Below are 72,089 nucleotides of genomic sequence, written 5' to 3'. Positions count from 1 at the left end.
GGAAGGCAGGGTTTTTTTAAGATGGGGTTTATTCACGGGATATGGCGTGATGGCCAAGATGTAGCAGTGAGGCTATTTCTTTGTGTAGATTAATACTTTTTGTAAGACAGGTCATCCATCAGCAAACTGGCAGTGAGGAAAACTTTTATTTGCATCTTCCTTTCTTCTTAATGTTTTTTGGCTTTGAATTTTTTAAAGTGATTCAAAGGAAGTAGCTGATGTAGACTTGGAGCTATGGTCACTAAGTTTGCAATATCATCTCTTTTGAAGGTTACACAAACATACACATGGGTGCAAATACTAGGCTCCCACTAGCTTAAAATAAGAATTAACCTTTAATCTTCAAATACAATCTGTTTATCTGAATGATAAAGCATCGTAAGTGCCTCCCACTCCAGGAAATGCAGATCGTGTGAACATGGGATTTCACTTACCAATTACTTGTTATGAGCTTTTCTATGAAGATTTAAGTTATGTGCTTTTAAAAACCATTTAGAATAACATTGACCTCCAGAGTGACACATCTTGCATAGGGAAAACAGAAGTTGTATCCAGTTATCACATAAAAAGACATCTTGATCAAAGCAAGACAGAAGTTGCATTTAAACAGATTACCTTAGATGTGGATGTCATCACAGATATGTATCACCAAGGGTGGGGGGAAGTACCATGGACAACAGTTCCTTCCCTTCCCACTCCCCAAAACCCTATGGAGTTCCATCCAAAGCTCTCTGAAGATTCCTCATGCTAATAGAGTAGAGGACGATGCCTAGGATGATCAGACATTCTGTTTTTAAAGGGACAGTCCTGTATTTAAGCTCTCCTGCAGGCTTGTCAACTTTTTCTTTAAAATGGGCAAATCATCTTGTATTTTCCGTCTCCTCTCCTCCCCATCAGTAGTGGCGGGTCCTGCTGTAGACCAGATCCCTGCTTGCCAGCTGCCAACAACCAGCAGTAAGTGGCGGGATCCAGTGACAGATGATGGGGGTGGATGGATTTGCAGGGCTGGTGGCAGGGCAAAGCTGCAGCGGGCAGGGCTGGCCACTCCCCCTGCTGGTCTCCACTGCATGCTGGCTCTCAGCCAGCAGGGCCCCACCCTCGTCGCATTTGTGGCCGGCACTGGCTGTGAGCTGTGATGGATGGTGAGTGCAGGTAGGTGCCAGGCGATGACCAGTTATGTGTCGCCTCTGCTGCCTACCCACAGGCCCTTTATGTGCTCCCCTTCTCACAGTCCTCTCCCTGCTTTGCCCCTATACTCACCCACAGCCCTGCTGTTCCTCCATATCAATCCCTGGGTGGCGCATCCTTCTCCCAGCACTGTGCGGAGAACCAGCCCCTGGTTGGAATAGTCAGTTTACCAACAGCCTGGCTTCCTTCCTTCCCCCACTCTGGCTGGCACCCCAGGAAAAGCCCAAGACCAGGGCTGTCCCTAAGGAGGTTCGGGGCCTGGGGCCAAAGTGACATCACTTCCAGGACTGACTGTGCCAGGGGTGGATAGGGGAGGCTGGGGCGGGGGGGCGCCTCCCCAAATTGCCAGGCATGACCCCGCCCACACTTCGTCCTCCCCTGGGCTCTGCTTCGACGTCAGCGCTGTGCTCCAGGTGGATGAGGCCTCGCCTCCTGCCTTCCTGGGGTTGGGGAGGCTGCAGCGCTGCTGCCGCTCACTCTCCCTCCTGGGTGGAAGGGGCAGGGCTGGGAGTAGTCACCCCCAGCCAGCAGTTCTCGTGCAGCCCATGTGGCACTGGCCAATTGCGTCAGCCCACGGGGCCGCCCAAAGCATGGGGCCCAGAGCGGTCACCCCAATTCACTGTCCCCTAGGGATGGCTCTGCCCAAAACCGTCCATCCCAGGGCACTGCCCAGGAGAAGCCAAGTCTTGCGTGTGCCAACTCCCCGCACAGAACTGCAGCAGGGAAGCCTCTCCGCCTCTCTGCTCTGGAGTGTGATGTGAAGCAATTTACAGTCTGTTTGTGCTCTGACCCTGCAGACACCACGGCAGATCCCCGGGCATGAGTTTAGTACCTCTTCGCTTGCTCGGTCCCCTAGGCACCATCCCCTGCTGAGCCAACTCTCTGTCTGGGTTCCCTGAAGCCGCAACAGTCAGGTTCTCTGGGCCCTGGTGCACAATGTATCCTTAGGGATTAACCCCTTCCTGCCCGCACTATAGTTGAGGGACTGGTGGTGGCTGGGTTACGTCGGTGGCCAGCAGCAGCCTGGAGGTGTTGTCTGCCTTTCGACACTGCGCGGGCCAGAAGGGACCAGATGCTTCCATCCCCTGAGGAGCAGGGAGAGTGGGTGGGGAAGAGATGAGTTCTGCAAAGACATGGGCCAGATCATCCCTTTCCCCCTCCCACTCCACGGCTGGAAGCAGCTCCCACCCCATCCCTCCTGCACATGCTAAAGGCAGCTGCTGGCCACATTCTGTTGTGTACCCTGGCAGAAATCTGGGGAGGGGGGGCATGTGACCCTGTGTGCCCCCCCATGTTGCCTTGGGGGCACGTGGCACCAGGAGAGACAGGTCCTTCCTGGGGGCCCAGCCAGGCATGGAGGATGGAGAGTGCAAGCAGGGAGGGTCAGGCCAGTCGGTCACCTCCTCCGTATGAGAGAGATCTACAGGAGTGTGTCTGTGTCCATGTGGAACCATAAAGCCTTAAAGATAAGAAGGTAGATAAAAAGAAATACTGCATAGTTGGATTCTTTTTAGCAGGGGCTCAGTCAACTTGATGTTAATTTGAACATTTGTACGGCATAGTTTTGACTGATTGTCGCTGAAATCTCTTGAATACGAGTAGTTTTACCAGGTGTCCAATATTCAGCGTAGGGATGTATGGTCACCCTAATAATGCCATAGTGCCTGCATTCTTCTTTCTCCTCCAAATACACTAATTTACTAATTGTTATCCACTAATGCAAGTATCCTATTGGCAGGAGTGGAGGGGCTGAACAAAGCCTTAGTTAACATCCTCATGAGTTGTACTGGGGATCCTGCTCCTACTAAGCTCTTCCACCCCTTACCAGACACAGAAAACACCAACTGCACTCCCATGCAAAAAGAATCTTTTATTTGATTTTCTAACACACAATGATGTTTTCTGTTCATAACAGGGCAGAAGGAAAGAACACTTGGTGTAGATAAATCCGTACCTCAAATCTATGACTATACCATTTTGTCTGTAATTTAAACTCCTGATGCTCAAATTTTGTCAAATGTATAATCCTTTGAGACCTATTTTAAAAAGCTATGTATTACACAACAACATGTAATGCTTGCAGATGAATTTGCTTATTGTTAGGAGCAGAGCTTCTTGATGACTGGCACAGGTGAGATGGCCCTTTACGGGGAGTCAGCTTTATCCATGGCCTAGCAGGTAATCATGATATGGAAACTTTATTATAATAAGTGACTCTAGGTGTGAAAGAGTTGGGAAGACTATCTAAAGGGGGAGGATAACGTAGTTAGAAAAGACCTGGGAGAGAGGAAGGTAGAGAGTTTCCTCTTTCTGGAAAGGGCCCAGGGAAGGCAGACTTAGAAAAGGACCAAAGATGGGACTAGTTCCTATGGTGTGCCCTGGAAATGGGGCAAGGCATAAAGAGGCAGCCCTAAGAAAGTAGGTTTCAGTTGAGAAAGAAGAAGCTGGGAGAACCTAGGGAAAAGCCAGCAGCCTGGGGATCAGGGGAATGGTTATGTTAAACACAGGCTGCAAGGAAGCAGCACAAACATCTTGAGTAGAAAGTGGCCCAGGGAAATGGTGACACATCTGATGGAGCATACCTAGCTGCTTCATATAGGGTCCCAGGACTGGAGCCCAGATACAAGGTGAGCCTGGATTCTGTTACCAGAGTGAGGAAGAAGTGTCCAAGCCCAACGTAAGTACTTCTGAGCCCAGGGTGGGGCTGAAGACTGAGCTTAAAGGACAGGTCAAGGAATAGCTCCAGAGGAGGCAGAAGAATCTTTTGTCATTGGGATGTTTTCTGGACTGATTGGTATTTTGTTACCCCAGAAGGGGTCCAGACAGAATCAGACCATCATAGAGCTAACAAGAAAACCAACAGGGGAAGCAAGAGGCAAAGACCTCTGCAGTGCCAAGACCTGATACTAGGGGGTGCTACAACAGAGACTACAACAATTTACAGTGACCAAAGAAATTAATAGAAATAGGTTGACAGGGTGTTGCACTCCTTCTTGGTCTGAAATGACTCCAATCTTGTGGACTTCAGCATACATTGCAAATGCCATCTTTTTTGCTAGATTTTTCAATAACTACTTTACTTTGTATCATATAGAGCCAAATAAAAACACATACAGCCTCATATTTAAAATAATGAACTTTCTATTAGCAGTGTGTGATCCTCAAAAGATTCATGGAATAACTATGGTCTGAGTATGATTTTTTTTTTCCAGGTCTGACTTCTCTGGTGACAATTGAGAGGTTTCAGAATCTGAGAAAAATGTTCCAATATAATTCTCCCCCCTTCCCCCCAGTGCCATTGTCTATGAGATAGTCAAAGATTTGTTACTTTCTGGTGAAGAATATATTCAGAGGCAGAATGAAATATAGATTACATAGGTCAGATCATTGCTGGTGTAAATTGGTGTAATCTGTTGACTTTAGTTTCACAGTACATTTGAGGATCTGGTTCTAATACGTTGGGTTTCCCTGCAAGTTTCTACCTGTGCTGGATTTGTGCAAGAGTCTCAGAATGCTTTGGTAGAATGGTTAAAGGCTGTAGGAAAACTTGAGCACTATCCCATGCATACCTGTCATTTCCTATCAAGGAAACTCCTCATGATCAGGTCACGATAATGGGTGACTCGGCCAATATGAGTGACCTAAGAAGGCCTAGTGCTTTTATTATTTAGTTTCAGTTATTTGAAACAAAAAAGTATCTCACACAGGCTTATCTGAAAATGAAACATAAATTTCCATTGGCTTTTAATTTCCCCAGTAACCCTGTGTTTGACAAAAATGGGCAACTTAGAGAAGTCACTTTCTGGAAAATGCTGCTTCCATTGGCTGCTTTTAGTGGGGGTTGAGCCACAAGTACTGCTGCCAGGTTCAGACCCAATGCTAGAAATAAAGTACTACCTTCATCTTCAGGCTTTGAACTAACCCAGAATGGTGGTAGAGAAAGATAAGCAGGAGCTATGGGGGTTATAAGGTTTTGTCAACACTGTAACCAGAACTGAAATAATTAAAATGATTGTAAAATTCACATCTTTAGTTATTACAGTGCAAATCAGTGTGTGGATATTCTTGTTTCAGAATATGAGTCCAATTTTGACATAACTTGACCATTTTTTCATTACTGACTTAAGTTGTATCGAAGTAGGGCATGCTTATTCTGAAATAAGTCCCCATACAGATTTCCACTGAAATAACTAAAGATGTGAATTTTACAACCCTTTTAGTTATTTCAGTTCGTTACCATGTAAACAAAGCCATAATGTACAACTTGGCATGCTCTTAGGCAAGAAGGATTTCTTTGATCAATAGTAAGAGGTCAGACTAAACGATCTGATGGTCCATTCTGGCCTTAAACTCTGTGAAAAATAAGCTGTCATAAATAGGAGTCACAGCAAAGTTGGAGCAGAACAATTTGCTTTGGAAGGAATAGTTTGGTTTCCAACATGCTATAATTATGTACAGGAAAAATTATAGACAAAAAAAATCTTTGAATCTTGTCATTTTTAGAGACTTTAAATATTGCTACATACTGTTTTCTGTGAAATCTATGATTCTGTTGAGTTTTCTTTTACTATTTAAAGATATCAAGCCAATGGAGACAAAATTAATCTAATTTAAATAAGATAATCTATTCATTGGGATAAATTACTTAAATAACACAATTTGTATTAAAAATAGCTCAACGTGGGAAAATTAGAAGATCACATTAATTACCATTATTAGCTACAAGTAATGTAGTTAATCAAGGAAGACATTACCTCTTTTGGCACAGTTGCCAGTTCATCCCCTTTAAAACCCATCAACATTTTTCTGCTTGTTTGGAAGATGTCCTGATTTTTGGGTCTTTTTCTTATATATGCTCCTATTACCCCCACACCCTTTGTCCCGATTTTTCACATTTGCTGTCTGGTCACCCTAGGTTTATACCATTTATGAGTGTGCTGCAACAATGTCCATGGGATATAACTTTATTGAAATGGATCTTAAAGGCTGTTGTCAAAACAAGGCAGTGAGTTGACCTAATTACCTAATCTCAAGAATGCTACATCTAGAAGCATTCTTAACAGTGTCAGAACAAGGTGAGGGAGTTTCCTGGTTGGGAGTGAAATTTTAGCTTTTCGGTCTTTTCTCTAAGTAGTACTTTTTTTACCTTTTTAGCCTGCCATGCTCACTTATCGATTATGAAACAGTGATCAGTAGAAAATTCTCTTGTATCAGTGTTACTTCTGCTACGAGGCACCTCTTCTAGGAGTTCTTTCACTGACATTGGCATCCAGCTCTCCCTGCAGGGGAGTGAAGTGGATAAAATGAGCCCATTTCCTGCCCTATGATGTATAGGCGCAGCTTATGGGTTTTGAAATTAAACTTCCGATTCATCTGGTACTCACACATGTGAGTAGTCCCATTCACAGTTCAGGTAGCCATGTGTTTAAGTATCTTACTGAATTGGGTTTTAAATGGACATATAAATGGATTTTAAATGGGTAGCCTCACCCCAGTCCACGGAAATATCATGGAGCAGGTCCTCAAGGAATCAACTTTGAAGCACTTTGAGGAGAGGAAAGTGATTAGGAACAGTCAGCATGGATTCACCTAATTGCCTTCTATGATGAGATAACTGGCTCTGTGGATGAGAGGAAAGCAGTAGATGTGTTATTCCTTGACTTTAGCAAAGCTTTTCGTACGATCTTCCAAAGTATTCTTGTTAGCAAGTTAAAGTAGTATGGGCTGGATGAATGGACTATAAGGAGGATAGAAAGCTGGCTAGATCATCCGACTCAACGGGTAGTGATCAATGGCTCCATGTCTGGTTGGCAGCCAGTATCAAGCACAGTGCCCCAAGGGTCAGTCCTGGGGCTGGTTTTGTTCAAAATCTTTATTAATGATCTGGAAAATGGTGTGGATCGCACCCTCAGCAAGTTTGCAGATGATACTAAACTGGGAGGAGTGGTAGATAGGATACAGAGGGACCTAGACAAATTAGAGGATTGGGCCAAAAGAAATCTGATAAGGTTCAAGAAGGTCAAGTGCAGAATCCTGCACTTAAGATGGAAGAATCCCATGTACTGCTACAGACTAGGGACTGAGTGGCTAGGCAGCAGTTCTGCAGAAAAGGACCTAGGGGTTACAGTGGACGAGAACCTGGATACGGATCAACAGTGTGCCCTTGTTGCCAGGAAAGCTAACAGCATTTTGGGCTGTATAAGTAGAAGCATTGCCAGCCGATTGAGGGACTTGACCATTCCCCTCTATTTGGCATTGGTAAGGCCTTATCTGGAGTACTGTGTCCAGTTTTGAGTTTCACACTACAAGAAGGATGTGGAAAAACTGGAAAGAGTTCAGTGGAGGGCAACAAAAATGATTAGGGGGCTGAAGCACATGATTTATGAGGAGAGGCTGAGGGAATTAGGATTATTTAGTCTGCAGAAGAGAAGAGTGAGGGGGGATTTGATAGCTGCTACCTGAAAGAAGGTTCCATAGAGGATGGATCTAGATTGTTCTCAGTGGTACCAGATGACAGAACAAGGAGTAATGGTCTCAAATTGCAGTGTGGGAGGTTTAGGTTGGATATTAGGAAAAACTTTTCCACTAGAAGGGTGGTGCAGCACTGGAACGGGTTACCTAGGGAGGTAGTGGAATCTCCTTCCTTAGAGGTTTTTAAGGTCAGGTTTGACAAAGCCCTGGCTGGGATGATTGAGTTGGGGATTGGTCCTGCTTGGAGCAGGGGGTTGGACTAGATGACCTCCTGAGGTCATCCTCCCAACCCTGATATTCTATGATTCTATGATATGGGGGGCAGGAGGAGGTACTTGTTTCTTCATATCTGTTAGAGTGTGATTGTTAAGATATATAACATATAGGAGCGCTTTCAAGTGATACTTTAAAAATGATCATTCATATGGAGAGGTCCAAATACATCCCCTGTTAATTTTAAATTATGTTACTGTCTCTTTGACTACTCAGTGGAGACAAGGAGGTACAGACTACACAGTTCTTTGTTGGAATATCAAAAGCAAATATGCTCTGGCCTACAGCTGAAGTTTGAATAATTCAAGAGACAGGTCTTTAAACTGTAGTAACCAGTGTAGGGAATTTGTTCATTCTGTTTCTCTCACTAGCTTGAAATAAGGCCTGTGACTGAAATAGTAATGTTCAGAAATCCAGGGACAGATTTACAAAGATAAACCCAAGAAGTTAGATGAAGTTGGTGACCGTTACATACATAGCTGCCTTGGATGCTTTTGTAAATCCTGCTAGGCACCTGGGATGGGGTACAAGGGTACTCCCTTGTCCAGGCCCTAAAGGGTTAATACAGTAGTCAGTTAACTTTTTGATGTCTTAGAGGAAGCAGGGGAAATATAAAGGCTGCCTCAGAGGCAGCAAGGAAGAAGAGGGATGGAGGGAGAGAGGGACAGCTGGGTGTGAGCTGGAACCTCACCCACAGGTCTGTATGGAGAGGCTGTGTTTATGGCTGCTGTCTTTGTTTTGTTACTGCTGCTTTTCTTCTGATTAGACTCTTTATAAAGTCTCATACAGGTGGACCTGGGAAGAATGGACCACAACAGATTGAAAGCTGCCTGTTTTATTTTGTGGGCCGGGAAATCCCTGCATCAGTCCACAACATGTGAGCTCCTTTTGAGAATCTGGCTGCCAATCTGTATGTATCAGCCTATATAACGCTGCAAAATTCTATGAAATGTGAAAAGCCAGACACCCAGTGCTTAGAAGTCTCAGTAGCAATTAAACTGTCTAACCCCTTACTAGTTGTGGCTATAAGGATAGTTCTCTGAAAGTCTGATCAAGGCCATCAGCAGAGAGATGTAGCTATACTGAGCATCAGAAAGGGAAAATGTTTTTTTTAAAATAGTTAAAGATGTTCTTTTCCCCTTATTGTAATAACAAGGATACAGAAACATACCAGCTGGAACTTGTATATGGCTCTATTAATCAGTTTCACTAATGGTCTTAAAATGCAAAATTCATTTCCAGTTCAGTTCCAGAGTTTGAATGACCCAAAGTTTGGGTTATGTTTCCTCGATCAGGGTTTTGGTTCAGGCCCAGATGTAGTCTATTAATGGATAACTGCTAATAAACTTTAAAATTGGCTGCTATTTATTTTTTTGCTTCTTGGGGCTGATAAGATTTAACAAATGGCAGCTGACTTATAAAGGGAGTGTTCTGAGTGTGCATTAGTGATTGTATAAAAATTTCAAGACAGTCTGGCACACTTGTTAAAAAAGATTCCTATTTTCTTATCTCAACTTGGCCTCAGAGTTCCCTGGTGGCTACACAAAACCTCCCCTCTTCCCATTTTAACTTTGAAAGAATCATGACCCCCACCACAGTCTTCCATTAGCTACCTCAGCAACCAGGCCTCAGCTTCACACAAGCCTGGCTGCCTCCAACTTCTCAGGTAAAGTTCTCACAGCAATATTTTTCTACTAGTTGTAGCCTCTGCTGTGAATTTGAAGTCCCTTCATACTGCTGCTCCTGCTGATGTAATTTCCCTTTTCCTACAGTAACTCACATTGATTTTGTTTTATATGATTTAGCAATCAGTTGACTCATTTATCCTATGTTGTTCTATGTGCATAATTGACTTGTTTATCTTGTTCATCATCCAATGCATATTTGGTGGATCTCTCCAGTTACGTTTCAATTGCATAACAAATTGTTTCCGTTTCCCTAATTGTATCTGTTTGGCACTATCTTGTGCTAAACATCGAACTCCCTTCCAGCTCTCTGTCACCGCCACACCTCCCTACTTGCCTGCTCTGCCACCTTTGCACCCCTCTTGGATTCACTGTATTCACCATTTTTGCTTTCTGTTCTCTCTCCCCTCTTCTTCTTTCCTTCCATCCTCCTGTGATTCCATATCTGGATCTCATCCTAGAACTCATCCTGTACTCTCAAATCTTCATGTTACCTCCACCACTTCATTGATCACATCCTTGTCCACCGTATGTCTGGTAACATCATCTTAGCCTGACCCTCCCTGCATACCATTCGTCTGTTTCTCTTCTTTTCTTTCAGTCTTGTTTCTCACTTTCTCCCATGCTGCCTACCCCAAAGCCTGTTGTCAGTGCCATTGGTTGTCTTCTTTCACTCCTAATACAAGCTGCATGGCCATCTATCTTTTTTCCTCCCTTCTCCCATGGCTACCCATCATCTACCCAAAAGCCTTCTCTTTCTCTTTTCAATTGGGCCACTGTATTTTAAGGACATTATTCCTCTTTCCCTTGTTCTCATTCTCTTACCTGATTGTCTCCATGACTATCCTTCCCTTCCCATTGTCTTTGTATGCACCTTTAAAGCATTTTGTGCTCCAACAGCACTTCAGAAATCCAACATTAAATCTTGTATTATGACTTATGGAGTTTGCACTTCCACTGTCTTCCAGTGTTGCTGATAAGCCCTAATGCATTATTTGCTCTGTATTTATCTTTGCAGCAAGCATCTGCCCTCACCTTTAGGAAAGTGCCTGAATTGGGCCTACTGCCAGACAATCACAATAAGATGACCCCATGAGGGATTTAGATTTACCTACTTAAAGAAATGGGAGTTCTGAGGCTATTTCTGAGCTCAGTTTCCATAAAATGCACTCTCAGATTTCCCTATACCAGTCAAGCTGCTGTCTTAGTTATAAATTCTGAGCAAAATTCTGGTCTTTTAATAATCTGATTAAAAACGATGACCAGAGTCAGAAGAAAACATTGGAGCTGCAGTAAAACTTCATACATGACATGTCAGGATTTCTTTATTGCCAACTTAGATAATGTCCTCTAGGAAAAAATTGAGTTGTCTCTGCTGTTTCTGTGGTATGTAAAATATATTAACCAACTGGCATCTGTCAAGCTCTTTAATCAAATGGAATCTGGTTTTATGCAGCATTAAATCATTGCTTGGCTTACAAGAGACATAATGTATGATACATTTTGCCTGTACTTGAAACTTGTAGGATAAAAAAAAATTTTCCTTTAGAAAGGAAATGAGCCAATAGGAATTTTGAATTTGAAAGAAGAGAACAGACTTCTTAGTCTATTTACTGTTACATGGCACTTTATAGCCTTAACTATGGAGTGTCAAAAGTTTTCAGCTCATTATATAACTCCTTTTCTGGTTGCAGACTTTCTAACTGGTTTGAGTGCACTAAGAGTTTGGAATTAGGGAAGATGTAAAAACAAAAAAAGCTGTGTATGTGTGTGTATATGTATGTATCTGTAGGGACGGATTTAAAACATTTTGTAGTATATCACTATCTAAAAGTTACATAACTTTGCAGTATGAAAGGTAACCTTTATAATTAAAATCATTTTTGCATATTTTCATAAAATAGAATATTTTTATAGAAGATCAGTTAATTTACAGGAACATTGTCTATTTGTTCTGGGAAATGTATTTTAGGTGATCTTGGATCACATCTTGTTTGATATTTATATTTGGCATTAGAAACCCTGTTTTTATATTTGGCATTAGAAACCCTCTTTGAAACACTACAAAGAGACCAGTCCAGATGTTATTTACACAACTTTTTTTTTTACAAGGGTACTAATATTCATAGTTTGTATATCACACCCTATCTTAAAACATCAGGGTAGGATGGCTGAATGAAACATTTTTTCCATCATAGATTAAAATATTCATCTCTGCCCTGACATTACATATTTTTTGTTCAGTTATGTTTTTCCCCCATTACACAATAGCCACTGCTGAGATGTTTCTTTCATCATGAACACATGCACCTAGAACCTGATCCAAAGCCTATCAAAGGCAATAAAAAGGATCTCATAATTTCAATGGGCTTTGGATCAGACCCATAAGTCATAAAGCAAAACATTTGGCTGATACGTTAGCACTGTGGGCAAGGTGAATAAAATATATGCTTCAAGGTCCTCAGAAAAGAAAAGAGGTTGGCTGGTGAAAACATGAGAAAGATAAGGACCATAGCAATAGAGCTGAGCATGATTAATTTGCTAATGTAATAATATTTAGCCCTTTGTCTAAGGCTTTTCATCCGTAGATTATAAAAAAGAATTTATACCCAGCTCTTACATAGTGCTTTTTTTTTGTCTGTAAATCTCAGTGCTTTACAAAGGAGGTTAATATCATTATCTCCATTTTACATATCTCAAGTAATGAATGCCTGCAGCTCCCATTAATTAATTTTATAATCATGTAAAATGCTTCTGTTATAAAGAGTTCCCTCTATCACTTGCTTTGGAGCACTGCACAGCAATGAAAATTGAAAGAGCAATTGTATATAAACACTAGATACTGAAATCCAAATATTACATCATGAAATATGGGGAATGAGAGAATGCTGTGTTGGGAGTCAACATTCAATTGTTCAAAAAACCTTCTTGAACTATATGTGTTTTGGGATTTTTTTCAGTGAAGAAGGATGGACGGAATCAGATGTCTGTGAGGATACCATGGCAGACGTTTGGTCATCCACAAAACTGAGATGCAATGATGAATACTCCAAAAGTAAGGGTTTTTTTTTCTGGATTGTGATAAACATGCATGCTAAAATATAAGGTCATGTCCAGATATTCTAAAGAGCTTTTTCCAAACATGGGGTAAAAGGCTAGTCCAAAAAAATTCAAATAAAACAGTTTCCAGTCAGAAAACTTGTCTAATCTGAATTTTTCCATGAGGAAAGATGATGTTGGTAGAATTTTCCATGAGGAAAATTTGAAATGAAACATTTTGTTTTGAGTTAACATTAATCTCTGCATTTGCCTGAGCAACATCTGTGCCTCATTGGACCTGTAGCTCTGGGTGCCTTATGCCTCTGTCTCTACTATGGGTTCTGCTTCTGGCTGGGCTATATTTCCCATGATGCATTGTGGTCTCACCTTATGGCTGAGCTGCGTGCAATTGAGCATTATTGAGTTCTGATCAGTTCTAATTGGGAGCGTCTGAGTGCTCTTTAAAAAAAAAAAAAAATCTGGTCATTTCATTTAGGTTCCTAAATGGAAACTGAACTCTTCTGAAAATCTCGGTTTTAATGATTCTATCTTAAGAGACATGCAAAACTCTCTGAATGGTAACCAGTTGTGAATTAGCAAATTAGGCTATGAAAAACATAAAGTAAATATGGAAATTAAGCATGAGCCAGTTTTCTGGGCATTTCAGGGACACAATATATATTAATTATAAAGCAACTATTTATAACTTGTGAAGACAAAGTGTATCTATATATTGCCAGCATCATTCTGTAGTTGTCTGTAAAGATAGCAGCAAACCAGTCTCAACAAATTTTGTGGCTGCAGCTCTTATTGAGGCAATACAATAATAATGATAATTCCCGGAATACAGCATTGTTCATAATAGCTTAACATATGTTTTCAATATAGTACAACATATGGTTTCAAAATATGTTCGTTTCTGTACAGATACATCTTAAACAGTAGCTCTGATACTGTTCCTGGGAAGTTTTAATTTGATTCTTACTTGGGAGGGTTTGTAACAATGGAAACTGTCTTGTTACAGGTCCTGTCATTCTTACTCATGCCAAACTCTGATTTATGTTAATGGACCAAATCAATCCCTGGTAGAACTCCACTAGAGTGAGTGCAGAAAATAAGGTTACACCTGGGATGAGTTTGGCCCATTGCCTTAAATAAGAGTTTTGAGTGAATAAGGGCAAAAGTCAGTGGAGTTACCAGACGATTGAATTTGGTCCAGAGGCAGTTGTGACTAAGGAAGGACTAGAGATGTCTGTTTCTACTAAATGAAATAAACCATTGGTGGTCTTTCAATGTTAATGATGCTGTCCCCCGCAAAGAATTAGTTTGGCATTTGTACTTGAAGAGTGAGCTTCACTGCTTTTTGCATCATCATCAGACTGGAAATTTTAAATTATGCTAAACTCAGCGGTGGTAGGAACAATTTCAAAACCAAGACACAGATTCAGACTCTCTTCTGCATAATCATAAGCAGAAAAGGAGCCTAATGGGACAGAAACTGAGGGTCAGTTGTTGCTCTCTGCCTTCGGGGGACAGCATTGAACTACTTCAGCTAGGGAACTTTATAATGCCTGTTTTAACCCCATCATTTTTTCTTGGATACATGGTTATATTAATCCAATCACTGCACATACTTGGTTGAATTCGCTGAAACAAGATAAATGGGGGACGAGAGCTATGAATTAAAAACAAATGTGAGAACATCCACATTATTAGATAGGGATAAAAAAATTAGGTTTTGGCCTAATTTTTTTGTGTGTTTTCACCAAAAAGTCAATTATCTGTATGGGGTAGGGGAGAGCAAGGAAACCAATTTTTCATCCAGTTGTAAGAAACTAGTTCTAACAGCTAAGGGAAAGATTTTGATATCTTTATTATTCAATTCAATGGGCTACTCATGGAAAAAGCCATATATAAAAACGTAACGTGGGGAAAGATTTTGAAATATGCCCTCAAATAATTACCTCTTGTAAGTCTCTGTTTACTAGCCAAAATAATCACTAAAATCAATAGGTTAAATTACATAGGAAGTTTCTGGTCCAAGAGTTAAGAGGTGAAAAAAAAATCATAGATAGTGAATCCTTACAGCTCTGAAACCCACTTGTGCAATTTGCTCCACACTTTCCAGTATAATTCTACACTGGCATACTATCATGGCTGAAAAATATCAGGTGAATTGGCTTGGTTTTGGAGAAGTCAGATTCAGTTTGGAAGAGCTATAAAATTAATTTTGTAATGAAGTGTAACCTTATAACTAGGTTAGCATTTTCCCCTTTTACAAGTTTTTGTGTCAGGGTTGGTTGTCTCTTTCATTAACTCATCCACAAGCTTCTTACTTTGCCTTACTTCTGGATATGTTTAACCAGCATGACGGAGTGGCTTGATTCTTAGTAATAAGGTTAGTAAATCAGAATAGCTAATGACAGGAGGCTTACAGACTCCAATAATGGTTTTGAGCATGCAGAGACAAGAGGATGAATATATTCCCCATCATGTGATGATAGGATGATTGCACCAGCATAAAAAAGAAGTCATTAATTTAAAAGACATTTTATTTTATCACAGAAGATTAACTTGGACTAGAATAATTATCGTTATGTTTTCCTTATGTTCATGAAGAACAGTGGGTAATATGATTACAAACATCCCTTTGGTTACATTCTTTTCAAGGCTGTACTGCAAACATTCCAGATTAGAATGAAATATAGCAGAGAGGTGGATGGAAATGTTTGGTGTGTGGGGAGTACAATTCTTGTCTTGTTTAGACTGGTGCTGCATGTTTTTCATTGTGTAATATGTTTGCTTAGCTTTTGTGTCTGTTAATAGGTTTGTCCCAGTTACAAAATACAGTCTTAGTAAATATGAGGAGAGGGAACCAAAACCAACAGTGTTCCATTTTTCTGGGTGTGTTTAAAAATGAGCAAAAGCAGGAAAACAGAAAAGACATGATAGCAACTTTTATTATAACTTTAAAATTGTACATATTTAAATGTTGAACGTCTCTGATGAAAATTGTGCAGACTTTTGTTTACTAATTGGTACTGCATATAATATTAAAAATATTTCAGCATTGCTATATCATGTGTTGGATGCCTCAGTCCAGTTTTAGTACTTTCCTTTTTCTATTTATTTACTACATATTCTATGAGTTCTCTCCCACCTGTAGAAGCATGGGGAGTTTATTGCTGGATGTTTCTTAAAAATAGCTGTGTGAATGTATTTGATTTTACAAGATGCTGCATGTTTTACAGAGACAGATCAATATGTGAAGGTAGGAGTTGGTATGAATGTTGGAAGTAATATTATTTACAAATACCTGTTGCCAAAAAAGATATAATAAATCCCATAAAGCTATGGAGGCGTGTATGAGCTGAATACCTGGTAAACAGCAGAACAGTGTCGCAAGGGAATTAATGACTTCAGACCAGAGCTGATCATATTATTCACTGAGAATCATTTATTTGATGACTTTGACATTTTTCTTCAGACGAAACACAGGAGATGATATGGTACAGAATAACCCTGCCTTGGAAAAAAGCATGGGTAAGGTGTCTTCAAATGTGTTCTCCAACTCACATTTCTATTCAAACTACTGTACTTAATTTTAGGGAGGGTGTTCCATTATCTACAAGCCCACTGGTGTCTCCTCAAACCCTTCCTCCTCCACAGTGTCTAAGAAGTCATGCTAGTAATGATGGCTTGAGGGAGAGATACACTTAGCTGGCACTTTATCCATTTATAATAATTTTAAACAACTACAAATCTATGGGTGTATAAAAACAGTAGCTATTTGATTGCATTCTTCTCCCCTCTGTGTGTGTGTGATAGATGATACTGACTTCCTTTGCAAGGCGCTTTGAGATCTACTGATAAAAAGTGCCAAATAGCTGAGTGGTATTATTCCCTGATGCTTCAAACAGACAGGCATGTACTTAATGTTTAAGAGTAACTATTTGCAGGATTTGAGCTTTAGCTTGGAAACTGTTTGCAACTGAGGTTATGTCTCAGGATAAGTCTACGCAGCAGCTGGGAGGTGTAATTCGTAGCTCAGATAGACATACGTGTGCTTGCTCTGCTTGAGCTAGCATTGAAAAATAGCTGTGGCTGTGGCAGTTGAGACGGTGGATTGGGCCAGCTGCCCAAGTGTGTACCCAGGTGACAAGTCTGCACTGCTGCCTGTACCACTGTGGCCACACTGCTGTTTTTAAGCATGATCTCAACTAGTCCACATGCATTTACCTAAGCGGGTAACCACACTTCCTAGCTGTTGTGTAGACATAGCTTATCTGTGCACCTAGCACAGTGTGGGCCCCCTGATCCTGATGGCAGCTTATGGAGCTACTGTCCTATAAACATTTAATAATGGTAAACTGCCATCCTGAAACAGGTTAGCATGGATTTTCCACAGCACAGCATTGTGGAATCTTACCACAAGGGAAGGGAGGGATTACAATCAGTTGTAATTGTTGACATGTGTCTATGTGCCTTTAGGCAACCCTAAAGGACTCACAGACATGCTTTCTAATTATCAGGAGACTTACAGTACTGTCTCCTGCTAACCCCACATCAGACACAATATTTCAGTAATTAGTAATCAATTACAATTTTACTTTTGAGACAAGCTTGCTTCCTACTCAATTATTCTTAGCTCATAAAAGCTGTGCTGACAAGTAGTTGAGTCATATCTTTTACAAGCCTGCCAAAAGCCACACAACAAGCATAGAGAAGGAAGATTTTTAAGTAAAACCATGTGCATTGGATCCAAAAGATAATTAGATAATTATCCATAACACTAGCTGCTGCTATGAATTTAGGTTATAAAGCCATAGGTTTCACAACAAAGATGCTGATGTCTGGAGAAAAGGGTCTCCTGACGTCCAAGAAATAAATTACAAGTGCTGTAATGCTGCCATAGTATCATAAGGGATATCAGGTGTTTTTTACACATGATTTTCAGGTGCTCAAACCCCTTTAAATACGCTGGAATTTCTTTATAACACCCAAAGGAATGGAGGTGGAGGGCCCAAGATCATTCATGCAGTTTGGGTTCTTAAAATTGAATGTCAGAGATCTTTTCTCTAAACTCATGCCATGGACCAGCGGCCAGATCCTAAGTCCATAGAAAACAATGGGAAGATAATATTAACTTGAACTGAGTTAGTCAGACTCCTGGTATGTTCTTCCTGAGTAATGCATCCAAACTGTGCCTTCACCTCTTGCCACAGCTGACCCACTCCACTTCCCGTGCTAAAGGGAACCGTCTGTGGCTATAGATTTAAATGGAAGATTTGCTACTATATAGTATTATATTTAAGCAGGCAGAGTATATCGTGGTGCATATGCACAGTGGAGCACGATGGATGCACATTCAACCTTAATTTTCCCAGTTCCTGACTTTTGATCATTTAATTGTGCAACCTTAGTGTTGTAGTCAACCTTAATGCTGACTAGCTTCTTTTTTTAGTGTAATTAAAATATCCAGCTCTATATAAAGCTAACTTGCATTTTACTTCTCCGTATAATCTTCATAAGAATATAAACATATTGACATGAATATACTTGTTAGCCAAATATATTTGAATTCTTCATCCCAAATCCTTGAAATCTGAGCCTGCTTACAAAATATGGTTGAATTTTATTACTCTGAAAGCCTATAATGGAACTGAATCACTGATATTTTTGCCTTAGAGTTTTGTCTAACCTTATGACTTTGTACATATGGGTTTTTTGGAACATAATGTTGTCAAATACAATGTAAAATGATTGGAAATTAATTTCATTTTGTTGTTTTCTATAAGATTTGTTTGCTTTTGGTGAGGAGTCTTTCATATTTAATATAATTTCATACTTCATTTGTAAGTATGAACCTTTGAATTTTACTATAGCCCATAATTATATTTTATTAATTAAAAATACAATTGTGGGTTATAGTAAAATTCACAGGTTCATACTTACAAGTGAAGTATAAAATTATATCTATTTTTAAAAGTTCAGAGGCTATATCATTGTTACCCAGGCTAGCAAAATCGTCTATTAAAATGATGCATGTCATAGTAAAGGAAAGTTTTAGTTCAAATAATCTGAGCTTTATTCATAGACGTCTGTGAAAACAGTCAGAAATAATGAATCACTCTTGCTTTGTGGCTAATCCTTTTCAAGCGGCGCTTCAAACAAACCTCATTGCTAATGACCCTTTCTAATTGGGTCCTTGTGGTTGATGCTGGTGCCTAGTGAAATATATTTGCATTGGATTCACTGGTGATTCTTTCATGAATCATGAAACTTCATTTGCAGGTCTGAATCTAAAATTAAGAGATCCATGTACTAATTAAAAATACCACTCTCATCATGACTAAAAAGACATGCAATACAGAGCTCAAGTAGCCATTCTTATTATATGAGAATTTCCCTGAGGGATTGGGGGGGCGGGTATAGAGGAAGCAGTTCCCACCTACCTTGGTTTGTGGAATGGTAACACAGCCATTTCAGGGCTGTTCCTGTAACCTAATTCTATTGCAGTGTTACCGAAACTTCTGAAAGTTCGGGCCCTCTCTGGGAAAGTAAAATCAGTCAGTTTCCCTTTGAGTTCATTTTTCTTCCCATATTTCACCTTGGATGGTCCACCACCACTTCAAACTTGGTGAAAACTGACAATTGTCATTTACCTTTTCAAACCTTCTCCTCTCCCTTCTTTTATCATTATCCGCAAACCCACTGTTTGGTTGTGTTCAACATCTCTCGCTTCCATTCTCCCCATATCCAGGCTTAACTTAACTTCCTTTACAATACTTCTCAAATATTTTTCTTCCAATCAATTCCACCAAAAAAACCCTTGCTCCCTGCCTTGGTCATATTTCAGCTTGACTACTGTGTAACCACTTCTTTTATGGCGTCCCCACATCTAGTCTTGCACATGCAAACATTCACCCTTAAACAGAGATCTGGCCTGGAAAATGTCTGCTTGAACAGTGAAAGTATGGCAGAGTTAAACGCAAATAAAAAACTGGTTTATAAGGGTGATACTTAGGCTTCCTTAGCTAAAGCTGTCCCTGTGTGCTCCAGCTGTACCAGAGGGTACAAAAACTAGAATTTCTTATGCATATAATTTAAGTTTGTAGTAGTGAGTTTCAAATGTCCTAGTTTTGGAAAGGGAAGCCTTAATTAAGGGCCATCAGAGTTTGGGACAACTTGAGTTTGGAAATGGGAAAACTGAGTTGAACAGTCTCCTGCAAATTATTCTCTCATTCGTACTTGTAATTCTTTTGCGTCACTACCATTCATCATAACTGAAGTATTATGAGCGTGGCTACTGTGAGAATGTTTTCCAAATGGGAATTTATCGATTACACATGTATTTGAGTGCAAATTTAATAAAGCATGGTAATGTGCCCATTAGGTTTTAGAGCTGCAGCGGTCTAGTAGAAGTGCTGGCTTTGGGGGCCTCTAACTCTGTTAGATGAAACTGCTGTTGTAAGCTTAAGGGAAGCTTACTGATACTCTAATTTAGTAACACAAGATGTTTCCTTCTTGTAACTGCTGGCACTTGCACTTTGTTGCCATTTTTATGTTGTAAAGATTTTAATCTTTAAACCACAGTGAGTGACTTCTGTGATTGATTTCACTGTTCTTTACTCACTAATTTTTCCATACTGTATTCTCCAAGGCATTGTCATTTCTGATCTGTCACAGGAAGAGAGAGATGTGAATAAATACTTTTATCCATTGCCTTGCCATATTTGTAACCGTTGGAATAAATAATGAATCATGAGGAAAAGAAATCAGAGGTAAGCCAAACACTAACTTTGATAAGTACTTTCCAAAACCAGCACTTGATTTAAACTTGAAGGCAATAAATTGACATCCTCTCGATTTCCCAAAAATTCTATCTTTGTCATGACAGAAAGCTTTAGTCCTCCAAGTTTGTTTCTTTCAAAATAATAATACAAATTATTAAAACATATAATCAGAAAAGTCCGCTATCTCTCCCTTTTCGATACATATTTCATATGTTCCACTATCAGTAACTTTGTCCACATCACTGACTAACATTCTAAGCTCTTGAATACCTTTAAACAAACACTAATTAAAAAACAAACAAACAAACAAACAAAACCAAGCACTGCCCCAGAAACCTGTTCTTTCTTCCCCAAACATGGAATTCTCCTTTGATGAAAAAAATGACACCTGCCTAAGGACTCCGAGGGGTAAGATTCAATCCGGTGCTATTGACAGCATTTCTCGTTATGAAAAAAAATCATTACTTTAAAATCTCCTATTTCATAACCCCACTGATCTAGAAAGGAGGAGGATTTTTCTCCCATTGGGAAGGGGAAAGTCTCATCTTTCCTTTAGCTTATGCACTTGTTTCTTAATTTGGAAGGCCCTGAGAAAATTAACTTCAAAGTCAGGAGAGCCAGAGCCTTGTACAGGTGGATTCTTGGTAACTAGACTACCTGGTTCTATAGGCAGAGAGTTTCAGCCAATACCATTACAATTAAAATAATAAAAAAGTCTAATATTTCTAATTTTTTCTGTAATATTTATGGTATATACAGAATACCTGACATTTGTGTGGGATACTTTGTATAACTCACTTATGCTTCACCATTCATCATGAATCCTGCCCTCCCAAATTCATGCCAATAATATCTTTAAATTCCATAATTATATATTTTATATATACGTATATAATGTCAGTCATCAAAGCCTATGTAGGTATAAAGACTGGAAGATCCCATAGTGTTCTGCTTCCTATTTATGCTTCACATGTGGGTTTTCCTCTTCTTTCTTTATTCAGTTGGTTGTTTCATTACATGATGGTCTTTGCAGTGCGGCACAATGCATGCACAATATCATTGCTTCGGGTTTGGCTAACCTGGAAGCTAAACTTTGAACCTCAGTCAGAACTTTCATGTTCCTCCACTGTTTTCTGTACTGATTTGGGAGTGGGAAATTGTCAGCAATATAATGTTATAAAGAGGGTTCAAAGAATAATGTAATTCTTTTGTCCCATTACCATTCCTCCTCACTGAATTGTCATGAAGGTGGCTACTGTGAGACGTCTTCCAGCTGGGAATTTATGGATTAAATACCTGTCTAAGTGCAATGGCATGAAGTATGGTAAGGCAGCAGCCTTTTCTTATCTACTTCTGCCACTTCAACTATGTGCCAGAAATGATGTTCACTGCTTTTCCTGGTATTCTTCCTTGTGACTGTTGCTACTCATGTCAGTGCCACTTCTGTGGGTTTTTCCCCTCTGAGCATTTCCGAGAACTGTGAAAGGGTTCAGTTACTCTAATGATGTGTTAAAAACAAAGCAGTTTACAGCTTATTTGATTGATGATTTTTATAGTCTTTATTTCTGGTTTTGGTGACGTAGGTATCTTTTATACATGCTTCATTAGACGGGGAAACAATTCCTTTTCAGTAGAGACTTACAGGAAATTTATCTTGGGTTTCTTCCCCTGCTAAGAACAGTAAACAGATACAGATACTGACATCATAGCTTGGGTAGGGACAGACAGCATGAATGATGAATTGTGAATCATTTGTGTCCATTCAATGGGGGACTGTGAACATGTCACATCTCACAAACTCAGCAAGGTTAGTAGTTGGATTGAAGGCCACCAGTCAGAATCGACCTTGTACAGGAAGTGAGTCTGGTGATTCAATGGATGGCACCCTTCCCTCTGAATCACTGCTGAGCCAGTAAAAGGGGCAGAGTGCTGCTGGAGGCGCTTCTTTCAGAAGAGATTTAAAAGCAAGTTCTTAATTACTGATATCATTAAATAACCTAGAGCAGCACTCTTTGTGAGAATTAACAATGTTTCACTCCAGTATTGTGACCAAATTACATGCTACGCAATTGCATTTTGCCAAACTTTAGTCACTTTGCATTCTCTTTTGGAGAAATTATCTTTCATACATTTTCCTGTACTATTGCTGTGAGCGCTTGATATATTTCCTGTTTCTGCTCAGTGTTTTAGTGGTAGGAATTAGTGTGTGTGTATGTAGTATATAATATTTATAATGTGTATACATATATCTCTATATGTAAATGTCAATCTAATACTAAATGTCCCTTGCCATTTCTGTGTGTGTACACACATATCTCGTTACATGGTAGTTTTTAAAAGCACTTGAGGAGGCTTCAGAAATAAAAAAAGATGCCATATACACGTCATTATTACCCTATAGTTCAAATGCTAGTTTACCAACAGTTTCAGTGCATATCTATTAACTTCTCTTCACCTGGGCTGGTTACTTTTTATACAGACGTGTGTACCTTTTTTATTTCTGGTTTTGCACCTTTTTAGTGGTTGAAAACTGGTACTCTTTGTGTGCCACATAAACACTTACCATAGAGTACTTGCATGACTTTTACTATTCATATTAGTTGCATTCATTTTGGAATTTGCTGTTTTCCACTGGAAAAAGGCAGAAGTGCTATAAAGACTGTAATAAAGATAAACAATGCCCTGAATTAAACCTGAAGATTTTAATAGAGCCCACTATACTTGTGAGATGAACTGGGAGCACACCTTTCTGAATGGTAGGATATTCAAGAAAGTGACTGGTGTTTGGTTTTTGAACACTAACACCAGAAAATTGCAGCTGGATTTTCCTCTACAAAATAAAGCTCTGGTTCTCCATTGTGATTGCAAGGCCACTCTAGTGTTCTGACATTTACACTCATTGACTTCAGCTGGAATTCTACACACAGCCACCTGCTTTCAGGGGCGGCTCTAGACATTTCGCCGCCCCAAGCACGGCAGCATGCTGCAGGGAGCGCTCTGCTGGTCGCCGGTCCCACCGGAGCCGCGGGACCAGCGGACCCTCTGCAGGCATGCTGCCGAAGGCTGCCTGCCTGCTGCCCTCCTGGCCACCGGCAAAGTGCCTCCCGCGGCATGCTGCCCCAAGCACGCACTTGGCGTGTTGGGGCCTGGAGCCGCCCCTGCCTGCTTTGCATGGATCACAGATAAAAATTAAACACTGAGGACCTGATTCACCATTGCGTGCAGCTTTCATAGTCATTTAGACAGGTCTAATGTGGTTGTAAAACATTGCCAGTCCAATCTGGTAGTGTTTTACACTGACTCTGCTTTGATATGTGTGCCTACTTGGGCTGCTGGAAAATGGTGAATAGCTCCTGTAGCACTCAAAATTCATGCAGCTGCAAAAATTTAAGTCAGAGTCATCAGGCTAAGTTCTTCCTTTATCCAGTGGACAGAAGAGATGGGATAGAAATATTAACAAAAACAGGACAACAAAAGCAAAACAAACCAGTGTTCCTAGGACCTCAGATAATATTAATTCATCCCTGACCATAACTATATTCAGGATTTGGATCAAAGCTGTCACAAGGTACTCTCATTTATGTAGGTGTCAAGATTTTAAATGCTTATATCTCCCCTTCAGTTTGTATTGCAAACAAGGAAACGGAGTGTCTGGCAGTGGCTTCCCGGGAAGATTCAAACTGGAAAGTCCAGCTGTTTTTTTACTTCAAGTGTGCGTGACTGAAAAAAGTGCCTTTGTGAGGGCTGCCGTCCTGCCCAAGAGATCAGGGATTGAAGTGGTGACCTCCAGAGCTAAAGTCATGAGCTGCTGCAGCTTGAGTTAAAGAACCAAAACTCTGTAATTGGGGTTGTAACAATTCATATCCTCTGTGGATCAGCTCCGAGAGGGGCCTGTAAAACACACTATCAGAGGGTACACATTAACATTTACTTTCAGGGGGAAAAGTTTTTGTTTTGTGTTTTAACCTTTTCATAGGCACTCTTTAAGGCAATTTGAAGAACTAAAGGATTTTTCTCAGACAATAAAAAGAAAAAAAAACTTTTCTGGCCTGAAAACTACATAGCATGATAAAATTTCATATGGCAAGGAGAAGTTTTACAAATTTTTGAGCATGTGAAAACAGGAAATTATAATTAAAGTCCTGTTGTAACCTTAACTATAGCTTTCATTAATATGAATGCTATAGTCTTTTCGTTTTCATTTCAGTGCTTTGTGCTGTGACTCTCAGATGATCATGCGACTGCTCTTTTATAAGAGCAGCTAAATTTTTCAAAGTGATACATTTTCAAGTTCACTGACAACTGTAAGCGATTTGCTTTGAAGATATATCAAGTCAGTTTCTACGCTAAATAATGGTTGTCCTGGAAATCTAAAACTGGAACATTCAGCTGTTCAAGTTACAGTGTGAATAAAAAATAAGCATCCTAACATTTATTTTCAGTGCTAAGAATTTTTCCTTTTCTGAGTGCCACCTCAGCAAGTGACAAATTTATAATGCTGAATAAAATGTCATGTAACTGAACCTTGTGCCATTTAAAAATTACTTTGCATGGATGCATTTTTACCTCAAAAACTCTAGTGTTCTAGGTTAATTTAGCAAAGCAAGGAGAGCTGGAAACTAGCATCCATTTTGTGCTCAGTAGTAGCTTTTAATTAGAGATGAGACTAATCTTATACCCCACATCAAAACAGTCACAAACTTTGAGAGAGTTGGATCTAAATCCAATCTTTGTGGCTTTGGGCCCATATCTACTTCTAATCAGAGCTTTGCTTCATTAAAATCAGTTGGAGGAAACTGAAAGGAAAAAAAAAATACACAACTGGCAGCCAGACTTAATGAACGAACTTTAAACAAATTGGAGTAAAGGGACTTACTGAAGAGACAGCAAATGAAGTAGGAAAAAAAAAACAGACAGAGAAATAAAAGTGAAAATGAAATTGAGACGAAAGAAAAACAAGAATAAGAATTGATGACTTTTCTAAATTATGTATTTTTCCCTCAGGAGTCTTAGCAAAATATAATGAATCAGCATTTGTTCACCATTCATTTCTCAGGCAGTGGAAGCAGTGATGTGCAACATCTAAAATGAGGTCTGATTAAGTTTCATGTAAGGGAATTCCTCTGTGAATGTCCTTTGTGTTGCCTTCACACCTGCTGAGCTAGGAGAAACATAACAGCCCCTTTCATTGCTTCAGTTAAAGCCTGTCACAAGGATGACATCATTGTTCTAACAGACATTTTAACTTAGGATCCCGGAGCCAGACTTTCAAAATGCTTGACAGATAAAAATCTGCACATCTTTAACTGATTGTGTTCAGTAACTTGCCAGAGTTGATTCATGCATACAGTAGGTTATCTGGCTTGTTTTAGGGAGTCATGTCTGTGGGCTAAAAAACCTATATTATGGTGGTTTTAGACAGAGATGGGTTTCTTGTGAAAAGTGACTTTATGCTCATCTGGTCCCTGGCTAAACTTCTCAGATACCTTAGGGGTTTGATTCTCGCTGACATGACTTCTTGGCCTCTTCTCAAATCCTCAAACAAAGAGCCCGATAGATGGCCCTAGTGTAGCGTGAGTTTTCAATTTTTTGACTAAGCAAAAAAATAAATAAATCATTAAGTGAGACTTATGAATACAGATTAACAGAACAGCCTATTATTCTGGGCTCTCTCAAGACATTTTAGTTAATTGTCACCATTGAAACAGTGTAGAATGAGAAGAAGATTGTCGGACGGAGGGGGGGTTGGGGGAAGGAGAAGGGTGGGGGTTGGAATGGAGTCACTGCTCACATCTTACTTAACTTTCAGATTAGCCTGAATGGCAAAGAGGGTTATCTCATCACTGGCATTTCTGAGCACAAAGTAGTTTAATTTTTGAGTCTATTGTAAAATGGAAAGAGAATTCTCTGATTAAACTTTAACTGACAGAAAGCACAATTTGGATTATATGGGGAAGAGGGATTTTAATTTTTGTTGGGAAAATAAGAACATTTGTGTGTAGTCAATAAGCGAAATCAAAATTAAAGCAGTGGATTTATTTTTTAAAAATGTCTCTAGCTGCAGAGCATTGTGAGGGAGGGATCTGAGCCATAAGTAAATCTGAGAAATAGCTTTCAGAATTAAAAACTACTTTCTGGTCAGTAAAGGGTCTGGGTAGTGGCTGTCCTCATATGTAACGTCTAATGCAGTATAAGTGCCTTCACTGGCTGGGGCTGCAGAACAACATCATAATCTCACTATTAGTCAATAAGAAGAATGGGAGGGTTGCATGAGTATAGAGTTCAGAACAGTGTTTTTTAGGCCTGCTCATGGTCCAGTTGAAGTCAAGTGGGAATTTTGACACTGACTCAGTATTAGAAGGATCAGGCCCGAAGGCTTCAGTCCTACAATGGGATAGACTGCTGAGTATAGTATTGTCAGTGGGATTCCACAAGTGCACAGCAGTCCACTTGAGTGCACACATTGTGGGATCGGAGACTTAGTTTGAACTCTTCAGGACCGGATACTGTGAAGAATGAGTGATTCCTGCATCCTCAATTCCTATGGAAGCTGATGGGAATCTTTCTTGAGTAAAGTTTGGCCCTTAGTGAGCAGCAGACAATTTCAGATTTTGGCTGCCTACTTAACTGGGATTTCAGTATGCTTGTTGTCCCCCCACCACACACACACACTGGAAGTACACAGCTCCCTTGTTTACTGTGACTGATGAAGGGCAAGGAAATCTGTATCAGAAGTTCTGTGATGATCCGGGGGAAAGCATGAGTTCTTGAAATTACTTGCTCATCGGTGTCACAGATTCTGTGACTATTACTTTGGTTAACTGTAAAAATCAGTAACCAGCATATATATAAACCTTTTAAAAACCTTTACTTTTTGTCACATCAGAAGCAACTGCATGGAGACTCTTTTGTACTACTTCCTGCTCCTCCTCTAGTCTCTGATACCCACAAATGCAACAAGTTGTAGAGTGTCATAATTTGGTAGCCTCTGCTACCATCCCCCATCCTAAAAAAAAAATCAGGATAAGTTAAGGCAATAGTAGCCCATTCTTGATATCCAGGGTGCCCTAGGATACATTAGTGTTTTTTCCATGAAAAATATATATTTCCACTTTCAGCCATAGCAATGATGATGAGGAAACATGGATCCGTTTTAAAAACAGAAGATTCGACTCAGGCAGGAACTAGAACAAACATTTGCAATGGCATTCTTGGCAAGAGTTCTCCTGTTTTTCATTCCCTGCCTTTAGCTAAGGCGAATAAACAGTTGTTACTCATCAATGCATTTGCTGAAGTGAACTGTGTTGTGTTTTGGATATCATCTTAGTAGTGTTTTCTGTATATCATTTGCAAACTGATTTGGAATCCTTTGAGATGAGCTGGTGTAAATGACCAAATTTTTACTAACATGGACACCTTCAGTTTTGCAAAAAGGTCCACATTTTCAAATGGTAGTACCCATATTTAGGCACCTAGATCTATATGCAGTCACCTAAATAGGTGACCTAATTTCTGGAGGTGCTGAGCATTGAAGCTCACATTGGTTGTATCTTTGAAAATCAGACCACTCTTTTGTGTCTAAATATGGATTTAGATGCCTAAACCTTGGGTACCCAAGTTTGAAAATGTCTTTCCTTTTCTGTCCTATCATTCGTGCATGTGTGCATTTGTGACAGAATTTAAAGTACAAAGTGCAAATCAAATGCAAGTGGGTTTTGCTTATGTAAGTTCTTTCACTGGACTGTGCACACACACACACAATCAGATGTAGGTGATTTAAGCATGCTGTGTTAGGGGATCCTTGGAAACTGTTGCTGTATAGGTGTAAAATATTAGTGTACTGATCCTGAGCTAACAGAAGTTCCAGTTTATCAGGCTAGACAACGTCCAGCTTGGTCTAGCTCCTACTGTCACATTTTTATTAGGGATTTCTACTTGGGTCTGGCTTTGAGATTTATTATGGGTGAATGAGTCATTTTTGGAGTTAGTCATGAGCCAAGTAGTACCAGTACTTCTAAAAATCTGTCAAAGATGAGGCATCAGAGTCTAAGCAATAATGGGCCTTAGTGCTGAAATCAAACTCCTTACATCTTTCAGTTCAATTAAGGTAAATTCTCATTAAATTCCCAAACTGCACCATCTTCCACAACCTTGCTGATATCCCACAGAATTTACTTTGGGGTCTTAGCAACTCTGTGCTGGACTGGCAGGTGCCTCCAAATCTTTCATAATCCAGGGCGTGCGAAAGGTTTGCAGTGCAGCCTGGAGTGTCTGTGTCCAGAGGAAGCCATGAGAGGATGTGAGATTTGAAGACTGCAGCTGCCTGGCTAGGACATCAAACCTGCTTTGAGACCCTTTGCTATCAGCAACTATTTGGGTGAGAGCATGCTTGTTGGGGCTTGGAGAGAAAGTAGCTAGACAACACCTCAAGGAAGAAGGAGACACATTACAATGGAACAATGGAGTTGTCAGTGGGTATAGGTCCATAGGACCAGTGAGGGAAGTGAATCACTTTAAAAAGAGAAGCTCTTCTGAAGTAAAACTAGGCCTATTGCTAAAATATAGCAATCATTCCAGTTAGATTAAGGGTGCATGTGGAAGAGTGTGGGGAGGTATGCATGAGGGATAATTGATGAGATGGGTTTGGAATAAAACTCCAGAACCAGGCATCAACCCAGTCTTTGAAAAATTTTGGCTCTAGATCTGAATATTGAAATGTGGCCCCTCTCTCTACTGTCAGACTTCAGAATGTGGGAAAGTTTGGATGTAGATCTGGACTACGTGGCAACTGGGGCCCTTTCTAGTCAATATAAATATTTCCACTGTCTACCACTTGTGTAATACGCTGCATTGTGTCACCTGAGAGCAAACATGAATAAAGGGTGCAGGGATTACCCTCTGTGACTATATAATACTGTAGGGTTAGAAATAGATTAAATCTGTCGATATATAGCAGCAGTCAGACAGAATACAGTATTCAGTGTCCAATGTAATTTCATAAATGGAGACTGCTATCATTGCAAGCAAAACCTAATCAGATTGTAAGGCTTTGTTTTACTGCTTAAGCACTACTCTGGATGGTATAGCTCTGTGTTCTGTTGAAATTAATGGACCAGTCTCCCATATCACATTTACATGAATAAAAGAACACGTTTGAATTGAATGCATTGGTGGGAAGCATTAATGGCAATTAGCATTTTAATATGAATGCTATAACATAAAACCATTGATTGCTCGACTGATAACTGAAGCATTCAAATCCAAGAGACATTCTGCACCTGTTGATCTGAAGACAATGGAAGCCCTTAGCAATTCAGCCTTGATGACAAAACAGAAGAACTACAGTGTGTGCAAACTGTTCTGAATTGAGGGCAATGTCTGCTAAGCAGCAAGACAATCCTTGACTGGAAGTAAAGTTCTAGTTTGAGTTGTGTGAGTAATGTTAATGTGAAACAAGTGTGATAGTTTATGATGTTATAGACTGAGAAGCAATAAAAAAAACCCCAACAACATAGCACATCATTGTGAAGTTCATGCTAATAAACTTTTAGTATGAATGCTATAAAAGGATTATTGGCTTAGTGTAATTAGGTTCAGGATAACTTGGCTAACAGACTTTTTGAGCATCATTTTTTTATGTTCCAATACATCTGTTAGTCTTAAAGGTGCCACAGGACTCTCTGTTACTTTTTTCTTTGTGTGTTTGCCAGCTCCCTACCTATGGCACAGTTACATATATTTCATACATACGTGATTGGATCACTTTAATAAAACAAATATGCATTTCCAAAATACACCATGTTACTCAACCTGCTACTCCTTCTCATAGTATCATCTTTGACACAGTTTCTTGTTTCCATATTTTGTTGAATTTAAAAGAGGCCTGGCGTGTGTTAGCTCCTGAATGTTAAAGTTTTGGCTGTTTGCAAAAGACTATAAAAAGAACTGCAGGAAAAGACCCACAGTGAAAAATCTAATTTCTACCAGTCTTGTGAAAAGGAAAATATTTTACAACTTCATCTCCAGTCTGTCCCTGTTTTCCAGCAAAAGGTGACTCTCTCAGGTTAAAAACAGTTTTTACTGCAAAAGCGGTTGTGGAAGTGACCATCCTCTGCCTTAGTGAAATGTGTTGGGAGATTTGAGATTTCTTCCAGGGTAGAATTTTGCCACTTTTTTATCGTGATAAATGTTGTGGTGATGGTGAACATTCACACAGCTATCAGGGGAAATCTTTTCTAGTACACACAAGGCCTAGATCAGAAATACTGAGAGAACAGTAAGTCAACATTTCTATCATTTCCTTTCTTAGTTGAAAGTGAGAAATGCAGGAACACATGACCATGGTTTTCTCAAAAAACAAAACAAACAAATTCACCAACAACAGCCACCCCAGAACAATTTGGTGATGAAGGGTATAAATGGGCCTGCAATGCATTTCTCTAACACTGGTAGCCTTTCAAAAGACTTCTTAAATATATATTTCATGTTTGAATATGGATAAAAATGTAATCTGCACCATTGTGTTGCATTCACATACAGCTGTCTTTGAAGCAGATAGATCTTTTTTTAGAAATATTTCAATAAATGGAATATTTATTTTTCTAAATTAAAGGTCATGAATATCTGAATAAATATTTGTGGCATTGTCTTTCTGATCCTTGAAGTGTTATTTCTCTGCTCTGTCTTTTTATTGTTAAATTTTAACTCCTAAAATATTTAATGACCTAACTTGTAAATTCTCAGAAAATTCATACTATGCTCAAAGAGTAAATGAAGATATACTGTATTTTTCATACACAAGAAAGTGGTTGAATACCAGTATTAAGCACAAAAATCAAATTAACTCTAAGTATGGAGTCACAAGCAGTGCTTCCACAATTTATATTCCTCCAAATATTTTGTTGCTGTCATTGCTGGGCCCTGAGGCACCAGTCAAGATCAGGTTCTCGTTGTACAAACCTACAATAAAAGAAAGTCCTTGCCCCACCTTATACTATATGTAGGGACAAAACAACAGGGAATGTAGAACATATAGGGCCAAGTCCTGAGCTTATCAACCATATTTGCAACCTCTGGAAATCAATAGGATGGGCCCTTTGAGTCATGAAAGCAGAGTTTGTCCCACAATGTATAGGACACATATTATAACACTAATACTCTCTATGTGAAACAGCCTGGTCTAGGGGGAGAGAGTACTGGGCTGGGACTCAGGAGTCTTGGGTTCCATTTCTGGATTTGCTTCTAGCCTCTTGGATGACCTTGCAGAAGTCTCTGTGGTTTGGCATCCCATCTGTAAAATGGGAGTAATAATACTGACCTCCTTTTTAAAATGCTTTGAGATCTACTGATGCAAATCCCTGTAAGAGCGGGGTATTATCAGAATGACAAGGTCTTTCTCTCTCAGGACAGGTAACAGTTGCAAGAGCCTGGAAGTCAGGGAAAGCTTGATCTGCTTGATATATATATATATTTACATTGCCTCATATTCTTTTTATTGAAAAGAATCTATGTACATTAAAAAACTCTCCATAATGACTAGAAGGCATGTACAGTTTATGCAGCTCTGTTTCTTTCTTATACTGAGAAGCTATTTATTTGAAATACGCGTAGGATCATCTTTCTTTCATTGTCCCAATTCACTGCATGTTGGCTGAGCTTTCAGCACATTCCATTATTTGTCTTCATTCTTGACAAATCTGCTCAGTTCTTAATTTACTATATTTTGGCTCATTTTCTGACAGCATGACATTCATAGCCTCCCTTCATTCATCATTGTTTGCCACGTGTCTGCTTGCCATATGTCATCTTTCTTCACTCATTTTTGCTCACAGCATGTCCTTCTAGAATTGTTCCTTTGTCTGCCTCCTTTCTGCGTGTTCGCTCAACATTCATTGATGTTTCCTCCATTCATTGGTGTTACTTGCACATTGGCTCAGCGTTCATAATTTTCTCTTCTACATCCTGTTCCCTTTGCATCCATTCAGCTTTAGTGGTCTTCATTCATCACCACTAAATTACGTAATTTGATTGACACCTCCTGGCCGTACACTGCAGAGTAATAGCATTTTGTGGTTTTAAAAATGACTTAGTGTGGCACAGAATTAGGCCTAATCAGTTTGCAAAGTTTTAAGTATCTGTAGATTAGAGCATGTTCAGTCTATGTATCCAAATGTAAGATCTATGTGTTATGTAGATTGGGATATTATTCTTAATATACAAATATTAAATAATAATTAACACCTAGAGGCTTCAATCAGGGTTGTGGCCCATGGTGCTAGAAGCTGTTCAAACAAACATGATCCTCACTACTGATTAACTTATGTGAAGGCTTCCCATGCCTCAGATGCTGCTCTTTTGTTCATGAGATCTTTCAGGAACTGAATGTTGCCCTTATTGTCAGTGTCATGGAAATAAAGTCAGAGAGGGAGGAAACCCAGAAAATGCTATGATTTTTTTAATACTACCAAAACTTTTAAAACTAGAGCAATGCAAAACCGTTTTATAGTGAAATCCAAAACCAGATATGTGTCACTTTGCTTTGGTTTGTGTTACAAGCTTATAATTCAATTCAGAAGTTTTTAAGTGTGTGAGCCTTCCCAGCAAACCTTGCATAAGCAAGGCTTTGATGAATTATGTCATGTCATGTCACTATTGTGCAGCAATGTGTGATTTCAGCATAAACCAGCTTTGTTAGTCTGTGGGAAGTATGAAGAGGATTTTTGGCCTCTTGTTACCTGTCAAGCGAGCAGACCTTAGAAGATATCACACTTGAAGTGGTTTATCACTAGGCATTTATTTAGATCTCTCAATCTGATTGCACATCCTCTAAAATTCCCTAGGTTTTTAGCTGAGAAACCAGATTTTCCCTCTTATGATGATCTGAGTAATAGTACAATCTCCTATGCTTCTGACTGGTGAACAGTATTGATACCCAACAACTGACTGATTATGGCTGATTCTGATAGAGACCAGCTGTGCCATAGCAAGCAGCCATCTTGCCTTTGAAAAATGTTGATCATGCTTAATTCTTCCCTGATGTCCCCTTAAAACTCCATAATCGATTGTATATAGCACAGAATTCATCACACAGGTGGAACTTGATGGATTCTTCTGGGGTCCTGTTTGAGTTCTGAGGTTCATTCAAAGCAAACGTCATGTGAATTTGTACATGCAACCTGCTGAACATCAAAAAAGGAACAGCATTTTAATGAACGCTTGGGAAGCAAAACTGCTGTGGTTTGGCTAGTCATTAGCTGGGATGCAAATGAGGGTAAATGGTCTGGAGCCACTGCCCTACCGGAGATCTCATGTTTTGTGCGGAATTAATCTTTAAATTCTCCCCCAGAAGCATGTCATGCTAGGCACAATATCTATACTTATCTCTCCAGTGGGCTTAAACTACAAATGCAGTATAAAGAGGCGGAGCCACTTCAGTAATATTTAGACCCAGATTTCAAATACCCAGATTTTGGGGCATTTTCAGATTTAGTATTGTGTGTTAGACTCATCAATAATGCTGTTTCTTTCTGGCTCTTTCTCTCTCTCTCTCACAAACACACACGTACGTATGTAGAAGTATGCAATGTGCAAACAGAGTTCCTTTTTCACAAGGCAAATAATTTTATGGATAAAAGTAAAGTAAAATAAATGAATACAAAAGAAGGTACAGTTTTTGGAAACATGCGTGGAAAATATCTTTTTCTGTCTGTGTCTTTTGCTTTTGCATTCTCAGGACTGATAGTGATTAAGTTAGTTTTTAAAAAGCGACCCTGTGTCTCTTAAGCATTTAAACGTTAATGTTGCAGAAACTACAGTGGAATGAACCGCAAAGTACCAACTTAGAACTGGCCATTGCACAAATACAAAAATATTTTTTCTGGAGGAGTCTTGAACTACTCATGGAAAAATTCAGTACTGTCCATCATGAGAGTTCTGATTGACTCAGAGAAAGGAATTAGTTGGCCAGCCCCAATATTGCTTTTCTTCTAATGGGTATCATTGTAATAAGAAAAATATAATTGACCAGTTAATAAAAAGTGTTTTTCTTGAAAGCTTTCTTTGCTATATCAATGTTTCAATAACACTTGCTGTTTAATGATGAACTAAAATGAATAAAAATATATATCCAGTGAATTAACAAACTTTTAATTATTTATATAATTAAGAAGCAAATTAGGGACTCCATGCTGTCATAGATAAGAATGTATTGACATGAGTAGTCCTTACAAAGTAATTGGGTCTATTTGTTTGAGTAGCTTCACATCAAAGGGAGTTTCATAATCTAGTCCTTACACAGCACGTGTGCAGAATTAAAAGTTACAATTTTGTTTTTTTAACTAAAGTAGTTGAAAATATTAGTTACTTGCCAAGACCTGGATTCAGCATTGCATGTTTGCCTGTATAGGTTAATGTCATTGTTAGTACCTAAAACAGGACAAGGAATGCTTACGAAGTGCTTAGCGTTAGCGGTATCATTAGCTGCAGCAGGAGTTGGAGAGAACCTTGAACTTGAAGTCCTGGCAGGTTTATTTAAAGAAAAAGGAAAGGAAAGAAAAAAACTTTTGTTGTCTTTTAAATCTCATCCAGGAAATGTCACACATTGGCTGTAAATAGGCAACAAGAAGCTGTGCTATGCATCTAACAGTAAATACAGTCCTCAGGACAGCAGCAATCACAGAGGGGGGGCAGCCTAAGAAAAAAAAAACCCTACCACACCGAACACTACAGCATTTCTGTGACCCAAGCCCCTTCTAACCCAGCTATACATTCAGGCCTGCATTTGAGCCTTAGTAAATATGTATGGAGAGGAAGAAAATGGTATAAGGGTCAGCTACTTCATACACTCTGTTGTAAACAGAGAGGAGTAAAAAGTGTTTCATTTTCATGGATGAAGCTGAATGCAGGTTAAGTTGAACAAGTGGAACTTTCTTGAACTCTGTGCCCTGCTCTGTCCTAGGGTTGCCAACTTTCTAATGGCACAAAACTGAACACCCCTTCCCCACCCCTTCCCCACAGCTCCACCCCTTCTCCAAGGCCCCACCCCCACTTGCTCCATCCCCTTACTCTCTGTTGCTCACTATTTCCCACCCTCACATTCACCAAGCTGGCGCAGGGTCTGACTGGGGGTGTGGGCTCTGGCGTGGGGCCAGAGAGGAGGGGTTTGAGATGCAGGAGTCAGGGGGTTGGCATGTGGGAGGAGGGAGAGTGGGGAGGGCTCCAGCTGGGAATGAAGGCTCTGGGGTGGAGCTGTGGATGAGAGGTTTGGAATGCAGGAGGGGCTCCTGGCTGGGGCTGGGATATTGTGTGGAGTGTGGGCTCTGTGTGGGAGTTTGGATATGGGAAGGGACTCCAGGCTGGGGGAGGGGGTTGGGGTTCAGGATGCGGGGTCACAGTGGTGCTTACTGCGGTTCCTGGCCAATGGGAGCTGTGGAACCAGCATTTGGGGCAGGGGCAGCATGTAGAACCTCCCTGGCTGCCCATGCGTCTAAGGCCCACAAGGACCTGGCGTACGCTTCAGGGAGCCACACGGAGCTAGGGCAGGCAAGGAACCTGCCTTAGCCTCCAGGCCCCGCTGCACCACTTACCAGACATACAACGGCCCAGTTGGCAGTGCTGACCAAGCTGCAAGGTCCCTTTTCAACCGTGCATTCTAGTTAAAAACAGATGCCTGGCAACCCTACTCTGTCCATGTGGCTGCATTGCTTCCAGGGTAATTTCCCATATTTAATGTTTTTTCCTGGAGTCTCCTCAGTAATGGTTCCTCTGGGGAACATAGGCCCCGCTGACTCCACTGACTGTGATCCAGGAAGGAGAAATACAGTGCTAAATCACAAAATGGGTTTGATCTTGTACTCCTCATTCAGAAACAACTTTCACTGAAGTCAGGTTAGCAGGAGTAAGAGGTGATAGGGTGAACAAAGAGTGTACATTTGCCTGATAGTGTTAAACCAAAGAGGTCAGAGTTTGATGTGAGACCTGGCAGTTTGGAATCATGTGAGTCAAGAAGATTTAAATAGACACTTAGATCCCACCAAATATTCTGGACCAGACTCTAATTATTTCAGGGCAGGAGAAATATGAACAAAAAAGAGCTTAATGAAGTGTCTTTAAAAGAAAATGGTCATTGTGAGGCTTAAAATGAATAAGAACAGAAACAGAGGATGGGCAAAGGGAATCCAAACTATTAAATATTTATTTCCAGGTGATTTATTGTTTATGAAAACAATGTGCTAATAAACCTGACTAGAATCAGACAGTGTGGTCCCGAGGAAGCTTCCACACATGGTTCTTACAAACTGTACATAACATTCCTGATCCTCAGCAACTCTGCTACTCAGACCTGGCCTTTCTTGAACCAAGATGACTGATGTCACTGATTGCATATTGGTGTGGTGTATCGACTGTTAGATGAGACCAGAAATCTTATTTTCAGTTGTGATTTAAGACTTTCAATTCCAGTTGCCAGGATGAAAAGCTAATGTTTTACTCACTGAATTTTAAAATGCTGTAAGTGACCCACTTCTTTTCTAATACAGTCCTCATTGACTCTACGGTGGGATCAGTCATGGATCAGCCCTTTCTCTGCCTATACTCTCCGGCATGCCTAGGGTAATGGTGGTGAACCGATGAAATGGGCTGGAGAGTAGGAGTGTTGTTTAAAGTTGGTTGTGCCCTTAACCTTCTCTTTAAGATAAATAGATTGAACTCCTTGGGTCTATGGAGATTTCCTAAACCTTTAATCATTCTTGTGGTTCTTCTGTGAACCCTCTTCAATTTATTAACATCCTTCTTGAATTGTGGTCTCTAGCAATGGTTGCACCAATGCCAAATACATAGGCAAAATAACCCCTCTACTCCTACTTGAGAGCTACCTGTTTATGTACCCCAGGATTGCATTAGCCTTTTTGGCTACAGCATTGTACAGGGAGCTCATGTTCATCTGATTATCCACTAGGATCAGGTGTACTGGACCACTGCTCTGCTCCACCACTACACCTCTGCTTTCTCCCCTTGCTCCCCTCCCAAGCTCTGCTCCTTCCTTCCCCATATACTGAAGGGGTGTTTAGTACAGATGACAGTGGAACCTCTCAGATTTTTGCCAATGGGGAGTTATCTATGCACTGGGAATTGTCCACTGGCCACTTAATGTCATTAAGTAACCTTTTCACACCAAATAATCCAGTACATTGAGTATATATATGAGAATTACATCTGATGGAGTAAATAAATTGACTGTTTCATGAGTACTAGGCCTTCAGCTCAATTTGATCTCATTAGAACACTTTATTATCCACTAACTTACAGTGCTTCAAACATGATCTATGTGGTGCGGTTGAATACATGTATTCAAAATCAAATCAGTATATTGGACTCACTAGTGACTCTCATGACTAATTTTGCAGATCACATCATAAATGCTACCTGTGAACAATGCAGAGCCTGCCAAACATTTATTTGTGGAATATTTTCAAATACAGAATACAGGTGTAATTACAGGACTGAGTTGCAAATATTTTTCAAAACTGAGATTTTCTGTATCAGTAAATACTATTCAGCGACCTCTAATAAGAATGTATTTCAGACATTGCCCCAAGTAAGCAGAGAAACATAAGCAAAGCATAGGACTGTTAGGCTTAGGGTGAGTGAGAATTCATCAGAAGCTGAGAACAAATGTATGAAGATTTGTGTTTGTGCCACTATAGCTCTTTCCCTTGACTGCTGGATATTGCTACAGAACTTGACCCATTCAGCTGATAGTTCAATACATCAGTGTATGGGCACCATAGGTTTTTTTTTTTTTTTTTTTTTTTCCTCACAGAGAAGAAAGGCAATGAATGACAATAATAATGAGCTTTCGGGGCAGACAGCAGAGAGCAGTTCGGATTAGCGTATTATTTAGGTGGATTAGTTCACAGGCACAGAGGTTTTGCTGCATAGCAAAATTAATTTACAGGCCTAGAACTAGCTTTATTGAGTTGTCTGAAGTGGTTTGATTTATAGGCTGAGGATTATGGATTAGAGTGCGCAGATCTAAGTCTCAGAAATAGCCTGTGTGGGGTTTTTTTTAGTTATTTTTAATTGACACAAAGACAGTTATAAATGTATCATCATTTTGGGAGGCCTGTGCTGCTTTAAAAGCTTCAGATTCTGGCTGTGTCCATGGGATAATGTGTTGTAATTTGTAAGAATAAGAACAATCCATTTTTTTAATACAGTATTAATTTCATAGAAAACCTGTGAAATGTGTTGGAAATCAGAACATTTTGTTTTTTTACAAAGCTGAGATGAGATTAAGCAGCTCTTCCCATCTTTTTTTTCTTGTGTATGCGGAATGAAATGCTTTTACCTTCAGATACTGTAGTTTCTGCTGGAGCTTTCAGACAAGGTCTGCTTGTTTCCCATATTGATAACTGGATTCCTAGGCATAACATCTGTTATGTACACAGATGACAATTATCAAGTCGAATTGTGCGGGATATGCTTCCCCTCCTCCCACATCCTGCAACTATTTTTGATAGTTAATTTTTCCCCCCAATTCAATTGGGACAGCAAGTAAAAAAATCTCAAAAATCTTCATGAGCTGAAAACTTTATTATTATTATTATTATTATTAAATATTATTATTTATTATTATTATTATATTTTATTATTTTATTATTATGGGTTAATCAAAATTAATGGTTTAGGTAATTTATAAACATTTCAGTTTGATTTTTACCTTTAAACTTTTTTTCAGTCTAAATAGTTAAATTTCTAAAGAAAAGGTCAATTTTTTTTAATTGGAAAAAGAGAATTTTTAATTTAGAAAACATTGAAATGAAACATTTCAACAATTTTTAAACTTTTTTCTTGACTTTATTTCAAGTCTGGACATTCGTTGAATCTGATCCTGTTTCACAATCAGTTTCAGTTTTAACAAATCGACATTTTTTGAAAAACAATTCATTGAAAAATTCCCAACCAGTTTTTGTGTCAAGTATCTGGACAAATCCTATAATATGGATAGGAAGTATGCCCTGATAGACATATGAATGAAATCAAGTCATTTATGCTGTTCACTAGGAACGTGGAGTCCAATCCTTTGAGGTACTAAGTTCCCTAAATTCCCATTAACTCTAACTGCCTTGATTTAACCTCTTTTATTTTTTGCATTCGTTCTCTTGCAGACTGCTTCACAGCAACTATCGTGGTGTGGAGGAAGGGAGAGAAATTTCCAGAGAGTGTAAGGAGGTTAAATTATTTTTGTTTTTATATTACATTAGAAGTTACTGTGCTCAACTTCCTTTTATTACCATTAGAACTGGATGCCTGAGCAGCTTCAAAACTGAAGTCAAGCCATGTGCTTGAGGTACAAATTACATAGTCTGCCTCTAGAATGATTACTATCAAATGAAGATTTGTGTCCATGAATAATCTATTTTCAATGTTCCTTTCATCATACAGATTCCATTTATGGGCAAGTTCAGTCAATATGTGACGCATAGTATCTTTTCAATTTGTGCTTCCCTGGGTCTGGTGAAAAACTTTCTTTTGTTAAAATGATTAAAACAATTTCTAACCTTCCTTGCTCAGCAAATTATTACAGCAGGACATTTTGCTGCGTAGTGGAAGCGGTAGAATCCTAGTAATCTCTTATGGATTCCAATGGTTCCCAACCTTTTGGGTTGGTTTTTACAGATGGGGAAGTAAAGCTCTGAGCTAATTGTGTTTTACCACAAGTCATAACAGAAACCTATGAGAGAGCTGTGATTAGAATTTAGATCTCTTTGGTCCAAGTCTGGAGTTGTAACCATGAGACCATCTTTCCATTCATTTTTGTGAATAATATCCCATTAATAAACCACAAATGCAGTATGTCATAGCTACTAATCTGAGACCTGGTAAGAAAATTTCTATCAAAACAAAATTCCAAAGAAATGTTAAATATATTTCACAAATGTTTTCCGTGTTCTAAATAACGTTATTTATATATATGCACATAATATGATAGTGTACAAAAGTGCCAAGGTTCTTGTCATTGTTGATTCTTCCTGTATGGATGACAGGAGGGCACATTTCAAAAAATGGAGGATTTGAAGTGCACATGCAAAAAATAGATGTCTGATTTTCATGCCCACTTACTGTAACTGTGTGTACAAAGAAGTTGATGTGTATGATGCTAGTTAGATGTTTACGTGGCTAGTTTTGCTCACTTTTGCTTAGGTCCTGCTTCTGCACTGAGATACATGCATGCAGATACACCTGTTTGTGTCATTTTGGCTCCACTCAGGCAGAAGGGTGTGCCTTAATCTCTGATCCTGTAAAGATGTACACAGGTACTAACTTGGCACACATGGGTAGTCCCACTGAAATCAATGAAACTACTTGTGTGTGAAGTGGAGCGTGTACATAAATCTTTGCAGGACCACAACCACTGTTTGAGCATTTAGTTACAGGCAGGTGGGAGGGAACAAAAATCATATACTATGTCATTTTCTTTACGTGCATGTTATTCCTCAAACATAAAAAGAAACCCATTATCTAAAAGTGTTCAAATTCGTGAGTGAAAAACAAGAACATGAGAATTTTGGCCCCAGTCTGACAAGTAGTAAATATAGACGCAGTGGACCAGTACCTAAAGCACTAGCTTGTGGTATCATGTGATTACATCAGAACTCAGCTTTGAATTTAATACACCATACATTTTTAGCCCTCCTAGATGGAAAGGAAAAACTTTAAAATGTGACCTGAGTGACAGATGTGGTAATGCCTGCCTGAGTACGCAGACAGCCTGAATCAATACCTGTAAGAGGGGTGAGCTCCCCTATTCATCTCAGTGGCTATGTCTATACTGCACACTAAGCCTGGGCTCTGACTCAGGTTTGAGCCCAACTCCCCCTCCTATCCACACACACATCAGTCTGACTCAGATCACAAACACTCAAGATGCAGGTCCTAGGACACTGGTAGTGGAATGGGCCAGAGCCCTAGTCCACTGAGACATAGGTCCAAACCATGTCATTTTGAAGTGTTGACACAGTTCAAGCTGCAGATCTGAGTCAGACAGTCTGCATAGTGCAACACGGACAGATTAGCACAGCTGGGAGACCCAGGTGCAGCAATTGTAAGCCCAGGTTTACAGTGCAGCTGTAGAAACTCAAGAGCAGACTTGGAAACACCAAGTCCTCAAGCCCAGGTCCCACAGATGCAATGCAGCGTAGATATAACTAGTAAGATGTTAGCACTGGGTCTTGATGTTATGAGGGGCCTGACAACATTATTCAAGCAGAAGACTCTGGTTGCATCAGGGTGCGGTGCAGACCTGTCCAGTCTGGAATCAACAGCACTGGCACTTAGCTACTCCTCTTCGGAATATGCCTATGCAGAGTGAGCATGACCCTCTCGCATAAAGAAGCTAAATCCTGTACTTAACGCTGCCTCCCAGTATATTACAGGATGTATTAAGCCCACACTTGTCAACCGGCTCTACATCCTCACAGGTATTGCCCCTCCTGAGAGATGCTGGGAAGTTGATAGTAGAGTAGAGCACACAAGATAATGCACAGATCTAAGATATCTGCTATATGACCAATGCTCAGTTGACTGAAGTCATGACAGAGTTTTCTTGCCACCATTAAACCGATAACATTGTCACCCAGACAAGCATTCAGTTATGGCAAACAAGAATTCAGAATGACCATGTAGTCTGTGTGCTCTGGCTCCCACCAGTCGAGCACCAACCTCCCAGTACAAATCAACCCTGGACTATATGGCACTGCCTTAATCAACTCCAGACTGGAGTTGGCCAGTCTAGAGATGTGATGATCAAGTGGGGTTACATCACTGGTCCCAATACCTAACAGTGGCAGAGAACCTCAGAATATGAAGCATCTCCTGTGATGCCATATGCTTGAGCTTGAATACTCTTCCAGTGACCTAACAGCATACAATGGCTGGGCAACCCCTTGTGCACAGATGTGGGAGGAAGCTGTGCAAGAACACAAGAAGTAGAGCAGAGCAACAATGTAGGGGGCCAAATCCACCCACCCAAGATGCACCCTGGTTGCTGGGATAAGTAGTATGTCCCCCTTTTGTCACTCCTCCTCAGGGTGGAAAAGGAAATTCTGCTGCCACTCCGGTCCAGGGGTGGGAGAGACAGAAGCCTGATACCATTGGGAGAAGGGAGAAGATTCAGATGGGGATTGGGGCCACAGGGGACCCTGTTTCATGGTATGTCCAGGACACGAGATTGCCTTAATCCACCCTTATTCACTGCTTTTTTGTGTCTTCGCTAGACACCAATATACTTTTACCTATGTATTTGCCTTTTCTACATCTAACCTATTAAAGATGTTTGACAAAATAGTCTGACAATGTTAAATGTAGCCTGACTGACTAGGACAAGCAGGCACATGAGTGAGAGACAGGTGGGATGGGTTTAAATGTCAGGCTGCAACTTTATTAATTATACATCAGACAGGGGTGCTACATTGCCCGCCCCTTGCTCTGACATACCAGGCATTTAATTGGTTCCAAAGCGGGTTACAGGGTTTTAACCACAAACCACACAATAACTGGAGGTAGACTCTCCTTGATCTACCCCACGGACTCAATTCAGTTGTGAAACCTCTCCTCCTCTCCTTCCCCCTCATAAAGGGAGTGGAGTGAGAGAGGCCACATGGCCACCAATCTGCAAAGATTTCAAGCTCCTCTCCGATTATGAGTGCAAGGTCCAGCTACTCAGACAGGTCTCATTTTACCTCTGGGAGATAATCAGAGAGTAAGAGACTTTTGAAAAGGCTGGGCTTAATTTAAATAGGCAAGGGTGGGGAGAGAGGCACAGCAGCCAATTAGCTGGCCCAAGGCCCCTTTGCCCAGACCATGGCCAAGCATAGAATCAAAAGGAGGGGAGGGTTGGAAGGCAGCCCTGTCTCCATGCCAAGCATGCATTTGGGCCTTCTCTCATTCCCTGCTCTCCAGTTGTAACAGGGTGAGGGTGGCTTGCCCTTGGGCTGGAGAGCCTGGGGCTAAGCCAGCCCTGGTTACATGATGAGCCCCATGTTAGGGGAATCAAGTTCTCTGAGGTTAAAAAGCAGCAGGAAGCTGTAGGAAGTGGGGGTTGAGAGAGTAATTGTGACTACAAGAAGAAGGAGAGCTCTTCTCTAGGTAGCAATACTTGGGAGAGACCCTGCCCAAGAAGTAGGGGAGACACTGACAGTAGACCCTCAGGGAGAAGGGGGCTTTGCCCAGATGAAACAAGTGAAAACTGTATAAGTGTGTGGTTTTGATTTGAAAGACCTTGTAGTGGACTACTGGGAGAGAGACACCGAACGAGGGTTAGGGGGCCTAGGTGCACCTGACCACGAAATAAATGGGATCCCTTCTCGCGTTTCTTTGAATAACTTAGTGAACAGTGAGTTCTTAACAGGCCACTGAAGAGACAGGATGGCCACAGATGTGGGGTGCTGTAGGGTGACCTCTCCCTCTCAAGCACCCTGTCGTGGACAATAAGCAGCCATACTGCAGCACCGGTCAAAGTACCTCACCTGCTAAAACTGATAGGAGGGTGCTGTGATCCAACGAATTAGGACACACTCCTTAGCAAATATAAATTGCTGTTAGAAAATTTAGCTCTTGAGTTTTAAATGCCAGAAAGATAGAATTTTTTAAATGGATATGATGATTTTCCCATATAATTGAAAATTTAAGGTTGGCCCCACTTTAAATTTCCATGCTGAAACCAAACTATTGAGTAAAAATAGGTCCCAGTTTGAGTAAAATCTTAATGATGCCTTAATGATAAGACTATGCATAAAGTTGCAATTTCACTTCTTTAAGCCAGTCGACTGTCTTGTGCTCACTTTAGCCAGCTACACGCTCACATACATAACAAGCCATAAAATTACCTGTTTGTTACTCCTTTTTTAACCGCTTTTTACTTTTTACTGCTTTTTTTGCCTTTCTGTTTGCCAAAGCCAACGTATGCTTTCTCTTACAATGGAAAAATACAAAAGATCAAATTACAAAAGATAAAATGTCCCCATGTAGTACTTGTACAGGCTTTTAGGGGCCAGCTAGGCAGTTCAGATTAGGCAAAATGCCCATTGCCGTATCTGAGATGAGTAATTTTTAATTGATCACCATTTTATTCCCATAGTTAAAAACCTATCAACCACATTCAGAATAAAAATAATTCTTATATATTTAGAGCATTGATTAAAAAAAAAACCCTTAACATATGCTGAATAAAAACACATCATCATTTCCTCATTGCGACATGTTTCAATGTTTGGGTACGTTTTGTATGAAATGTGGAGAAAATTGTAACTTTGTTCTCATAATTTTTTTGCTATATTAAACACAAGTTGCATTTTTCATTTCAAGACAAAAAATCTGAGTTGTGCTATGGATTTGTGACTTTTAATCATATGTCAGTCATGGCATCTGATTCTCCTTCCATTGAAGTCATTGGTAAAACTTCCATTGTCTTCAGTGGGAGCAAGAGTTGGTCCCAGGTTATGAAAAAGAAATGGATTTCAGTGGAGTTGCACTGGATTTATGCCCTTTAAATTAGAGAAGAATTTGGTTCGGTAACTTGAACACAACCAGTAGCATAATTTATTATTATTATTCAGTATTTAAATGAAAAGTTACAGAGACTTTTGCCAAATATTTCTAAAATATGCGGATATGGTCTAGCCTCTATTTTGCTCTTTCCTGTAATGTGCTTTTTGGCATCACTTGAGGGAGACAAGTTCACTTCAGGACAGGTTTAGAATGGAAGCTGTTTGATAGCTCTTTTTCCCCCTAAGATAATATTTTTGCTATGGTTCTTTGTTTCTTATATATTTATAGTTCATTTAACCAGTCACTGTGAGGTTGTGTGCATTTTCATTTGTAAGAAATCCATTGGCATTGTAGTTTGACATTCAAGTAAATGCCACTTTCTACCTGCTGAAATTTCAGTGGAAGAGTTGGATCCAACTCAAATTCCTGAGTCCTTCAAAGTAGAAGTTGGTTGAAAATGTAACTATAGTGGTGTCAGTAAGGCCTTATTCACACTGAGGATTTGTCCTGATTTCAACCATCTTGTGACAATGATTTCTGCGGTTAATGATGCATTAGGTTAAAAATATTTCTTTAATTAGATTAAAATTATGTTGCCTTTCATTTTCATTGAATGTCCCCAAGATCTTATATTATGAGAGGGAGCAAACAGGAGTACCAAGTTTTAATTTTTGTGCATATCTCTATCATGTCTCCTGAATTGTTCCTATCTTTTCATTTTCTTTTCATATGGAAGTCTTCTCAAGCTACTTATCCTTTTAAACACCCATTGCTGAGCACCTTCCATTTATACTATAACTTAGGGTATGTCCAGACTGCCTGGGGGTGATTGCGGCTTGAATGGACATATCTAAATGAACTTTAATCTAGTTAGCTCAGGTCCCAAAGCTGAGGCAGTGCGAGATTCAATCACACCTTGAGAATGCTACATAGATATACCCTTAGTAGGATTCCAAAAAATATAAATGCCTAATAAATAATGAGACTGTCCTTAGGATTTTTAATTTTTAAAGGAATATTAATTCATGTTTCAGAACAAAACTCATCAATTTACTAATTGAGTTATGAAGATACTTCCTCCATGGTCAAATTATGTTAAATTTGTCAGCTGTAGCCAATCGTGTCCCTTTGTAGCATCTGATATTAACCATCAATAGAAACAGAGACTAGATGGACTGTAATTGGCCCAGTTCTAAAATGCTCTGACAATTCTTGTATTCCAGTAAAGACAAAATCCTGGATGTAATCACATCCTAACTATGATAAAATTCATCTCCTGATTGTGTCTGTCCATTTTCTCCAGGACAGGCCAAACAAAGCCCTGGATTCAAACACCTCATTGAGCGCTCGGAAAATTCACATCTAGACAATGTGTTTCAGATGTGCATCTAATTCCAACATTCCAAATATTTATATTTGCACCACTTATAGGTACATGATTCATAAGATGCATTTTTTGTTGTAAATGAAAAAGAAAAGAAAGAGAAAGGAAAACCCTTAGAGGCACAAAGCATATCTTTCAAGAGCCTGACATTTAGCAGAATGCATTTGGTTAGCAGCAGTATGGGCTGTAGCACTGAAGTATTTGGGAAGAAGCAAAGGGCATGATGTGTTTACATGGATTGTTTCTCCAAAATAATAACTAAGTTCTTTTTTTGTTTGTTTGTTTTAAAGTGAGTATTATGGGAAATAACTTTTGTTCTTGTTTATAAAACAGCTGTTTTAAGTAAATGCTACTTCCAAGAGTGTGTGTCTGTGTGTGTGTCTGACATCTCTTGTGGCCTCTTCCCTAACATTACAGCTGCAGATGACAAAATTCTGTGAAACTAAAAAGAGTACAGAAAGTCCATGCAAAGAATGCATCAGGAAACTTGGTTCTTTTTACAGTCCCAGCCCCCATAACAAGAAAAATAAGTGTATAATGGTCATGTGCTTCCTTTTCTCTTTTGTCCTCTGGCTCTAAATTTAGAAAGTTCATTTGACATCATTTCTTTCATTTGTTTTTTTTAAGGAGGGGGATGGGGGAAGTCCACATCTGTTAAGAGGAAAGGACTTCTCTGGTTGGAGATAGTATGGGGAAACAGATTTTTCAGCTCACTTGTATTTCGCCCTAAGACCAAGTGAATCTTTTCACAAAGGGCCCAATCTTGTTCCCAGCTGAAGCCAATTAGAGATTTATCATTGATCTCAGGGAAAGTAGGACTGAGCCACTCACAATAAACCTTTAATAGATATTGTGCCCTGAATACACCATAACCAGGACTGATGATGTTATCACAGCGGTTCTCTTTCATCAGTCTGGTCTCTCTTTGGTTCTTCAATAATGCTATGATAAATTTTTCATTCACTTGATTTGCCTAATATCTTGCATTTTTGAAATTTCCTTCTAACACTGTTACAATATCTGGGTTCCCATAACATTTATTGTAATGAAACAGAAAAATTAAAGCTCTTCAGCATACATTCCTGGCTGTGTTTTCTGCAGTCTGCTAATACAAAGAGTTTTATTATAACCCTCGTGAAGAGGATGAATATGTTTGGGAGCAGGTCATGTGTACACACAACTCACAAAGTAACACAACTGAACTGACCAGCCTCTCATATAGGCACACCACCTGTGCATGCGCTCACACACTTTTTTTTAAATTCCAAGCTAAATCTGCCACATGGGATTGTTTGTTGTTTCAAACTAATGCAAACAAAAGCTTTCAGTGTAACTCATTATTGATCCATGTAATGAGACGACATCAGAGTTGACATTACAGCATTGTTCTCTGACTTATGCATCAAAATGTTAATGTGAACAGTGAGCACTAGCTGTTGTTCAGAAGAAACCATCCAGAAGCTGAGATCATGAATCCTACTTTGTCTTAATTACTGGAATTTAAAAACTCCTCCCCCTCCCCCAACCACCACCACTCAGGCAGATGAGACTGAATGACAGCTAATTAAACAGGGAATCTAACTTTGTCTCTAAATTGACAGAACTCACATGGATATTCAACTGACCAAAATGTTGCTTAGTCCTGGATCACACTAGTGAAATTCTATGGGACCTAAAATGTAAGTTACCTTTTCCCAACTCCACTTCTTTCAAAGAACACAGTAGGTTATGGACACAAACTTCACAATAACCACAAATTATTATATAAAGAATTTGAATGGAATCCTGGCCCCGCTGAAATGAAAGGCAAAATTGCCATTGACTTCGACAGAGCCAGGATTTCATCCATGGTTACTACTTCGCAGCTTAGCATTAATGACGACAGAGCAAAATTTGGTAGTGTTAGGGGCCTTTACAGAAGTTCTTAACTGAAGGGCTTTTAAAAGAATATCCTTTCAGATCATGACAAGAGACAAAAACCATGCCCAAATTATATATTGGCAGATGAATATACACGCTTCTGTGTATTACTATTGCTAATCTCCTAAACAGGGTACATATCAAAGGAAAAATTTTCTTAAAGCTAATGTTAAAATTATATAATACACAGTAAATAACACACTCTTGGATCACTGGATGGCTAATGGGATGGGTAAAGAATTACATAACTTTTCGCTGCTAGGCAATATATCCAATGTCAGCAGTGGCCTAGGTCCCAGACATGAAGCTGGTTATTGCCTTCTGGGGAAATGTATCATTAGTTCCTAGTGTACAGATATCCATAAAGTGAAAACTGCCGTGAGATTTGGCTGCCTTGCTGTAAATGCTGGAGGAGAGGTTAAGGGCTGAGTGGATGAAGAACATAATTGTTCTCATGCCCGAGTCCCTCAAAATCAGATGATAAATGTGTTGATGGGGTGATTTAGTGATTCTTGCATGAAATTTTGAATGGAAGCACCACTTGTGGTAAAACAGTGAGTTTAAAGGACTGCTGGACCCTGCAGTTGGCTCCTCAAACGCTTTGTGCTCATGAGAAGTAGAGAGGAGTCTAAAGAAAGATGGCACCCTATTCTGAAAAAGATTCAGATGAGTATCTGAAATGAATGATTTTAAATGTTTTACTAGTGGGAAAAAGCAAAATTTGGTGCATAATATTTTACCTCACAGAGAGTCTTTGTGCTTAGCAAACTCTGTGAATAGAACCTTTGTTTAGTGACCCTAGGAGAAATGAAATACCTTGATGAAAGTTTTCCTATATCTTACTATGTATCCTTCATATTAACTTCTTGTATTGAAGTAACTAGTTTCATGTAATTCTGTATATTGTTAGATGCCTAACATATTCTAAAAGTATATTCCAAATGCAAAAGTACCCTTAATGACAGGTTTCTAATTCCATAATAGGTAAAACATGCTTTTCACCAAAGATGCTCAAAAATGTGTAATTTTAAAGTTTTTGTATGCACTCTTCCATTTTTTAACACTATATTTAGTTGTAATTTCTACTATTACATGAAGCAATGGACAAATGTTAGAATTGTCAATTTCTCCAGTATCTGAATATTGGTGGTCTTGATTCAAAATTTTATGTTTTTTTGTTTGTTTGTTTTTTAACTTTAGCCCATTGTCATCATGAGAGACTTTGTCAGTGCTGGTTGGATCCTTTTTGTTAGATAACCTGGAAAATGTCTAGGAAAATACCAGTTATAGTTTCTCCTTCATTTTACACTCATTCCCAGAAAAAAATATAGTTTGTTGCTACATTGGATTTGGTTCCTCAGTGGATCATTCATAAAAGAAATCCATCTTGTGAAGGAATAACTTCAGGGTCCCTGTTTTTTTGCATTTTTTCTTTTCAAAAGATAATCTTGTGAGTTAGGATAATGATTTTACCAAATGGAAGCATATTCTGAGCATTCCCATTTTAAAACAAGTACTAGGATAAATGTTTGTTTTCCCACATATAATATAGTTCAAGATGCATGTGTGTGTTGGGGGGGGCGGTGATAGGAGGAATATAAAACATTTCTTGAATAGTTTTTAGGGCACAAAGGGATAAGAACAAAGAGATAATGGGAAAGAGTAAATGCTTTTTAGCATTTGTGAAAGATACTAGTTTGACAGTACTGGAGATGTAAGTCAGCTGTTATCTCCTGAATGGCAATACCATGGAGTAGTTGCACAGGTTTCCTGTTAGCCCTTCCTAAGGTACCTCATTACTGCAGATAGAAGAGAGTATATTTCTCCTATCCGTTCAGTCTTTTCCTTCTCTGATAAGGCTACCTAGTGTCATTTATGACAATGTTTTAGCACTGTGGAGATTTGTTCATTCAGTGACCTTTGTCAGGATATATCAACACTGCATTTAATATACTTTTCAGTTCAATGTCTCCTATTTAGATTCCTTTTTCTCCCCACCACCATTCTGACTGGGCCATCACACCACCATAAACCTAGGAAATGGAAAAGATTGTTGAGCACTGTTGGATTGGAACAGGTGTAGTTAATGTTTAGAGAACTGGTATGTGCAATTTAGTTTCATATCTCATAGTTAAGACATATTTTTTTAAAATTTGTTTTCCTTCTAGATTTGGCACAGTTCAATTTTTAGTTTATTGTAATTTTGATGGATAATGTCAATGCTTATTTATAAGCACTTTTATTTATCTTTTAATTTCACAAGTGTGCAAATTTGGGAGGGTCAGGTAATGGGGGCTTAGACAAGAATTTAATGACAGTAGATGGCGAGATTCAAAAAGTTAAAGCTTAACTGTTAAAACACAAATTATATATTTGTCATGCAATGTTGACAAAATAAATATTCTTAAATCAAATTAATAAATTTTCAAGCAGCATTTTTCTTACTTTGACTATCTATAAGTTTGATTATTATCAATGGAAATATTTTTTCACGTACATGTTTTTGTGTGTGTGTGTGTGTAATAAAATCAAAATGTACTAATAGAAATCTAATTCTTCCAAGTCTACTTATTTCCAGTCAGAGACTTGCTGTGTATTTTGGAGACCCAGGTCACAACTCCATATTTGAGGGTGAGTTCTCTTTTGCACTTAAAACATGGGGTTCAGTTACTTCTTTGATTTCTATGAAAAATACAGTGTGCCCTCCCCAAATTTACACCACGTATTCTTTGAGTACAGAATAAATCTTAATTTAAGATTTTATTAGCAGATGTATTTTTGGGTGCATAGTTGTTCTGATGAAAATATGTTTACATGGACCCATCAAAACAAACTTCATTTTTACATTTAAATTACTTTTAATATTAAGCACTTAAGAAGAACATAAGAATGGGTAGGTCAGACCAAAGGTCCATCTATCCCCGTATCCTGTCTTCCAACAGTGGCCAATGCCAGGTGCCCAGAGGGAATGAACAGAACTGGTAATCATCAAGTGATCCATCCCCTATTGCCCATTCCCAGCTTCTGGCAAACGGAGGCTAGGGACACCAGCCCTGCCCATCCTGGCTAATAGCCATTAATGGACCTAGTCTCCATGAACTTATCTAGTTCTTTTCTGAACGCTGTTATAGTCTTGGCCTTCATAATATCCTCTGGCAAAGAGTTTCACAGATTCACTATGTGTTGTGTGGAAAAATACTCCCTTTTGTTTATTTTATACCTGCTACCTATTAATTTCATTTGGTGGCCTCTAGTTCTTGTGTTATATGAAGGAGTAAATAACATTTCCTTGTTTACTTTCTCCACACCAGTCTATCCCATTCCCCATTAGTCGTCTCTTTCCCAAGATGAAAAGTCCCATTTTTATTTCTCTCTCCTCATACAAAGCTGTTCCATACCCCTAATCATTTTTGTTGCCATTTTCTGAACCTTTTCCAATTCCAATATATTTTTTGAGATGGACTGACCACATCTGCCAGCGGTATTCAAGATGTGCACATGCCATGGATTTATATAGAGGCAATATGATATTTGGTGTCTTATTATCTATCCCTTAATGATTCCCAACATTCTATGTGCTTTTTTTGACTGTGGCTGTACATTGAGTGGATGTTTTCAGAGAACTATCCACAATGACTGCAAGATCTTTCTCGAGGGCTAACAGCTAATTTAGATCCCATCATTTTATATGTATAGTTGGAATTATGTTTTCCAATGTGCGTTACTTTGGATTTATCAACACTGAATTTCATCTGCCATTTTGTTGACTAGTCATGCAGTTTTGTGAGATCCTTTTGTAGCTCTTCACAGTCTGCTTGGCACTTAACTATCTTGAATAGTTTTGTATCATCTGCAAATTTTGCCAGCTCACTGTTTACCCCATTTTCCAGATCATTTATGAATATGTTGAACAGGATTGGTCCCAGTACAGACCCTAGGGGACACCACTATTTACCTCTCTCCTTTCTGAAAACTGACCATTTATTCCTACCCTTTGTTTCCTATCTTTTAACCAGTTATTGATCTATGACAGGACCTTCCATCTTATCTCATGACAGCTTACTTTGCTTAAGAGCCTTTGGTGAGTGACCTTGTCAGGCTTTCTGAAAATCTATGTACATTATATCCACTGGATCCCCTTGCCCACATGTTTGTTACCCCCTCAGAGAATTCTAGTAGATTGGTGAGGCATGATTTCCCTTTATAAAAAGTCATGTTGACACTCCCCTAACAAATTGTGTTCATCTATGTGTCTAGTAAATCTGTTCTTTACTATAGTTTCAACCAGTTTGCCCAGTACTGAAGTCAGGCTTACTGGCCTGTAATTGCCAGAATCACCTCTGGAGCCCTTTTTAAAAATTGGCATCATATTAGCTATCCTCCAGTCATTTGGTACAGAAGCTGATTTAAATGATAGGTTATAAACCACAGTTAGTAGTTCTGCAGTCTCGCATTTGAGTTCCTTTAGAACTTTTGGGTGAATACCATCTGATTCCAGTGACTTATTACTGTTTAATTTATCAATTCGTTTCAAAACCTCCTCCAATGACACCTCCAGTCTAGGACAGTGCCTCACATCCTCAGCCATGAATACTGATGCAAAGAATTCATTTAGTTTCTTTGCAATGGCCTTATCATCCTTAACTGCTCCTTTAGCATCTGTAGTCCACGATCCCTCTGGTTGTTTAGCAGGCTTCCTGCATCTAATGTACTTAAAATATTTTTTGTGTTTACTTTTTGAGTCTTTGGCTAGCTGTTCTTTGGCCTTCCTAATTTTTACACTTCACTTGCCAGAGTTCTTTTTTCCTCACTAGGATTTAACTTCCACTTTTTAAAGGATGCCCTTTTGCCACTCACTGGTTCTTTTACTTTGTAATTTAGCTATGGTGGCACTTTTTTGGTTCTCTTACTGTGCTTTTTAATTTGGGGTATACATTTAAGTTCAACCTCTATTATGGTGTCTTTAAAAAGTTTCTGTGCAGCTTGCAGGGATTTCACCTTTGGCACTGTACCTTTCTGAAATTAAATGTTACCATGTTGGGTTGATACAGTGTTTTCCCCGACACAGGGATGTTAAATTTAATTATATTATGTCACTATTGCCATGTGGTCCAGCTATATTCACCCATTGGAACAGATCCTATGCTCCACTTAAGACTAAATCAAGAATTGCTTGTAATTTTTATGATAAAAAAATGAATTTACTTGAAGTAATATGAGCTTCCTTCTCCCCTACCCCCTTCATATAAATTATTTCTGTTCTGATCATCCTTGAACATTTATGGTACCATTCTGTTTAAATCAAAATACACATTTCCCTATCATACCTAACAGATTTTTTTTGTTGCTGTGGTTTTTTTTGTTCTTAATCATGGCACCTAAAAGCATAAGTTTGAATTTATTCTCTGTATTTTGTATTTATAGGTTGTCCCATGTACATTTTTTTAATCCAAGAGTACCCCTATCAAATATCCCTTCCTTTGTTATAACAGAGACTCTAGATGATCTAGATGATCTGCTGCTTTGGAATACAAATCTTGTCTTGTTATAACTGCATATTGTGCTTGTCTGTAATGTTTTAATGTTGAGAACAGTCTCTGTCTAGCCAACCTTTTCTGCAGTATTTCAAAATCTGTCTCTCTATATATCATCATCTTGTTTACTTCTTAGTAGTTGTTGTCTTCTTTTCCTGTCACTGGTATTCCCTGGACTAGAAATCACATAACATTGTGTTTCTTCTCAGAATTTCTTGTCTGCAGATGTTGACCTAATATTGGAGGCCTTTACAAGGTATCTTCCTTATACATACTTTTTCCTGGATCAAATCCAGCAGTGTTCCGAAATCTCATTAATTTCATTCTGAATCCTCAGCAATAGCTTATCCAAACTTTTTTTTTCTGGCTAATTCTAAGAATATAAGGGAATGCTAGGAATATGATGTCTGTCATTCATGAATTGGACTTCCACAAGGTTGAATCATGTTACATAATCATGTAGCATGATCCTCTTTTATTCCCTATCTGAGAGTGTCTGCACAGTATCGTTTGCTCACTCGACAACCCTGGATGCATACTGCACAGCTCTCATTTGCTCTTTGTTTGATAACTGGGCTGTAGATTTTTAAGACCGGAAGGGACCATGAGGTAGGGACCATTCATAATATTTAAATCTGGACACTCCAGCTTGCCTCTTCCCCCACCTCAAGGCTCCTGCCTCTCCCGAACCCCGTTTCGCTTCTCTTCTCTTCTCTCCCCATCTCTGACTGCTCTTCCCCCCATCCTCCTGGGTCAGGATGGACTCACCTGTGGAGGTGGGGCTGGGAGCTGCATCAACCCAATTCAGGTAGGAGGCAGTTGTGTCCTGTAGGGGCTGGAGTGCATGATAACCCAGTGTCTCTCTGCCTCCTCTGCCCACAGTAACTGGATTTTTGGTGTCTGGTCAATAGATCTGACTGGAGACACTCAGATCTCTTTTCAACCGGACTTTCTGGTCAAAAACCAGGCACCTGGCCACTCTAACATTAGATCATCTAATCTGACCTCCTGTCTAACACAGGCCACCGAATTTCACCCAGTTAGCCCTGTATTGAGCTCTGTAACTTGTCTGAGTAAAGCATATCTTCCAGGAAGATGTCCAGTCTTGATTTGAAAACTTCAAGAGATAGAGAATCCACCATTTCACTTGGTAGTGTGTACCAGTGTTTAATCACCCTCATTGTTAAACTTTGTTGCCTTATTTCTGAATTTGGATACATACTGATCACAGTAACCTCACAGAAAGCTGCACTTTTGGGATGTGTGAAAATTTGACAAGTTTCTTGGAAGGGACAGGAGACAATATCATAGCCCCAACTCACATGAGAAGTAAAAAGACTGTGAACTAGGGCCTTAGGGTATGGCTACACTTGAAACTGGCAGAGCTTTGAAGTGCGAGTGTGGTCGCAGCGCCAGCGCTGGGAGAGAGCTCTCCCAGCAGTGCATGTATTCCACATCCTCTACGGGTGTAGCTTGCAGTGCTGGGAGCCGCGCTCCCAGCGCTGTGGCACTGTTTACACTGAGGCTTTACAGCGCTGTATCTTGCAGCACTCAGGGGAGTGTTTTTTTCACACCCCTGAGTGCAAAAGTTGCAGCGCTGTAAAGCGCTAGTGTAGCCATGGCCTTAGTCTTTTTTATTCCTGTTCTCTCAATTCAGTATTGCACTGTTGCAACAGTAGAAAGAAGGGGAGAGAATTCAAAGCTTTTAAACAAATCAGTTCTTAATGCTTTGGCATATTGAGAGTTAAATATTGCAACAGACTCTTTACAAAGGATCCTCAATCTCTCTTGGCTGCCACTTTCTGGAAAGTGAGAGTACATTTAGAGCCTCTAATAAGCCCCTGCTGGGTGGAACAGTGTGTGGGAAGACAGAGCCCTAAACAGTGTAAATATGCCTTACAGAAGGTTTCCACTGTTCCTTATTCCTCCTCAGAAGAATCTAAATCTAATATGAGTTTAGGGTCTCCTATGACAACACCAGTATTCTGTTCCATAAATCTTCTGCCATGATTAAGTCTTAGTCAACAGTTGCCTCATGACTTTTAATTAGGTTGAAGTGGAATGCACTCTTCCCCTCCCCCCACGCCCCAGCAGCTCTGTTTTTTTCTCCTCTGTTGAAAGACTGATGAAAAGAAGCTGAATGTTTCAACCTTACTGCTCAGCACTTCTTCCTAGCCATATTTCCTCAAGCCCTTTTAATGGCTAATCGCCCTTTGAGAACGTGTGTGTTTTACTTATCCCTCATTGCTTTCTGTCTCAGTGATGTCATTTTGTTCAACCTAAGCTTCCAGCTTTGTTGAATACTATTATTACCATGCATATGGTGAAGGCCAGTAGTGCTTGTAATGTTTGCTTTGTAATGTCATGAATAAGACTTCATTGTTCATGTTCTTTGAATAGGTTTTCTGAATAAAGGTACTTATTAACCTAACAACTTTCAAAATAGCTGGCTGGAGGTCATGGCAGAAACAACAGTAGCAGCAACAGCCAAAACCACCACCCCAACAAAACACTAAACAAGAGTTGAAGAAAGTTGCCAGTCACGTAGTTCCCACACTGACAACACGTAATTCATTTACTATTTTTTTTGGATGGGAGGGGCTACAATACTGCCTATTTTATTGTGAATGCTGTTTCATCCTTGCCTTTCAGTAGCCCTTTTGTCTACACAGCAAATGAAACCAGACTTGTCAGCACACAGGTACACACGTATACAAGGACAATAAGGCCATTGTTAAGAGCACGTGTTAATCGACATGTGGGATAAGAATAACACAAGTTACTAGTGACCCCTGCCTTTATTGTGTAACAACCTCTGTCTCTCTCAAAAAAAACCCAAACAAAATACTGCCATCTTAATACAACCAAAGGCAGAGATTATGTTTTGTTGGGAAACTAGATGGAACTGGCTGTCAGTGTTGTTTCTGTATAAACATGTGCATGAAGAGCTGTCCCTTGTCTGATCTCTGTGTGTGACACTTCTGAGAAATAAGGTTGTTTCAAGTCCCTGCTAGGTATCATGCTTGCAAAAGACTGCATATAAGCAGACCTACCTTTCTGGTAATCATTGCTAAAGCACATTAGAACCACAAGATGAGGATATTCCAAAAATATACTCTACTCATTAAAGTCTCAATGATTTATACATAGATTTTTTTTAAAATCACACTTAGGGCCCTTTCCCTTCTACTACATAAGGGATATTTTCGGAAGTAACTTCCGTCAACATGAAAGGGTTTCTGAACAAGGGGTTGCTGTGGCCAGCAAGAAAATAAAGTGTGTGTGTTTAGGCAGGGAGATGGCACAATTATCTGGGAGAGGTGCAAAGCTCCCTACCACAGGCTTTAAGTGGATAGGAGCCAGTGGGGATAGGTATAAAACGATGCTAGAGTCCTTGTTAAGCTTGAAAGAGTAGATGCCATTTCTGAAGGCTGAAAATCTTTTAAATTAAATCTTTAAAAAACCTTAAAGAAACAGGCAAAGAGGCAATGCTCCACTAAGCTTGCATAATTGTACATACTGTGCTTTTCATATATCTGGCACAGCAAATGAGACCGCCCCAGATTATTTTTGCATCAGTGTCATCACATGTGAAGATTGCTTCCTTTGTTGGCTGGAAAATGACAAGTTTACAGACTTGCTCCCTGCATATTTGAGTATAATTTTGGCCAGACCAAATGACTTCTTGAACCTGTCAGCACACAACACAGGAGACTGGGATAACTGTGGAAAGGATGGTGGAGGACTATTGTTACATTATATCAGTCTTGACGTACACTGAGAGCAAAAGAAATGATGACTGGCCAACCTACTCTTTATTGTTAACAACTTCAGAGACGGAGGGAAATGACTGAATGTTCAATGAAAGGAGTGAGTTGAACCAAAGTTAATGGTGATAGAAGAATATACCAACTGTAGCTGAACATTGCCTGTGGGTCACAAGTTTCTGCAGGTGTAATATTTCAAACCAAATGCTGATGACTAACATCCAGAAATAACTACATAACTTAGGGAGCTGGGAGGGAAAAGAGGTCAATGACGAACAAAGTGGAATGTAAATTAAAAATCAATGACCTCTGTCCCAGAGCTGATTGATATGATAGTTGAGAAGTTGGTGGAGATGCTAATGTGGGTTTTTGACTGGAAGTAGATTTGATCACTTAGGCTGATAAAACTGCTGCCATGATCCGAAAACAGTTAGCTAACAGAAATTGTGAACACAGCAATGCTGAGAGGCCAATCTGGTGTCTACCTCTGATTGGGAATCCAAACATGGAATTTTATTTACGAGACAAAGTGCGTTCAGAAATTGCTAAAGTTTCAAGTGTTTATCAACAGGGTCTACCTAACACAGGAAAAATGTATAATAATAGACTAAAATAATTCTAGTTCAAAACATCCCTGAAAAGGACAGTTCAGGTGCTTCACCCTTCTGTTTCTACCATATTTTTTGTAATCTCATGCAGTTTACACCAACCTATGCTACATCCCCTTGTTGTAGTCAATAAAATGAAAAATAAGGATTAAAAACTAATGTAGTCCTGCATTAGCATATGTTTGCTGATACTATGAGATGATGTTAATTGAGTGACATGACTCTTTTTTTAAATTTAAAAAAGGGGAAAACATTACAGGTTCTGGGGTTATGGAGGCTGCTGTATTGTAGAGCATGCCAACCACTAATTAACATTCTGTGCTGTTTTAAATAAAAGCTGACTATATATGTAACAGTACTTTGAATGCAGACCCCTTGGTAAGGAAATTGGATTACAATTTCTTCCTAATGTATCAATCTATGCTTAACATGCGTTAATACAAATTAAGAAGGGGTAAAGTTAAGTTACTGCAATTTTTTTTGTGAAATTGTCTCTCCTTGCTCAGAAGCATCTGTTAGTATTTTTGGAAGGATTAGAAGGTAAATTACAAAGCTGCATAACAAATGATTTTTGTTACCTCATACAAAGGTAAGCAAGGAAGGAGTTCACCTGGGACTCAGTAAAGCTGGGTTATAAAAAGAAGTTAGTAGACTCCTAAGGCCTGGTCTACACTAGCCTGTTATTTTGGAATTAGCCGAGTTATTTCGAAAAAAAATGATTCCGTCCACATGACCAAATGGGTTTTTTTCGATTTAAAGGGATCTTTAATTCAATTTCTATACTCCACCTCAGCAAGTGGAGTAGCGCTTAAATCGAGATCGCAATCCTGGGTTTAAGGACACAATTCGACATTGTTGGCCTCCGGGAGCTATCCCAGGATGCTCCCTTGTGACTGCTCTGGTCAACGCTCTCAACTCCAATGCACTATCCAGGTGGGCAGGAAAAGCCCTGGGAACTTTGGAATTTCATTTCCTGTTTGGTCACCAGCAGCACAGGTGACCATCAGCACAGTCCACTATCAGAAGCAACCATGCAGAGTCCACCCTCACAGGAGATCACGCAGTCACAGATTCACAGATGAGCCCCAGCATGGTCCAAACGGGAGGTACTGGATCTTATCACATGCTGGGGAGATGAGTCTGTTATGGCAGAACTACGTTCCAAAAAAAAGAATGCAAGTACCTATGCTAAAGTCTCCAGGGCCGTGACAGAAAGAGGCTACTCCAGGGACACAGAGCAGTGTCGTACAAAAATCAAGGAGCTCAGGCAAGCATACCAAAAAGCCAGGGAGGCAAACGGGTGCTCTGGGTCACAGCCCCATACATTCTGCTTTTACCATGAGCTTCATGAAATTATGGGAGGTGAAGTCAGCACTACCCCACCACTGTCCATGGACACCTGCAAGGGGGGAGTTGCATGGAGCGAGGACATTGGAGAACGAAGAGAAGGAGGACAGTGCACAGGCAGCAAGTGGGAAATCCATTTCCCTCCCCAGCCAGGAACTAATCCTAACACTGGATCCAATAGCCTCTCCTCACTCCCAAGGCGGGCTCCTGTTCCATGATCCTGGAGAAGGTACTTCTGGTGAGTGAGACCCTGATTGGAGCCATGCAGTGGGGATCAGAGGGAGGAACCCAGCCATGCTGGGTTGTTTGCATTTAGAGTAAATGGCTCAGCTCATCCCTGCTCTGCGCCTGATTGGAGCCACGCAGCGGGGGGTGGGAATGGGGGGGTTGTTGTGTGCAGTGATCATCCCAGAGAGCCTGCAGGCCCTCCTTTTCTATGGCAAGACATTGCTTGCTGTGGGAAAGGGGGCCCAACAGTTTGAAAGCATTGAAATGAATGTAGAAGAAGCAGAACCGTGCATGTTCCTAGGGGCTGCCAGCAAACTGAATTCTGTTGCCCAGCTGTGTGTGATGGCTTACTCATACCAAAGTGCCCCCTTTGTTCTCTGCAATGTATTTTTTAAAATACTACCCTCCCTTTTTCTCCTCCCGCAGGTGCAAATGTTTCAACTCAGCCCCTATCTACTCTGTCCCAGAGGCTGGTCCAGATTAGAAGGTAGAAAAAATGAACTCGGGAGGACATGTTTGCCGAGCTCATGCAGTCCTCCCGCACTGGTAGGGCCCAGCTGAATGCATGGAGGCAAACAATTGTGGATTCCCCTAAAGTATTATAGGAACACAAAGAAATGAGGGAGGGGCACGATGAGAGCAGGCAGGACACTATGGTAAAGCTCATGGGGAAGCAAACTGACGTGCTCTGCTGTATGGCAGCAAGACAACAGACTTCCGCTGCAGCCTCTGTATAATCAAACTCCCTCCTCCCAAAGTTCCATAGCCTCCTCACTCAGACACCCAAGAACACAAGGGGGGAGGCTACAGGGACCCACACACTCAACCCCAGAGGATCGCCCAAGCACCAGAAAGCTGGGGTAAGTGAACATTTGATTTGATTTCTGGACTTGTCCTTCCCTCCTCCTCCACCCCCCTAACCCAAGCTCCTTCCATTTCCCCAGTCTACCTTCTAATTTCTCTCAATGCATTATGCATGAAATAATAACATATTTTAAACAATTTTGACTTTATTTCCTTTCATATATATAGGGTGTGGATAACTTCAAGAGAAATCACACCGTACCCAGGCCAGTCATGAAACTGGCTTTCAAAGCTTCTCTGATGCGCAGCGTGCCCTGCTGCGCTCTTCTAATCACCTTGTTGTCTGGCTGTGTGAAATTGGCAGCCAGGCGAGTTGCCTCAACCTCCCGCCCCACCATAAAAGTCTCCCCCTTACTCTCACAGATATTGTGGAGCACACAACAAGCAGCAATTACAATTGAAATATTGGTTGTGTTGAGATCTAACCAAGTCAGTAAACTTCGCCAGTGCCCTTTCAAACGTTCAAAAGCACATTCTACCACCATTCTGCACTTGCTCAGCCTATAGATGAACTACTCCTTACTACTGTCCAGGGTGCCTGTGTATGACTTCATGAGCCATGGCATTAAAGGGTAGGCTGGCTTCCTGAGGATAACTATAAGCAACAACACTTCCTCAGCTCTTGTCCACTCACGCCCCTTCTCTGCCTACGCTACATTGATGACATCTTCATCATCTGGACCCTGGGAGGAACTCTGGAAAATCTCCACCATGATTTCAAACAACTTCCACACCACCTCACCTCAGCCTTGGACCAATCTTACATGAGAGATCCATTTCCGAGACACCCGGTGCAATAGTGATGGTCACCATTAACACCACCCATACCGAAACCTCACGACCGCTATGCCTACTCTCATGCCTCCAGCTTCCATCCGGGCACATCAATGTCCGTCTTGTCTTTACAGCCAAGCACTGAGGTAACAACCTGCATCTGCTCTACCCTCGACAGAGACCAACACCTACAAAATTCTCCACCAAGATTCTCAAACTACCAATACTCGCACGAGGAAAAGGAACAGATCAACAAAGCCAGATGTGGTACCCAGAGCTCCTATCTGCACAAACAACCAAGAAAGAAACCCAACGGGACTCACTGGCCATCATACGTCCTCAGCTAAAACCCTCCAACGCTATCATCAGGGATCTACAACCCCACCCTGGACCAATGATCCCACACTTCACCAGCTTGCAGTGCAGGCGCAATCCTTGCCACAGACAATCCTGCCAACGAAACATATTTCACCAGTACTTGCACCCGCACTCGTAGTAACTCTGCTAAGGAACCAACCATGCATACATAACTCTGATGTCAACTTGCCCACTATCACACCCAGCGACACATCACAGGACCTACCTAACGCCGCTATACCACCCGGTTCATTCACCTCATGTCACCCAATGATGTACGCCTTCATATGCCAGCAAATCCCCTCTGCTTATTAGACCGGCCAATCTGGGACAGTCTCTATGGAAAATGGATAGATTGGGCACAATCAGATTTAAATGATCAATATACAAACTGTAGTGAGGGGAATACTTCAACCTCCTGGCCACACTTTAGCAGACCTTAAGTTGGCCATTCCGCAGCAAAAAACTTCAGGACCGAACTTCAAAGAGAACTGCTGAGCTTCAGCTTCATCTGGAACATTGGGCCACCATCAGGCTCAGGATTAAACAGTAGTACTGAAATGAGCGTTGCATATTACAAGACATTTCTCCTCGCCTTGGTTTTCACACCTTCAACTCTAGACAGGGCCTCTCCTCCCTGGATTTGACCTAACCGCTTTTTCTCAGGCTTTGCTTTGCTTATATATACCTGCCCCTGGAAATTTCCACTACATGCATCTGACGAAGTGGGTATTCATCCACGAAAGCTCATGCTCCAAAACGTCTGTTAGTCTATAAGGTACCACAGAATTCTTTGCTGCTTTTACAGATCCAGACTAACACAGCTACCCCTCTGATACTATAGGCATTTCAACATCCCCAACAGTAATTTTCTGGTCTAGGAAGTAAGTCCCTTCCTGCAGCTGTTCAAACAGACCAGAGTTCCTGAAGATGCGAGCATCATGCACCTTTCCTGGCCATCCCACATTGATGTCGGTGAAACGTCCCTTTTTATCCACCAGTGCTTGCAGGACCATGGAAAAGTACCCCTTGTGGTTTATGTATTGGCCGCCGTGGTGTGCCGGGGCCAAGATGAGGATATGCATTCCATCTATCGCCCGCCGCAGTTAGGGAACCCCAGCACATTAAAGCCATCCACAGTGGTCTGCACATTTCCCAAAGTCACTACGCTTGATAGCAGCTGCTCGATGATTGCATTGGTGAGTTGCAGCACAGCAGCTCCCACAGTAGATATGCCCACTCCAAACTGATTCCTGACTGTCGGACTTTGCAAGCTTCCACAGTGATATGGCCATTTGCTTCTCAACAGTGAAGGCTGCTCTCATTTTGGTCTCTTTGCACTTCAGGGCGGGGGACAGCAAGTCACAAAGATCCATGAAAGTGGCCCTACGCATATGAAAGTTTAGCAGCCACTGGGAATCATCCCAGACCTGCAACACTGTGATCCCACCAGTCTGTGCTTGCTTCCCAGGCCCAGAATCAGATTTCCATGGCATGAACCTGGCCCAACATCACCATGATCTCCCAATCGCCACATGTCATGCATCTAGGAACGTCTGTGTCCATGTCCTCATCAGTATAGTAATTGCACTGTCTTTGCTTCCTCGCCCGGTTTTGCAGGTACTGAACATACGGCTGTATAATGCACAAGGTATTTACAATGGTCAAAACTGCAGCAGAGATCTGAGCAGACTCCATGTTTGCTGTGCAATGGCGCCTGCATGGGTAATCTTTGAAAAAGGGCACAAAATGAGCTGTTCGGTTCAAGATGGCCAATAAAAAGCGGTAAATTGTTGTTTTCTGTAGCTTCCACGGGAGCCCAGGACAGCTTCTGCCACTTTCTCCAGATTGTCTGTGCGCTCTGTTCATGATGGCCGAGAAACAGCAGGGAATTGTTGCCTTCTGTAGCTTCAATGGGAGCCCAGAACTGACAACATGGGAACAGTGGCGAGAGCAGAGTTTGCGGCGGAAGTTGCATGGCTCTGTTCACAATGGCCGAGAAACAGCAGGGAATTGTTGCCTTCTGTAGCTTCCACAAGAGCCCAGGACAGACAACATGGAAAAAGGGGCGGAAGCTGTGTGACTCTATTCACGATGGCCAAGAAATGGTGGGAAATAGTTAGATGAAAGAGTAGATAGAAAGAGGAGAGGATATTCGATGTGGATTCAACATATCAGGAAACAAGAGGTGCACCATGCTGTACTGTCTGCTGGCAGCATGGCATCTGACGTAGCTTTCATGGAAGGAGGAGCGAGCGATGGCACACACCCAGAAAAACCCACAAGAATGTTTTTGCCCCATCATGCACTGGGAGCTTAACCCACAATTCCAATGGGCGGCAGAGAGAGTGGGAACTGTGGGGTAGCTACCACAGTGCAATGCTCCGCCATTCGATGCTAGCCTCGGTACTGTGGATGCACTCCACCGAATTCACATGTTTCAGTGGGGACACATAACATGGAATATATGGACTTGATACAGGAAATTTGAATAAAATAACTTCGAATTAATTTCATACTGTAGACATACCCTAAGACATGAGTCCAGAGGAAAAAGGAAGAGGAAAGGTTGCCCAGCTCACCTATGCCTCAAAATCAGGAAGCAAGAGGAAACTTGGAGGATTATACTGCTTAAAGATTTAGTGGGCTGAACACTGCTAGCTTAAAGTTACTTCTGCTGGGAACAAATAATCTATCTGTTGCTTGATGGAGATATATAGATAGTGAGAGAGATCAGGCTGAAGAAGGCTCCAGTGGTAGCAGCCCCACATGCATTCAAAAACTATGAGTCAGATCCAAAGAAGCATGAGATTAAAATAAATAAATCATTCTGGTTTTTAGTCTACCTTTGAACTTTTTTAGTAGGCTAGGTTCACTGATATCATTAGGATTCAAACCTGAAAACACTCCACATGCAGAAGTAAATAAATAATAATTTTAAAAAATCAATATGCAGGGAGCTTGCAGGATCAGCCTTTTAATTATCAAAGATGACTAATACGTAAAGTAATACAATGGCTGAAGTTTTGTAACATATTGCACAATTAATTGCATATTGATACAATTTAAAAGGGGGCAGTTTTCTTTCTACAGTGAATTTGTATAGCTGTTTCATTTAATAGCCAAAGTGGATCATAAGCTAACTGAATTTAAAGCAAATTAGCTTATTAAAATGGTATTTTCTAGACTAAATTACTTTGGAAAGAAGTTTGAAAAATATGAAATTTGTTTTCTGTGTTTGTACCAAAGGTCAAAAGGAACATTATACAAAGTGTACAAGCCAATATTCATCACATGATAGCTTGTATCTGCAGCTATGGAAACCAAGTTTAGAACAAAAAATTGGATTCTATTGCTAAGCTTCTTGAATAATGTTTATTACTTTAAATTTAAGAGAGAGAGGGAAAAAACATACATCTGCCAAATACTTGTTGTCTGATCCTGGCCAAATCATTTAATCTTTCTTGCTCACTTTCTCCATCTTTCAAACCAAATTGTAATACTTTTATACCTTACAGAGATGTCATGAAGATTAATTAGCTAATGTTTATGCAGCACATTGAACATGTGCCATGTATTTGTTAGATTAATATTGTATAGCATATATACTGCCATCATATTATTAGAAAGTCCTCAAAGATGTCGTCTTCTGATCCAGCTGCCATCCCCCATTTTCCCTATGTATTCTCTTTCTCTTGGGAGAAGAGGGAGAAGCAAAGAATTTGAGGCAAGCAATTGTGTTAAATGACTCCCATGGCAACCTTAGATCAATTGCCTTGTGAATATATGTAATGACATAGTCTGAAGATTTAGGAGACCTCTGTGCTAAGCTCTTCCTAACATTGGTCAAGTTGGCCATTTGTAAGTCCAGGAGGAAGAGCTGAGAGTAGAGGTTCTCTTGGACAACAGGGATGCTCCTGTGCAGATTTGATTTTTGTTGCGGGGGGGAAGAGGTTGTGTGTGTTTGAGGGGGTAATTATAGGACTATTTTGCTCTCTTTTCAAATAAAAATTGTAAAGTATAGAGTTCTCAGTGCTGGCATCAAACCTTACAATCATGGATCCACGGCCCAGTTCTGGTCTTAATTATATGAAGACATGTATTCATATTATATATTATTACCTGTAGTTCAGTCCTCTTGAACAGAGGCAAAGTGAGAAGAATGCTGGCCCTTATGTTAACTGGAAAATTTGGCTGAGTTGTTAAGGTTTTGCATTGTTTTTCTTTCAGCTCTTTATCTTCAGGTGTTTTATCACAACATGATGTAATTGTTAAGTTTGAGAATTGCTTCACTGCCAGACAATATTGAGTGATTTACTTTTATCAAAATATATTAAACAATGCATGTTTGGCAAACAAAACATGATGTACCATCATTTTGTCCCCAAATATGTGCACGTCTGATTGAAGAACTTTTTTTCTCTTCACTTTATTTTGATGTTTGAAACAGTCTTTACTCTGTCCTACACCACCAGAGTCCAATTTCTTTCTGACCCAGATGTTTCTATGACAATACAGCAGATCTTGATGGCTGTATTGTGCTGTCACCACAAATACAGTTGTGAAGCCACACTGCCCAATCACCACCTTTGTGTTTTATTTCCAATTAATGTTTTAATTCCAACTAACTGTGCTGCCTTTAATAGTCCCTGGACATTGGCTTACCTATCGGCTGCAGTAACTTCAGGCACAAATGCTTATTTGCATTAAAAGAATGTGTAAAAGGCCCTAGTGTGGGCCCCAATGTTAGGCTGTGTACAGAAAATTAGGCAGAAGACCCAATCCCTACTCCTAGGAGTTCACAATTGTGAGTGATGTGTTACTTGGTACATCCTCCAGAGCACACTTTGGTGACTAGCAAGGACTAGATTTGCCTCTTGTTCTTTCCTTGGAGTAGTTGTCTCTAGCCAGTGTTATTAGTTGCTTGCTTTTATAAGTATTAAGTTCACTCATCGATTTTAAAATGTAAGGGGAGTAAAATGACTGGTAACTTGAAATGTCTTTAAAAGACATGCATTGAAACTGATATTTGTATAGGGAAAAATCCTCTGGCTACAGCATTTCAGTATGCTAAGTGATCTGATTAGATAGCTATGAACTTGAATAAAAGCTTTTTTTAAAAAACAAAACAAAACACATTTTAACACCATAATCCATCTGATTTGCAAAAATATTACCAAAGACTTAACAAGCTTTAAAACTACTCAACCTAGAGTGTATAAGACAAACTATGTTACATGAGGTACACACAGATAGCTGGGAAATGCCATGAAAAAATTATTTCAAAAATCTTCCTCTTCTGCCTGAGAAGACTAGCCAGTAACCCAGTTGTTAGGGTACTCAAATGAGATGTAGGAAACTGATTAAGAGTAGGAGCTTGAACCTGGGTTTCCCTCATTGCTGATAAGTGCCCTAATCACCAAGTTATTGCCCATTCTTGGGTTTTTGTCTGCCTGTCTCTCTCTCTGGTTTTGATCAGAAATTCCATCCTGGACCTAACAAACCTTTCCCTACAAAAGTTTAGTCAAAACCAATATGTTCCTTTTAAAAGATTTGGTTTCAATAAATTAAAATTTTCCAATGAAAAAAACATTTTGTCAGAAAATTCCCAACCAGCTCTTGTTACATGTTTACTGACAACTGAAAATAAGTGGTTGCCTGACAGCTTCCATTTGCCAGTAATCACTGGGGGACAAATCAAAGTAACATTTCTTTCCCAGAAACCATATCTTTTTACTTTTGTTGTTTTTCTCCTGAGAAATGCAACTAAATTACTGTAACACTATTATAGCACTGTTGATGTAATACAGTGGGTGCATAAATATTAAGTCACATGCAACTATCTGGCATGCTTGAGGCAAAACTTCTCAGGGAGCTTTTATAACAATAAAGAAAAATATTCAAAATCACATGCCCAATCATGAAAGATGTGGGCCATATCAACTGGAGTTTAAGGCTAATTAGTTTAGGAGTGCTTTTCAGTGTTGTCATAGAAACATATACCTAGTAATAGCAGAGTAGCCTAGCGTGGTTTAGTAACTTTATTGAGCTTCACATTGCTCTACTCCCAGCAATACCATGGATCATGTCCAGGATTACTTTTTCTTTACTCATTATAAATGATACAATTTGCCTTACTAGCAGTATTTGTAGCAATTTATTTTTTATTGTCATTGCTAAATTATATTTTTTTAATAATAAAACCTTATGACAATTAAGAAATCTTCTGCCTTTGTCAGGTGTCCAAATGCTGAGATGCATTTTGTTTGTTTTAGAATGAAATTTGTGCACACCTTAGGAGTTTGTCCTAAGACAACATAAACCCTATTACGGGTCCCAGTTCCAGAAGTCCATTAAGGAAAAAATTATGGTGGCACAAAGTGGCTGCAACTGTTTTTCTCTGTTGTATTAGAGAATTAGAGTTCCAAAGCTGCCCCCAAAGTGGTACATGCTGATTGTGGGGATGCTTGGTGTTGAACATAGACCACATTTTGGGGTACAAATCTTTCTGCAGGACTTCTGTGTAAGATTTCTGAGGTGGTGTGTTGGAAAATCAGGGGGAGCAGGCAGTTTCAGCACATTGCCCAGCAGTCACAAGGGTGTGATTGTAAGCTATTAAGGCTGAATGAGTCTAAGTGCCAAACAATGCAGCATAATCTTGGATGACCTGGCTGGTCAACTGGGGAAAAACTGGTCAATGGAAAAGGTAGAGTTCATCCTAGGACCTGCAACAAAGGCCTTTGAGCAATATGGAAATTAGGTCTAGGCTTGCACAAGAAGGGTGGGACTTTGTGAAAACTGATTTTCTCTGAAAGCCGGAAAACAAAGTGGGGAACACACACACACTGGTAGGCAAACTGAGACCTGGTATACACTTAAAAGCTAGTTGCTTCCATCAACCTAGCTCCTGTTGCTCAGAGAGGGAATGTTCCTACGCCAACAGAAAACCCCCTTCTGTCAGTATAGGATGTGTCTACACTATGAGGTTGTGTCAGCATAGTCTCTATGGTGTTGACATACCCTCTGTCCTGGGTGAGGGGGTGGACCTTTAGTCTTGGGTCCCTCTCAGGACTCAGACTGAGTCCAGAACATCTGTGCTTGCTCAAAAAATGTAGGTTAGGTCTGGTCTGCTCTGTTCCTGTTAACTCCTGAGGGAGGGCCATCTAACTTAGCTCATAGTGAAGTGTACAATTAGATGAGTCTAAATAGGTGTGTAGGTTTCTTGTAGTTATAAAATCTTTTTCTTCACCAACACTTTGTTCCATTTGCTAAATTCACCTACTGTTTTAAGGCAGCAGTTTGTCACTGTATAGCACTGGTCACAAGAACCCAAAGGAAGAAACACAAGTGTCCAGTCAGACCTATTCAGTAGGCATAGACAAGGTGTTGAGCCCAGATTCTAGTGTACAAGTGGGAGAATTGCAAAATTTCACTCCAGATAGACCTAACACCACTCAAATAGACTAAAAGGGGGGCTTGGGGGCAGGCAGACCAATGACATTGACAAAGGCCAATGAGACAATGGAATGGGCCGATTCAGTGCATCCCCTTACTGAGCTTTAGTTGTAGGGTTTTGATAGTTCATGACCTTAGAGCTAGCTATTAATATGCATTAGCAGACTGAGGCCCTGATCCTGTGAATGTGCTTAGCTTTACTTGCTGAAGCTAGTCCCATAGATTTCAGCAGTACTACTCACTGTTTATAAAGTTCAGTAAAATTCTTATCAGGTTTGGGGCCAAAGCAAGCCTCTTCCAGTTCAATTGGTATAGATAAATGTTTTCTCACAAGTCCATCACTAAGTGGCGGTAATTTCAAGCAGGTACTATGCTTTACATGCAATCTGGCAGTAAAACATAGCCTGCAGGAGGGGAAGGGGAGAGGCAGGAGACAAACCTGTCTCCTCTTCTTGGATCTGAATCTGACATCTTTACACACACTTCCATCCTGTCAGTCGCTACAGTGTAGTTGCACTTTAAACAAGTGATTGGGTTCTATTAAGGATATGGAAAGGTATATAATTTTCCATTTTGAGTTATTGGAGAGCTCTTGAGATGGAAGAATGTGAGTTCTTTGCATGCATTTACAAGTGGAAAGAAGGGAAGGGAAATTAAAAACAAGCAAGTGAAAGATCAACAGATGTAATAGCATCAAGAGTAATAAAAACTCTTACCAGAAAACATCTATTGATTTTTTTTCTCCCTTTTCCTGTCAAAACATCAAAATGCAGGAAATATATTCAGTGAACAAAATCTCAGGTAACATTGGCATTGCCATAGCTGGCACAGCCCAGTAGTGCTGCCACGGACTGTGCAGTTTGCTTCATCAAGCTGTCTGACTCTCCCTCTCCTACCTACATGTTCTCATTCCATAAACCCTTTAAAACTTCTTCCACAGCAAGGCCCTGTGTGAGGCAGTCAAGTACTGTTGTATGAATAGAGTCATCCTCTCATCTACATGCACAAAGGAGACTGCTCTTTCAATTAGTTTCAATAAAACTTCAATACAAAGTTGTTTCACCTAAAAAAATAAATAAATGATATTCTGAAATTATCCTCAATGTGCTGAGATTGCAGCAGATCATTTCACTTCCCACATTTTGAGTGTGTGCTGTAAGATTCAGTGCCATACAACCTTTGCAGGTACATTCCTGGTGTGTCTCATTGGTCCAGAATGATGCATCTTCCCTTTCAAATTAATCTAATAGGAAAGAGGGCAGATGCACCGCTTTAATGTGCCTAGGTTTAATATCTGTGTAATATATGCAATACAGGTCTACATGTGTACCTTTATTAATAGTCCAAGTGTCTAGTGCCAATCACAACCTTTTCTGACACCGACTAAAGTTTCGAGGCTGTGGGAATGAGGAGAGCTGCTTCTACAGCTTCCTATGGTGTGTGCATCCAATCAGTGTATGATTTTCATTATTGAATGTGATCATATGGTGGCTCCTGAGCCAGTACACTTTCTTTAATAGAGAGGAGGAGGGCTAATTACAGTTATAACTAGACTATTCTAAGATGATTCCCTACTCAAAAGAGAGAGTGCTTAAAACATCGCTTTTAGTAGCTGGTGGCGTAGATAAATACCAATCTCTTACATGAGTTAGTACCCATGAGTTTAATTCCCAGAGAACCATTTCATCATTTTGTGGTCATAAAGCTATGATTGCATGCATGCATGGTATCTTGAGCTGTACCTGGTTCATGCTTTTCATAAAATACCCATAAATATTTTGGATTTAGTTAAATATATTCTTGTCATCAATAAAAGCTAAATACCTGTTCCATAGAATTTACCTGTAAACTCAACAGACCCAGTTCTTGGGGCGTCTTCTGACATTGAGGTGGCTGACATAACTGAATTTCTCTAGTTTCAGATGAACTGCATCAGTTCCTTTCTTAACCATTAGATGGTGATTTTGATTTAAGGGGTGCCTTTGGTAGCACAATCCTGTAATTTTTTAACTACAGCATGCTCTGTTGGTCAGCTGCAATAGCTTGTAAGGTGGTGCAGCTGGACTGTTTTCATTTGCAGTGAAATTATTTGGCTAGCAATAGTTCGTTGAGTGGGACAGGAAGAATGGAAAGATGTTTAAGAGCATGCCAGGATGGGAAATGTAATCTGTTACATCATTTCACATAAACTGTTTTCTGATGCCTAAAAGAATGTTGTTCAGGTTTTAAAAAAGACATTAAAGTATATTGAGTGTGTGACATATCTGGGTCAGCTAGACCAGCTGATGTCAGGGTCAAGGTTAGGTAAGCAATATAGGGACTGCAAATCCAAAAGTAATGACAAAAATCTCTATTTGAGTATGGTAGAATAGGAGAGAATCACCACATATTTTTTTTTTTTGCATACAAATGCTATTTTTACATTAAAGAAGAACATTGTAGCAATCTGCTGCTACTTTCCTTCCTGAAATGAAGAACTCCATATCGTATCATAAGATAGATCTATGGAGCAGAGCTCAAATCTGAATTCTGATCCAAATGTCCCCAAATTTAGGAGTTTTCAGATTGAGTTTTGGTTCAAGCCCATTGGAAAAAGAGGCCCATGTTAAGTAGTTTGATTCCAAAGGGATATGGATTACCTATGCCAATGGGAGAATCCCTCCTGTTGGGGTAGGTAGCACCTTGGCAGAAGTGCTACAGTGGAACTGCTGTGTTTTAAGTGTAAACAAGCCCTTAGTTCTAAAAGGGATATTATCAGTGACAAAAGATATAGACCGACATGAGGAAATGTGAAAAAAACAAAATCTATTTTTTCCTTATGAGTATGCCATCATGTTTTCAGACACAGATGGG

General features: G+C 40.0%; 1 long non-coding RNA gene across 1 annotated transcript; it reads left to right on the top strand.

The window, feature by feature from the left end:
* The first annotated feature begins 20,342 nt into the window (after positions 1-20,342).
* On the top strand, positions 20,343-46,381 carry LOC142046206 (uncharacterized). Its single transcript, XR_012655102.1, has 3 exons — positions 20,343-20,440; positions 39,619-39,674; positions 46,302-46,381. It is a non-coding gene; the product is annotated as an uncharacterized LOC142046206 (long non-coding RNA).
* Positions 46,382-72,089: the final 25,708 nt, after the last annotated feature.

This window comes from Chelonoidis abingdonii, chromosome 2 (genome assembly GCF_003597395.2).
Source record: "Chelonoidis abingdonii isolate Lonesome George chromosome 2, CheloAbing_2.0, whole genome shotgun sequence".
NCBI classification, from domain to species: Eukaryota; Metazoa; Chordata; order Testudines; family Testudinidae; genus Chelonoidis; species Chelonoidis abingdonii.
The sequence above is the reverse complement of the archived record's forward strand: the minus strand, read 5'-3'. Positions and strand labels throughout refer to the sequence as shown.